The 72089-nt window shown below is 37.2% G+C and overlaps 1 protein-coding gene, 1 non-coding gene and 1 pseudogene across 2 annotated transcripts; 1 reads left to right on the top strand and 2 right to left on the bottom strand.

Moving 5' to 3' along the window:
• Positions 1 to 16208: 16208 nt before the first annotated feature.
• TRNAM-CAU lies at positions 16209 to 16282 on the bottom strand. Its single transcript has one exon. It is a non-coding gene; the product is annotated as a tRNA-Met (tRNA).
• An 11204-nt stretch (positions 16283 to 27486) lies between these two features.
• On the bottom strand, positions 27487 to 30514 carry LOC110738510 (annotated as a pseudogene).
• Positions 30515 to 33218: 2704 nt separating this feature from the next.
• On the top strand, positions 33219 to 55683 carry LOC110738468 (mRNA-capping enzyme-like). Its single transcript, XM_021918877.1, has 18 exons — positions 33219 to 33479; positions 33906 to 34067; positions 37143 to 37278; positions 37613 to 37764; positions 42312 to 42395; positions 42483 to 42545; positions 43399 to 43539; positions 43627 to 43830; positions 44443 to 44556; positions 46228 to 46277; positions 50068 to 50230; positions 50366 to 50485; positions 51664 to 51786; positions 51898 to 51996; positions 52513 to 52602; positions 52881 to 52965; positions 54827 to 54957; positions 55061 to 55683. The coding sequence occupies exons 2-18, from the start codon at positions 33951 to 33953 to the stop codon at positions 55205 to 55207; spliced, it is 2019 nt and encodes a 672-aa protein (XP_021774569.1). The 5' UTR covers positions 33219 to 33479; positions 33906 to 33950; the 3' UTR covers positions 55208 to 55683.
• The last annotated feature ends 16406 nt before the right edge of the window (positions 55684 to 72089 follow it).

Here is a 72089-nt window from a genome sequence, read left to right as displayed (position 1 = left end):
AAGCAAAAAACTGATCCTTCACATTAGTCTTATAGTTTTCTACATCATCGTCAAGAAACATGCATTGAAAGTAAATGTCAACTAACATAAATGTGTTTTCATACTTTTGCCTAGGATCTAATATGGAAGCAAAAATATAAATCAAAGGAGTCTCACTATAATATTTACGCCACTTTTTTTCCATTGCTGGAAGATACTGATCATAATCACTTTGATGGCGATGATCAGCGAAAAGTTGGGCGAGTAAGCATGCATTAGAAAGAAAGTTTTGAGCACAAGGATTGTAAACAGTAGAAAAACAATACGTCATGTTATATAATAACTGTAAAAATTGCATATATCTTTCACAGTTATTCCAATCATCATCATACAAAGCATTTTGTGGAAATTTTTGGTTGTAAAATAATGTTAACGGGCCCTTGTACTCAATTGCCTTTGTTAACATGTCATAGGTGGAATTCCACCTAGTTGGGCAATCGGTTCTAATTTTTATTACCCTTATCTTTTGTTGTTTTAGAAAACTCTTCCATTCTTGGTATCTAATGTTAGAGCTATTAATAGACATAATAGCATCTCTGATTTTGTTGTAGTATGGGCCAATTGCCCGAACTCCATCCTGTACACATAAGTTAAGTACATGGCAAACACATCTAGTATGAAGAGCTTCACCGTCTAATAGTACATCGGTTAAGTTTTGTTTGATAAGATTAGCTGTGTATGTCATAGAGGTTGCATTATCAAAAGTCATAGACATCATTTTATCTCGAAGGTTGTATTCGTCTATTGCTTGCATTAAATGGTGAGCAATGTTAATGCCGGTGTGTGGGTATTCCAGCATTTTGAAATGTATTATTCTTTTTTGTAACATCCATTGATCATCTACCCAATGGCAAGTCACACATAAATAGTGATATTTATAACCACTATCCCAAGAATCGGCTGTTAAAGATACTCTACACTTAAGGTTACTCAATTCGGCTTGTAACCGGACTTTGTACTCTAGGAAATTTTTCATTGCGGCAGAACGAACGGATTTCCTAGAGATTCTTTTATGTTGGGGTTGTAGTGCTTTGTTAATGTAGGTGTTGAATGCGTCACTTTCCGAGAAAAGAAAAGGTTGTTCGGCGTGTACTATCATTTTTCCTAGTTCATCCCTATCCCTCTCATAGTTGTATGTAAAGCCGTATGGATGGAATTGGGAAATTTTGGGCTGGGTTGGATCACTAGCTGGTTTTGCACAAGCTTTCATGTGTCTAGATAAGTGTCCCGTTCCGTTTTTGGTAACTTCCGTGAATACACTATTACATGTTTTACATTTTGCCCATTGTTCACCATCTTTACTTAGGACAAAATAACGCCATACCTCACTCCTTCGGTTTTTCAAAAGTAGCATCTCAGTTTCGGTTAACCATTCATGATGTGTGTGATGGTTAGTAGTGGGACTAGTGGGAGTGGCAGTAGAAAGGGTAGAACCGGAGGGAATTCGGGTACTTTCTTGGCTACCTTGGCTAGAACAATAGTTTTGTTGATCACCGATATAATTAGGTGGAAATTGGTATGGTGGTAGTGGAAATTGGTTTAGTGGTGGTGCTGGAAATCCCGACGTATTATATGGCTCATAGCCCGGGGGGAAGTAAATGGGGTCATTGGTTTGACTCGTAATTTGGGGGCTCGTTGTATTTGGTGGTTCCCTAGAACTACTACTACGGATAAGTCGGCCTTTCCCCCTAGACCTAGATGATGGGTTGTTCGATGCCATAATTAACAATTAATTTTTTAATAAAAAGTGGTTGACTATAATAATAATAATTAATAACAACAATTTTAACAATAAAAATATCAATAATATTAATTAATAACAACAACTATAACAATAACAATAACAACAAAAATAAATAATAACAGCAATTGTAACAATAATAATAATTAATAACAACAATTATAACAACAACAATAACAATTAACAACAATAATAATTAAACAAGATTATTCTAATAATAACAATAAAACAATAATAAATTTAAGATTAGTTTAGATCTTACAACCGTGCTTCAACGCTCCACTAATTACGATTACGAACTTTTTAATTTTTTCCGATATTAGGAAAATAATTAGAGAATTTAAGAGAATAATTAGAGAATTTAAGAAAATAAGGATTATTAGAGATTTAGAGAATATAAGAGATAAGAAGAAGAGATTGTGATTTTGTGATTTGGGAATGAAATGGAGGTGAGTATTTATAGAATTTTTGGGGAGCAAATTGGCAAAAAACTAGCCGTTTTTTAGCCGTTTTTTTGGCTTATTAAGGAGATAGAATAAACGGTAACATTACCGTTGGCCCGCGGGCCGTGCCTACGGGCCGGCACAACGGGCCAGCACGGCGGGCCATGGCCGTGCTCGTGCCGGGCCGTGCCTGGGAATTCTCAACCCTGTCCGTGGCACGGCCCGTGGCACGGGAGTTGAACTTCGTGCCGTGCCGTGCTTGAATTCGGGCCGTGCCGGGCGGCACGCGGGCCAACCCGGCCCGTACCCAGGTTTAGTTCAACCCTTTAAAGTATGTAAGTGTATTAGTATTTTCATTTAGAGTGTAAGAGTACTTTTTTTTTTATCTAGTAATTTTTACGACTTGTGCACAATACTCAAATAAAGTAAACTATTTCAGAGACTAATGCCCAACAAAGGTAGGGAAATGACAAACATTCCCTTTTTCCTACAATAAAGTTTGCCACACCTAAAAAGGTAGTAAACATTATAGTGCTAAAATAGCCTCCTTAGATGTACACTTTTTACCACTATGAGCCGCAGACTAAAATAAAACTACCCTTTTTTTATCCCACAGGTAATATTATATCCGATAATTTTCAATTCAGACCAATTGTGTAAAAAAAACCAAGAAAAAAAAAACTGACGATAAGCGAAACAACAGAGTAAATGGGGATATTGATGAAGCATTGTACATATACCACACATTTCCTTCCTTACGCCACTATTGCTCCAATCATTGTAAGTCAGCTAGAATTGAGGATCTTGCCTTTTTGTTTATTCCTTTTGTACTTCATGGTGGACTATAAGTACTGTGGCACTTCTTATCTTTCAATTTGTTACGATCATCAGTGATAGCGAGCTTTTTATTTTGTCAGAATGAGTTGCGAAGTCGGTAAGTTTTATTTGTACCATGCATTTTATTAATACAACCCTAATAAATGTAAATTTGTGTTTTAGTAGAGTAAGATAGGATAAAGGTTTACACTTTTAAGGTTGTCCGATTAAGGCAATAATTTTTTACCCTTGATCACGTCAACTTTATGTTATATGACTTTACATAGTATACTTTACCCGTGACCACGTCAACTTTATGTTGTATGACTTTACATAGTATATATATATATATATATATATATATATATATATATATATATATATATATATATATATATTTTATACCTCACCTTTGTTGTAAAGAGTCATTTTTTTTTCATTGTTTGTAATACTTGTGCTTATAAGATTGTGTCATATGATTAGATGTCCTTTTGTAAATTTATATGTACTGTCTAATAAGGGCAAAAGTTAATTTCTTATGAACACATAAGCTCTGAAAATATTTTGTCTGACCTACTAGTATTGTAACCTTATGTCATTGAGTAAATTTCAGAGCTGATATCTTAGGGAGATGTTTATTTTATAAGTATTGTTTCATTACCTTGGTGAGTGTAATGAATTATGTGGTTCATGAATAATCACTTAACTGGTTTAGGTTCTCTGTCATATGTATACCACATGAGTATTTTTGAGTTTTGACATGACTTGGTTATATATTTTTCTTTTTGTAATACCATGTCATTTTAGAACCTTTTACTATATGATTATTAGAGTCTAATCTAGTTATGGTTTTCTTTATTTAACAGTTTAAGTTTCTTAAAACAGATAAATTAGTTTGTTACATATAAAACAAAAGAATTTAATAAAAAGATTTTCATTATTACCAAAATCTAGATATTTACAATTTAAACCCTTCAATTATTTTTATTTATTTATTTTTATTTACAAATTAACCATTTTATTTTCCTATAAATACCCCCCTAATTTTCTCATTTCAACACACCAAAAAATCCTACTAAATCTCTAAAAAATTTCTCTAAAAAATCCTTTGCTAATCTCTTGCTTTAGTTAAAATCTCTCTAATTTAGCTTTATTAGCTTATAAAAAAGCATCTATATAAACTAATATTTCTATTTTTATTTAAGTATTGTTATTATGTTTAAATCCTATAAAAAACCACTAAAAATATTTTTATTTTAAGTTCAAGTATTATTGTTATTTCTTATCTTTGTTTAAACAAAAAAAAGAGTTTTGATTGCTATTCCTAGTCTATATTAAAAACAAAAAGAAAAAGTTTATTGCTCAAGATTTAACTTTATTTTTAAAGAATTAATTCAAGTTTATTTTCTTTAATTAAAAATCCAAAAAAAAAATGGTTCACAAGCTTTATTTTCACTAGTTTTTCTTAATGTCTCAAAAATTCCCAATAAATATCACTTAGCCTTCTTTTGATTCACTTTAATTAAGGAGATCTCATCCTTTAATCTTAGTAAGCCAAAGGTGTTATATAAAAATAGCTACATCTAGCTCAAGGTATTATTCTTCTTCTTCCTTTCTTAATTTCCTTAATTATTATTATTATTTTAACTAATGTGTTTGTTTTCATGTGATGTTACCAATAGGAGTGATGACGATATTAGGTGCTAAATTAGTCCTAAATCTTTCATTACTCCATATTAGAAAACCAATCCTACTGGTGAGGTGATAGTATATCGGAAAAAAGGGGGTTTAGTTGCATTTGCATTTCAACTTTGTTTCATGTATTAAAATATAAAGTGTTAATGCAACCATGTGTCAGTCTAAAATATATAGTAAGAATAATTTCTTTCTTAAGGTGAGTTTAAAGATCTAAGGAAGTAAGAGTTTATGTAAAGATTGTTCAGGGATAAAGAGCAACCTACTACGTCCTAAAGATCTCCAATGTAACACATCTTACGTCCTGAATCAATTCCCTTTCTTTAGCTCAGGTGATAGGATTTTTCAAGAGCTTTTAAACCGTATCTCACAATAATTTTTTCGATTTTTCTATGATTTTCAATGATTTTTTTCGTTCAAGCCATCTAAAATGTAAAAAAGGCACGTTTTTCTCTTAATTACGTTATATTAAAAATTGTGTTAAATTATTTTAAGAAACTAATGGTGTCATGGAACTTATATTACACTATATTATGTAATTTTAATTTATAAGCTTTATTAATTAAGTGCTCTTTTTAAGAAGACTTAATCTTGTCTAAAGATGACTTTCGAAATAAAAGAGTTTTTAAGAGAACTTAATTTCATCCAAATATGATTTTAGAAATAAAAGAGTTTTAGACCTTAACCTTATCTACAGATGATTTTAGAATTAAAAGAGTTTTTAGAACTTAACCTTATCTAAAGATGATTTTAGAAATAAAAGAGTTTTTAGGAATTTGATTTCATCTTAAGATGATTTCAGAAATAAAAGACATTTTAAGAAACTTTAATTTCATTTTAAGACGATTTTAGAAATAAAATCTTTTATAATTTTGTGAACACTTTATTTCAAACCCTTTTGTAGTACAAGAATGAATCATAACATTGCATACTTGTTTTAATAATTAATGATGATTAATTATAAAGTTATGGCCTCATTTCCAAACATGAGGTTAAGATTAATTATTTAGTTGTATAAGGTTGTCACAATTATCCATCTCCATAAAAATAACCCTACATCCCATTAAATTACCCGATGTATTAATTGACAATCAGATATGATTATATAGTTTATTATTCCATTTTATTTGGAAGTAAGGCCTTGACATGTGTCATGTTTTATTTGGTCAATTCCTTTAGCCTAAACACATAACCTTAAACCATTACAAAAATTACCCTTGAGTGATTTTAAAACCTAAAGTGAGATTATATAGTGTACCCTTATCGTTTCACTTCAAAAAATACCTTGACCCACTAAAAAAGTCGCCAATTGAGACGCATTGAATTGTCTTGTTTAGAGGACATTTTTGATAATCATTAATCGGGGTGATTTTCCTCAACCAAGGTGGTTCATTATAATTTTATGAGTGAATCCGTCAAAGATCACTAAAATAACCCACTTATAAAAATGACGCTTATGTCAACTACCCAAATTAAAAACCCAATGGAATTGGTTATTTAAAACATGGCATTTGTCCGAACTACGAAGGTTTTAATCCGTGAGTGGATTCAAATCCTACTATGATTGGTACGTAGTGCAACTTTGGTGCTCAAACATACCTTATACTAATTATTATATAATTTTATAAGACTAACATGCTTGACTTTAAACAACGCAATAGTAAGAGCCCATTTTTTAGAATGGAAGGGAAGACGAGTTCCAGACTTTCGATTCTCTTAATCTAAATCCCGAACCTAAGACTGTGCCTGAAATTTATTTATTTTAATGGAGTTAGCAGTTGATTTTTAGTTTTATTTCTTAAAATTGATTGTTTTAAAATCCGTCCATATTTGGGTAAAAATAAGGTGGCGACTCTTAGTTTAATTAAAAGTCTTATCAGACATCTAAGTGGAACCTCTATAGACTAATTTGTCCACTAAAAACAAAGTACCACACTGTGCTATCCCATGATGAGGGCATTCTCTCTACAAATCCTTAAATCTTTCCCAAGCTTCATATTAAGTTTCATCCACTTCTTGGGAAAAATTTAGGATCGAACTTCTCAACAAAGTTGTCCTCTCCGCAGGGTAATATTTATTATAGAAATTCATAGCAAAAGAATACCAGTCAGTAATACTAAGGCAGTTTTATTCAATCCATTATACCACAGTTTAGCTTTACCACATAAAGAAAAAGGAAAAAGAATCTCCCTGATATGGTCCTGCGTGACCCCAGCTTGTCTGATGGTCTTGCAATATTGACAAAAATCCAAAATATAAAGATTTGAATCTTCACTTTTAGCTCTGCCAAATTGCTTCCTTTCGATCATGGTGATAAAATGGGGTTTAATCTCGAATTGTACTCCCTCGAGATTTGGGGGAGGAGCGAAATGTGGAAAATCCATCAAGGATGGCTACGAATAATCGCCAAGCTTGAGAGGTGGGGTGGTGGCGGACTTACCATCTCTGATTCTGATTCTGAAGAAACTTCTATGTCGCTGGTTCCAAAGGTATATTACCCTCGGAAATAGCTCGTACTTGTTTGAAAAGGTTCTTCTATCTATGAAAAGAACGTTCGATTTTAGGATCGAATGGAATGTAATCTAATCTAGAACTCTTGGGCATAAACACAGAACTAGACAAAAAAAAAGAGAGAGAAACAGTCCCAAAGAACTCGTGTTCTTTGAGACGAAAGAAAATAATCTAGACTACAAAAATAATCAGGAATAAAAATAAAACTGTTTCCCCGGCAACGGCGCCAAATTTTGTCAGGCTCTAGTCGTATCACCTAATCAAAAGAATTACCAAAGTCCTCAAATTAAAGCAGATAGGGAAGTAGGGTCGAATCCACAGGGAAACAAAGTCTTTCTATTCCTAAATGATTAATATAATCTAAACTATCAAGTAACCAAGTTATTTTTATGAGAATTAAACTAAGGGAAAATACATAACTAATGTAAATAAAACTAACGAGAAATCAATAAATCAAGGCCTAGGCTATAGATTCACCAATAAATAATATTCCAGGGTAAATCATAACAATCAATTATCAATGCATCAATTAATCAGATCATTAAGGGCTTTTTTTTACGTATTACAATCACAGAATTAATCTACCGATATTAAATCGCATCTCTTGAATCTTGACTTAACCATTTATAAATTAACCTGCCTATTGAAACTAAGCCTAACATCAATTCTCATTTGTAGAATCTCGAATCAATATTGCATAACTCATGTTTAGGGTAAAATTACACTGCGCCACGTGGTCCAATGGCATGCTGACCCGTGTCAGCCTTAGAGACCCAATGCGATCCAATCCCCTACTGACACGTGGCATCTTAACCCTAAAAGGGGGACTGATCCTCTTCCACTATAAATAGAGGAAAATCCTCATTTATTATATTTTTCATAAAATACAAACACAAAAAACCGAGCAATATTAATTGCAGAATTCTCTCTGAATTAGAGAGAAAATCCTTTACTTTCCGCACATTTATACATCCGGAAACGTTTTAACTTGATCGTCGGAGGCGGAACTCCACCCAACCAGAGTTTCGTGGTTTTGCAGGTACAGACGGTCGACGCGCATTCCTGGAATTATAACTCTCCCGAGGGACTCCAAAAACCCCGAAACATTTGGCGCCGTCTGTGGGGAGAGTACTTCTGAGATGGCATCCGACTCTGTACCGCCTAGTGAGGGTAGGCGGCCTATGGCCGAGCCTAAGGTCCATACGGACCAAGATAGTGGTGACAACTTTGAGGTCGACACCTATGTGGCCCCAGACGGGTCATTCCGAACGAGACGCACCCGTTCCAAAGAAACAAGGGAACGGGGTGAAGACAAAGCTGGCCCAAGAAGCCCAACCGGCAAGCCGGCTGGGCGATCCCAAGCGGCGGAGGGTACAACCCCCGTCACCAGAGACGACCTCATGAAATTCATGACGAGTTTCAAGGGGGAGATTAGGGACATAATAAAGAAGTCAACTGGTTCCAACAAGGGTCAGTCGGCCAAGAAGCCTTCTCCCTCAGGGAAGAAGCATATCAAAGATCGGGTGCTAACCCCTCACCCTAAACCAAAGGGGGCGGATGGGCCCCTGATCGACCTATCCAGACTTCGTTTCCCTAAATCAGGGCAAAGGAAGGCTATCCGGCAAGTTCAGGCGGATGGGTCAAAAAATACTTACTCAGACGCCCGGATGTTCATCCAGGAGAAGAGAAGTCAACAAATGTCTGAGTCGGCCTCAACGTCGACTTACCTGGACAATTTCCGTAATACTTCAATGAAGTATTCGGAAACAAACCGAAAAAGTCAATCACGCGGCATGTCCGCACGTACTGGCCCTCGGATTATCTAGCCAGCTCCGTATGTGCCCTAACAGCCATACATGCCGTATGGATCACCATACATACAACCGACCCTCTTTGGGGATCCGGCGGCACAGCAGGTCCAGCCCATGGACTGGCCAGCTCCAGCCGCTAAACCTTGGTGAACAGTCATCGGCATTCTCCAAGGAGATAACCGAGGCGGCTCAGCCGGCCAAGGTTAAGAATGTGTTAGTTGGTAGCTATGACGGTACCACCAACCCGGAAGACCACCTAATGGCGTACACCAACCTCATGTACCTAAGGGGTTGGATGATGCCGCCTGGTGCCGATGCTTCCCGGCAACATTGAAGGGCATATCCCAACGATGGTTTGGCAATCTGCCAGCCGGATGCATCAACAATTTCAAGACGCTAGCATACCTGTTCGCGTCCAACTTCTCCATGAACATCCCTTCCAAAAAGACAAGTCTCGATCTGGGGGCTATTCAGCAGGGAGACAAGGAGGGATTAAGCTCCTATGTTAGGCGGTTCAATCTGATGAGAATTCAGATCCAAGGGCTGTCTGACAAAGTTGCCTATACAGACTTCTTCAAAGGTCTAAAGGACAGGTTGACTTTTAAGTTCGACCTGGTCAGGAAGAGGGTTGCTACCCTCCAAGAGGAGTTGATGGAGGCCGAAGCCTACATACAGGCAACGGAACTCTGTGCCATCAAGCACTCGTCGGACCCTAAAAATTCCGACAGGAAATAGAGTCGGTCTGCTCAGCCGGCCAAAAAAGAAGAGAGCAAGAAAAGAAAAGAAGTCTAGGTGGCGGACCGTTCTGGTTAGCCGTCCCAGAAGAAAAAGAGAGAGTTGAAGCTGTACGTCCCTAAGTACGAGTTCAACAAGGATTGCTCCTCCATCCTCATGGAGATCAAAGACCGGTTGACCCTTGAAAAACCGGCAGTAATGAAGAGTCCCATCAACAGCCGAGACAAGATAAAGTATTGTCAATTCCATGAGGATATCGGCCATGACACCAATGGCTGCTATAGCCTCAGGCGGCTGCTGGACTGTCTCGCTGATGAGGGGGTTTTGAAGACCTATATGGTGAAGTCCAAGGGTAACCCCAAAACAAACAATGGACAACCGTCAAAGAAGCCGGCTGTGAGCTCTAACATTGATGAAGAGCAAATCTTTACCATAGTAGGCGGCTTCGGGGGAGGGGGTCCTACCATCCGGGGTACCAAGGACAACTTTCGAAAGCTGGTCAACTCAGTGGGTGAGGGCCAGGCGTCGAAAGAAATCTTCCCTGGGGTCTTCATCTCTGAGAAGGATAGGGGCAAGGTTAGGTGGTCTCATGATGACCCTATTGTCATCGAATGAAAGGTTGCCAACCAACGAGTTGGCCGGATCCTTATTGATACCGGGAGCTCGTCTGACCTTATAAGCTATCAGTGCTTGGCAAAGCTCAAGTACAAGCCTAACAGCATGCACGAGGCCTCTCACCCCTTAGTCGGCTTTGGGGGAGGGGTAGTGCATCCGATGGGGAGGATTGACCTACCCATCCGGCTAGTAGAGAAAGGGGAAGGACGACACATGGTCGTCAAGTTCTTAGTGGTCGAGGAATTGACCGCCTACAATCTGATTCTGGGCCGTCCAACCCTCAACGAGTCCAAGGCAGTCATCATCCCATCCCTCATGCTAATCAAATTTGAGAGGGATGATGGAACGGTGGGTTCCCTGAACGGGGATCAGAAGACGGCTAGGGAGTGTTATCTCTAGACGTCAAGCCTACTGTGGCCGCAGTCGGCCAAGGCGAGGAGCCCATCGACCTTGATGACTTCAAGGAAGCCACGCCTGCTCTCAAAGTAGCCAGCAAAAAGAGAAAGGAGGACCACTGGGTGGTCGTAAAAAAGGAGAAACAATAGCAATCACTAATCGGGGAACGATCAGATGATCTTCGTCCCCAGCCGGCTAGTGAAAATATTGACATTGTTCTAGATGACAGCCGTCCGGAACGAACCGTAAAAGTGGGGACGGTTGCTTTTGCAAAGTTGGGTGCAGACTTGCATCAACTGCTGAAGGAATTCAAAAACATCTTTGCCTATGAAGTGGAAGAGATGTCAGGCGTTAGCCCGGATCTTACTGTCCATAAACTTGCCGTGGATCCAAAGAAGAAGCCGGTCAGGCAAAAGAAAAGGAACCACGGCGAGGAAAGATCTCAGGCGGCCGCCGCCGAGGTCAAGAAGCTACTTGATGTCGGGTTCATTCGGCAATGCTACTACCCAGATTGGGTAGCCAATGTTGTCCTCGTGAAAAAGCCTAATGGCTCATGGCGGATGTGTGTTGATTACACAGATTTGAACAAGGCATGTCCGAAGGATAGCTATACTCTTCCAAAGATCGATAGCCTGGTTGACTCTACAGCCGGTCATGCCTTGATGAGCTTCATGGACGCCTACTCAGGCTTCCATCAGATACCCTTGTGGAAAAAAGATCAAGAAAAGACGGCATTCGTCACTGATCAAGGATTGTTCTGTTATACGGTGATGTCGTTTGGGCTGAAGAATGCGCCTACTGCCTTCCAACAGATGATTAATACGGTCTTCATTAATCAAATTGGGAGGAATGTAGAGGCGTACATTGATGACATGATAGTTAAATCCAAGCTCCAGACGAATCACCTTGCTGATCTCTGAGAAACCTTCACCGCCCTCAGGCGGCATAAGGTCATGCTTAATCCCTAGAAGTGTGTCTTTGGTGTTGAGTCTAGGAAGTTTCTCGGATAGAGGCCAATCCGAAAAAGGTACAGGCGGTGATTGACATGAAGTCACCCCGCACTGTCAAGGAAGTCCAAAAACTTACCGGCTGTCTGGCGGCATTGGGGAGATTCCTCATCCGGTCAGGTGACAAGTGCCTCTACTTCTTCCAGGCAATCAAGAGGAAGACTAGATTTGAGTGGGGGGAAAATGCTGAGGCGACATTCCAGAAATTGAAGGAGCACCTCCACTCTTTGCCACAGCTGGTCAGCCCTCTAGCAAGAGAGGTTCTCTATATGTATTTGGCCGTCTCAAATCATGCCCTCAGCGCCGTTCTCCTAGCTGATAGAGACGGCATCCAGCTCCCAGTCTATTTTATTAGACATGTTCTTCGAAATGCTGAGCTACGGTACCCCTTGGTTGAAAATTTTGGTCTCGCTCTATTCATGGCAGTCAAGAAGTTGAAACCATACTTCTTGGCACATCCGGTGGTGGTCTACACAGATCAACCCCTCAATCGGCCAATGACAACCTTAGAGTCATCCGGCAGAATGCTCAAGTGGGCTATTGAAATGCAAAGTCTGGAAATCACCTTCGAACCTAGAAAGGCAGTGAAGGGTTAGGCGTTCGCCGACTTCATTGTTGAAATGACAAGGCTAGCTCAGCCGAACAATGTCGATCAGGTCTGGAAGGTTTATGTAGACGGGCTCTCTACTATGAATGGCTGCGGTGTAGGCGTAATTTGCAAGTCTCCGGAAGGGGACAAATATGAATATGCACAGCGGCCAAGTTCCAAGCCTCAAATAATGAGCCGGCGTATGAGGCCTTGCTAGCCGGTATCCGCATGTGTAAGGAGGTAGGGGCAAGAAAAGTTGATGCCTACTCAGATTCTCAGTTGATCGTTAGTCAATACCATGCTGACTATGAGGCCACCCATCCGGCTATGATCAAGTATCTGCAGGCGGTTAAAGACGAGGCCGGGACACTTGACGAGTTTCACCTAAGTTAAGTGCCCAGGTCGGAAAATAATCAGGCGGATGCATTGTCAAAATTGGCATCATCCGCCACTTGTATGCGCCTAGGTCAATCTTTTGGGAAGTCATGGAAAAAAGAAGCATTGAGCATGATCCCATTGGAGTTCTTGACCAAAGCTCTACCTAGATGGATGCCATCCGGGATTATTTTGCAAACGGCACTTTGCCGGATGCCCCTTCAGAAGCGGCTGCGTTGAAAAAGCGAGCCTCAAGTTTTGAAATCTACAAGGGGGAGCTCTTCAGAAAGGGTTACCTCCAGCCGTTGCTGAAGTGTGTTACCCCTGAAAGGGGAAAAGAGGTTCTAGAGGATCTGCACTCGGGTTTTTGCGCATCACATATAGGCGGCAGAACTCTAGCAAAAAGGGCCAAGCGGCAAGGCTACTTTTGGCCCACTCTTGAGGCAGACGCCATGGAAATGGTGAAGAAGCGCGATAAGTGTCAAAGATTTGGCCGGCTCATACGCCGACCGACCACTGACTTGACGGCTATCTACAGCCCGATTCCATTAGCAAATGGGGCATGGACATATTAGGTCCATTTACGCCTGTCACAGGCAGGCGGAGGTACATCCTGGGGGCTGCAAATTAATTCACCAAATGGGTTGAGGCAGAGGCGGTCAAGGGCACTAAGACAAAGGATGTTATCTCTTTCATCTGGAGAAACATCATCACTCGGTTTGGGGTACCTATGTCTATGGTCTTTGACAATGGCCCTTAGTTCGAAACGCCTACCCTCAAGAGCTGGTTGGGAGATCAAGGGATCTCACATTGTTTTGCATCAGTTGGCCGCCCCCAAGCAAACGGCCAAGTTGAAGCCTTCAACAAGCTCATCTCAGACGGCATTAAGAAGAAATTGAAAGGGCTGGCGGTCTATGGGCAGATGAGTTGCCTCATGTCCTAGGGGCCATCAGAACAACGAAAAAAGGGGCAACCGGTAAAACCCCGTTTCTCATGACATACGGCACTGAAGCTGTCCTGCCAATTAAGCTTTATGAGCCAACACTCTGAATCATGCTCTATGATGAAGAGGCAAATTGGGAGGCCATGCGCCTAGCATTGGATTCACTCACGGAGCGCAGGGGCAATGTCGTCTTGCGTCATGAGATATACCGTCTAAGAATGACGAGGGCCTACAACAAAAGAGTACACAAACGGCCCCTCAAACTGGGGGACTTTGTGTTACGGAAAATGGAGGCAACCGGTAGGGCAAATGAGCAAGGGAAGCTAACCCCTACTTGGGAGGGACCCTACCGGATTTTTAAAGATGTTATAGGCGGCACCTACCGCCTGGAAACCCCAGATGGCAGGCAGCTAGCCAGAAACTGGAACGTAGATAACTTGAAAAAGTACTACTTCTAAGGACTTGTAAATTCTTTTTTGTAAATAGAGTATATTAATGAAAGAATGCTTTATTTCCATTTTATTTTGTAAAAGTCCCATTTGTGCAAGGTACAACCGGGCAACCGTCTGCTCTAAACTAAGTAGTAGGCTAAGTACCGAACTTAGCTATCCATAAGGCCAATGGGCGAACATATTTTAAACCGCCTGCTCCAACATGAGCAGGCATCCGGCGACGCCCATTTGGGTGAATTCATTGAAGAGAATATCTCCCTTCCGGGTGGTACATTGTTCTACAGGTCATAACTCAAACGGCTTTAACCGACAGTCTAGGTTGAAGATAACTCATGGCCGTTCAAATGATCAATCAAAATCCAGATTCAACCGGCCGTTGCTTCAAGGCAACACATACGGTATTTTAAATCTTGGTCGTATGCAGCCTGTTTTTAATTTAAATCTAGGTTGGCCCTAGCCGGCATCGCCAGCTAATCCAACTTAGAGTAATTATATTTTTTTTTTTAAAAAAAAAAACGGTCAGGGACCGTCTATCTATTCGTCCGGATGCTTACTTGGACGACTGCCTGTTTAGAGTTGTAATCATAGGCAAACAACCGTCCAAGGGCAGATAGAGAGCCAATGCATCCGGCATACTGCATGTATCAATTCAAGTCGCAAAAAAAAAAAAATTTGTACGAGGCAAAATCACAAAAATTGCAAAAGCAAATAATATCAAGAAAAAACCGACTCAGTCGGCAAATATATTAAAGACGATAATGATTGTCAGGCGGACCCATGTCTGGCGAAAGAGATATAAGTAATTTACACGGCACGCAGGCCGGATGAAGACTGGAAGCATAAAATAAATTAAGCTATTGCTGCTCTGCTGCTGTTGTTGTTGCTGTGACAGCTGGCCGGCAAGAGGAGCTTCTTGAGTTTTCTGGGCTTGGGATTCGTCAGCCCTACTCGGCATCTGGTCATCCGCCTGCTTCTCTTCCTCCTCTGGAATGCCGGCCCACTCTTCAAAGAGCGCCGGCTTCTCGGTTCCGAGAACCTGGGCATCAAACACCTCAGTGGCGTATCAATACCTCAGGTCGTAGAAAGCATAGTCAGTGTTCGGATGGATCATAGACCAAGCCATCTTCATGCGCTCTTCGCAGTCACGCTCGTTCTCGGTCACCAGCCGGTCCAACTCAGCCGCCAGCTTCACTTTATGGTCCGCCTGGGTCTGGGCCAACTCGTTCTTCAGCCGGTTGACCTTTGCCTGCAGCTTTATGTTCTCCTTGCCAGCATCCCCCAAGGCTTTAACGTCAGCCTGGAGGCTTTTGACTTAGAGTTCAAAGTCGGCTGCTTTCTTGTTGGTTGTATCAGTAGCAGCCGTGAGCTCCTTGATCAGCTCCTCCTATTTCATTTCCCGGCTTTTAGTTTGGATTTCATACATTACGGAGTTATATTGCGTAACATCAATGAGTTCAGTTGCCCTTCTCAGGGCATCCCCTACCTCGTCTTGCTTTTTCCTCAAGGGAACCTTGAGGCCTTCTATTCTAAGCATTTTCTGCAAAACAGCCGAAAAAGGGTTAAGTCATTCGAATAACATACAACCGGCAAAAAGATGAAATACATTGTATAGGTCAGCCGGTGGCAAGCCAGATTGGCTCTCAATGCCCCAACCGGCAAAATTACTTCAGCAAGAAGAGCAGTAAGGCGGTCTATGTTGACCTGGTTTATACCCGGTGCCGCCTCCTTTTCGGACCGGGTAGGGGTCCTCAGCATTCTCTTGGCGTAGTTTTGGAGATCCGGCCAACTAGAAGAGGCATCTACATAAATAGATTTATCTGTTAAGTACTGAGCATATCCAGCGCCTATATTCTGCCGGCTTCCTGAAGAATCCCCCGACTGGGTAGCTTCGGACTTGACTCGCACAGGCCCAAGCGGCCAGGGGGGATCAAAGGTGAGAGCAGTACCTTGATTTTCAGGCTGAGGGGTCACACCACCTCCAGCCGCATTAGAACCGGATGCTACAGCAAGTACCTGACTTATTGGAGGGTCCCATTGGCGTGCATCCAGTAGGAATTGAACCTACGAATTCGCCAATTATGAGTTGGGCGCTTTAACCATTTAGCCATGGATGCTTAGCGGGGATCCTCGTACATGGTAAATAACCAAATTCCAATTGAAATGAAATCTTTAGGAGGAATCAATGCAATTTAGGAGGAATCAATGAAAGGACATCAATTCAAATCCTGGATTTTCAAATTGAGAGAGATATTGAGAGAGATTAAGAATTCTCACTATTTCTTAGATTCATGGACCCAATTTAATTCAGTGGGATCTTTCATTCACATTTTTTTCCACCAAGAACGTTTTTTAAAACTCTTTGACCCCCGAATTTGGAGTATCCTACTTTCACCCAATTCACAGGGTTCAACAAGCAATCGATATTTCATGATCAAGGGTGTAGTACTCTTTGTGGTAGTGGTCCTTATATATCGTATTACCAATCGAAATATGGTCGAAAGAAAAAATCTCTATTTCATAGGGCTTCTTCCTATACCTATGAATTCCATTGGACCCAGAAATGATACATTGGAAAAATCCTTTGGGTCTTCCAATATCAATAGGCTGATTGTTTCGCTCCTCTATCTTCCAAAAGGAAAAAAGATTTCTGAGAGTTATTTCCTGGATCCGAAAGAGAGTACTTGGTTTCTTCCAATAACTAAAAAGTGTATCATGCCTGAATCTAACCGAGGTTCGCGGTGGTGGAGGAACTGGATCGGAAAAAAGAGGGATTCTAGTTGTAAGATATCTAATGAAACCGTCGCTGGAATTGAGATCTCATTGAAAGAGAAAGATATCAAATATCTGGAGTTTCCCTGGCTTGAGGGAACCTCGGGCTCCCTAGTTCTGGCTTCAGCTGGCCCTGAGCTCAAGCCCAGGTCTTTCAGGCTTTTGCCTGCTGAGGTAGGCCTCTCGGGAGCCGGCGTTCTTCCGGCAGAGGCAAGGGCAGCCGGAACCCTCCGGCTTTTAAAAGCAGGATGGGTGGGCTCCTCTCTCAGTCTTTTCAGCATTTGCTTGATGGAACGAGGAACATTCTTGCTCCCCGTATGCATTAGAAAACTACACAACCAGTTAGTATCAAAATGAGCTATAAATAATACAGACGGTATAAAGATCAGTCGGCGCTTACCCCATCATCTTTGGCCGCCAGCTGGGCCCTTTTCTTCTCCAGCTGATCCTTCCGGATCTCAGCGGAAGACTTAGCCGGGGTTTTTTCTAGGAGAACCATCTCTAGTCCTTTCTCTGCAAAGAAGAAGAATAAAAATCAGAACTCATTCAAGCATCATACAGACGGCATAAAGTGCCGGTTAACAATCAACATACGTTTGCTCCAAAATGTGCTAAGGCCACAGGCAGAAAGAAACGCCTCGTCCTTTAGCCAATCCGAATAAGGGACCCAGTATTTGGGGACAAGGACTTCTGTCCCATCATTCAGAGGCAAGGTGGTTTTTTTGAAAAGACCCGTCTCCATAATTTGATCCCAAGCCCTCTCCGGTATTTAAGGAAGGGCACATTTTTTTCCCAGGAGAGCCGGGTGTTTGTTGTAGCGACGCAGCCAGTGGTTAACTAACGGAGAAGGGGAAGAGACCATGTAAAATTTTCTCTTCCAGCTGCTCCACTTAGACGGCTTTTTCCAGCGTCATCATATATTCCGGATGGGTGGTCAAGGTATACCACGCATTCCAGCCGCCTAGGGCACGACTGAGGTAATGCATATGTGCAAACGCCTCCCAGCTGGGCGTTATGTCCTGCATCTCGCAGGCGGCAATGTATCCAAGTATGTTCACCCATGAGTTGGGTGTTAGCTGCCAGACGCCAAGGTCGTAACACCTTAGAATGGCCTTTATTGTGTTGTAAAGGGTAATCGGAGGCCGGCTTTGAATGCCGCCTTATAGCAGACGAAGTAATCATCGGCATGATCTAAGTCGTCATCCCAGACGACGGTTGCATCTACAGACGGCACGACAATTTCCCATCCAACCCCTACCGGACGCTTTTCCAAAAATGTCGGAAGGGTTGCGTTCAGGGTGACCACATCCCGGCGGCGCTCATATGCGCCTCTGTTGGATTGTTTATTGAGGGCCAATTATATGCCTCCTCATCCTCTTGAGGGGCATCCGGCTCCATGGTTGACTCATGAAGTCCGATTGCTAGACGGTCTCTTTGCCATCTGAACTCTCGGATTCCTCTAAGATCTCATCCTCGGGCGTGCTAGGTACGCCCGGCTGGTCATAAGGTACATCATCAGCCGGAGCTTTTGCTGAGCTGTCTAACTGATATTCGGGGTCTACAGCCGTCAATCTAGTCCGAGCCATTCTGCCCTGCACATGAACAGAGACGGTCGGATTCCCAGAAGAGTAAGGGTGGTCCAAACACCCCCAGACGGCATCCCCAGTCCTAGACTCAGCCGTGTCCAGTGACCGGTTGACAACTGTCCTAGGCTGTGTCATGTGTGTGTTAGGTGAGTCCATTATTCTCTAACAATCTATACAACCGAAAAAAGTGCAAAAAGTTGCAAGGGGCAGAGACGGTACCTTTGAAGTTGTAAGAAATCTGAAGAAAGTTGACTCCTCGAAGTCAGCAGCCGGAAATCTGATCTGTTGCTCGGAGATACCCTAGAGGGTAGCCCGGATGTACCCTCTTCAAAGAGCAACTGAAGTTTTGAAGCTACCCAACCGTTTCTCTGAAATGTGGCTTGAATATACCCCAGACAGTAGTGACCGGCTGTGGGTGTATTGAGAGCTAGAGAAAATAAACGGGTGGTCAGGCGGTTTTTAGGAAAATGGCTTGAAGATGCCCCAGACGGTAATGACCGGTTGTGGGTATATTGAAAGCAAGAGAAGAAAACTGACTAAATTCAGGTGGTATCTGAGAGTTGTGAGCAAAGAACACTCAGACGGTGTCTGAATGAGTGTACAAAGAGGAAGTGGTTGAATGCAAAAGCAGCCGGTATCAGAGCTTTTCTCTCAGGAGGATTTTGTGAAAATTTGCAAAGTATTGCAAATGAGGATCAAGGGTTTCTATTTATAGAAGGAACCAGAAGGCAAACCGTCACTTCCCCTTCTAATCCAAATTCAAATTCGAAATTCGAATTCAAAAAAAAATGGAGGGAAGGAGACGAACCGTCACCTTCCCAGAATGTGACACCTGTCACAGGTGCCACGTGGCAAGCCACGTCACACCTGTGAGGGGCAAATGTTTAGGGTAAAATTACCTTGCGCCATGTGGCCCAATGGCATGCTGACACGTGTCAGCCTCAGAGACCCAATAGGATCCAATCCCCTGCTGACACGTGGCATCTTAACCCTAAAAGGGGGACTGATCCTCTTCCACTATAAATAGAGGAAAATCCTCATTTATTATTTTTTCATAAATACAAACACAAAAAACCGAGCAATATTAATTGCAGAATTCTCTCTGAATCAGAGAGAAAATCCTTTACTTTCCGCACATTTATACATCCGGAAACGTTCTAACTTGATCGTCGGAGGCGAAACTCCACCCAACCGGAGTTTCGTGGTTTTGCAGGTATAGACGGTCGACGCGCATTCCCGGAATTATAACTCTCCCGAGGGGCTCCAAAAACCCCGAAACATTTGGCGCCGTTTGTGGGGAGAGTACTTCTGAGATGGCATCCGACTCTTTACCGCCTGGTGAGGGCAGGCGGCCTATGGCCGAGCCTAAGGTCCATACGGACCAAGATAGTGGTGGCAACTTTGAGGTCGACACCTATGTGGCCCAAGATGGGTCATTCCGAACGAGATGCACCCGTTCCAAAGAAACAAGGGAACGGGGTGAAGACAAAGCTGGCCCAAGCAGCCCAACCGGCAAGCCAGCTGGGCGATCCCAGGCGGCGGAGGGTACAACCCCCGTCACCAGAGACGAGCTCATAAAATTCATGACGAGTTTTAAGGGGAGATCAGGGACATAATAAAGAAGTCAACTGGCTCCAACAAGGGTCAGTCGGCCAAGAAGCCTTCTCCCTCCGGGAAGAAGCATATTAAAGATCGGGTGCCAACCCCTCACCCCAAACCAAAGGGGGTGGATGGGCCCCTGATCAACCTATCCAGACTCTGTTTCCCTGAATCAGGGCAAAGAAAGGCCATCCGGCAAGTTCAGTCGGATGGGTTAAAAAAAAGACTTACTCAGACGCCCGGATGTTCATCCAGGAGAAGAGAAGTCAACAAATGTCTGAGTCGGCCTCAACGTTGACTTACCCAGACAATTTCCGTAATACTTCAATGATGTATTCAGAAACAAATCAAGAGAGTCAGTCACACGGCATGTCCGCACGTATTGGCCCTCAGATTATCCAGCCGGCTCCATATGTGCCCCAACAGCCATACATGCCGTATGGATCACCATACATGCAGCCGGCCCTCTTTGGGGGTCCGGCTGCATAGCAGGTGTAGCTCATGGACTGGTAGCTCCGGCTGCTAAACCATGGCGAACAACCATCGGTGTTCTCCAGGGAGATAACCGAGGCGGCTCAGCCGGCCAAGGTTAAGAATGTGTTAGTTAGTACCTATGACAGTACCACCAACCCGGAAGACCACCTAATGGCGTACACCAACCTCATGTACCTACAGGGGTTGGATGATGCCGCTTGGTGTCGATGCTTCCTAGCAACATTGAAGGGCATAGCCCAACGATGGTTTGGCAATCTGCCAGCCGGATGCATCAACAATTTCAAGACGATAGCATACCTGTTCGCGTCTAACTTCTCCATAAACATCCCTGCCAAAAAGACAAGTCTTGATCTGAGGGCTATTCAGAAGGGAGACAAGGAGGGATTAATTTAAGCTCTTATGTCAGGCGGTTCAATCTGATGAGAATTCAGATCCAAGGGTTGTCTAACGAAGTTTCCTATACAGACTTCTTCAAGGTCTGAAGGACGGGTCGACTTTTAAGTTCGACCTGGTCAGGAAGAGGGTTGATACCCTCCAAGAGGCGTTGATGGAGGCCGAAGCCTACATACAGGCGATGGAACTCTGTTCCATCAAGCACTCGTGGGACCCTAAAAAGTCTGACAGGAAAGAGAGTCGGTCTGCTCAACCGGCCAAAAAAGATGAGAGCAAGAAAAGAAAAGAAGTCTGGGCGGCGGACCGTTCTGGTCAGCCGTCCCAAAATAAAAAGAGAGAGTTGAAGCCGTACGTCCCCATGTACGAGTTCAACAAAGGATGCATCATGCATGTCATGGATTATACTCATCTATTTGATTCACATATTTTAAGAACATGCGATGATAGATTTCAATCGAAAAACTAATATAACATTGGAATACAATTTAGAAATTCCTAATATCCTTGTGCAAGGATGAAGGAAGATACTTAGTGAATGGAGATGAATATTATTATAATTTAGAAGTTGCAAAAGTCATGTTTATGAGAATGTCTCATGAATTGTATTAACTAAACTATTTCAATAGCCTAAACACACAAAAGGCTCATTTGAAAATAAACATGATGGTGGATGGTTTTGATTGTGTGCTAGGGTGTCACAATTGAAAAATCATCAGTCATGTTTCCCTATGTTTATTAATTGAAACAAAATTTCAATCTTATTTAATCATGGTTTAGTATTAAATAAAATGTCCAAAATAATTGTGAATTAATGGGATCATCAAATACGTGATTTGGTAAATGGAACCCCGCAGGTGAATTAAATTCATATATTATTTAAGTTCCTAGTTCAAAATCATTAAATTGGACATAAATGATTTAAATGAATAGACTGGCATGTAAGATTGATTGGAAAGCACAGTTTCATGGGCAATAAGGGCATAGAGATGCTCGGTCAATCACATGGATATGCATGAATGATGCATGATCGAACTATTGACCTACTTTGAAGTTCAAGTATAGAGCTTCCGGATATATTAGTGGATTTCTTTGACATGAGTCGAACACTGATTTCATTTAATGATTGATTTAACTATGGTACATCAAAACGTCATTCCGTAAAAGGGGACTATAAAAGGTGTTTCCTGGTTACTTCAAAAGTTGAGTGGAAGCTTTGGTTGCCACAAGATTGGATTGAGTCTACCTATTTAATTAGGAATGTGGCATGGCCTCTTGAAGAGGGAGAATTGAGAAAATGCATGGCCGTGCTCAAATGGATTACATAGTAATCATTTGTTTTGCAATTCTAACTCAGATTTCAAGAAATGATTTGTAGATTAATATGATCTCGACATGAGATGCAATCATATTATCAAATCGACACATATTGACTTAAGGAATTTGAATATTGCACACTTGTCTCAGACAAGTGGGAGATTGAATGTTTTATGTCTTCGTCAAGTGCAATTACTAGATATATATATATGGATCAAATTATGGAGATAATTAAGTTCGTTCTTTTGGGTCGTCGTATTATCATAGCTAGAGGTACTTACGATCTTTGGACTAGTAAAATAGCCTAAAACCCAATTGAACGGATCTCGTAAGGTCACATAAAGGGGCTAGATTGAGCATAAGAGGAAGAGGCCCATGATGGGCCTTCTCCCTCTAGGTGGCCGGCTATGTGGATAGTATTGTAAGGTTTGGGCTTTGCTTCTTAGTCTAATTATAATATGATTATAAATAGACTAGGTGCCTAGGGTTGAACATAACATTCAGTGATCTTTTGATCAAACCCTAATTATCAAACACAAACCAACCCCTCTCATACTCCCTCTCACACATATCTCTCTCTACCTTGTGCCGGTGGTGTGCATGATGGTGGTGGTGGATCGTGGTGGCTTGATGTCCGCAAAAGTGGTGATCGTGGTGTTTCCCCTTCATCCGACCAATCTAGTATTGGTGGACGACTCATTCAAATCCCGTGGACTAAGTAGAGGAGCAACGCTTGGGGCTCTATTCTCTCCCTAGTTGATAATCAATCGCATTGTGAAAATCATGCGTCAATGGTATGGATTATGTGATTCTTTATGTATTATGCTTGTAGATCCTATTTAGGTGCAAACGAATATGATTCGTGAAATTCCGCAATATAGTACCTAAAACTCTACACACTGAGCTGCTGCCATGTGTAGGAAAGAGAATGGTGTGGGTTTTTTTTTAGCCCATGAGTGTGTGAGAAGTTGTAATAATAAAATGCCCATGAGGAAAAGTGAGAAAGTGGGCATAATAAGAATGACATTTTTTTTCTTGCCTATAAATGAGAGTAGTCTTAGCATTAGCTCTATTGTTTGAAATCATGTAAAGCGTGATGGCAACAATGTTGCTCACCATCTAGTTACGCTTATTCCCTTTGGTGTAGAGCAGGTGTGGATTAACTATTGTCCGTCTGAAGTTTTGCCTTATGTACTCTCAGACGCTTTGTCCATTATTTAATACTTCCTCTGTTCCAAAAATATTGCAACAAAGATGAAATTACGCATCCCAAAGCATTTTATATGTTAAATATCTATAATTATATAATAGTAAAGTATTTTACGAGACAAGTCTAACAAGACCCCACATGACTATATTTTACTTTACGTATAAATCATAATTTGTGGTCAAACAAGCATGATGAATAGTGCAAAAGTCCAGTTGTTGCAATATTACTAGAATGAAGAAAGTATATTATTGCTCGTCTTTCCTCAAACAAAAAAAAAAAGTTACCATTAAAATTATTAAAGTTACTTTTATATTGACCGTCTTATATTATAGTTAATGTAATACATTATGCGTGGTCGAAACCTACATCATCCAAGTAAAGTATAGGTCCAAAAGATTCGATAACGTGAAAAACACACGAATAAGACAAATATTGCAAATTTGCAATAAATAGAAATACATAAATATACGGAGTAAGTGCTACGTTATATCTTTAGTGGATATAGTCAATAAACCTGTTCAATGGGTCAAGTCAGGGGCGGGCAGGTCACAATAGTATTTAAGTAAGGCGGGTTGGGTCGAGACCTGTCATTTTTGCCCTGACCCTTTTTACTTTCGGAAAAATTTACATCCATTTTCACTCTTCTCGGTAGATAAACGTACTGGTTTTGTGACTCTAAGGTTTTATGTTTGTCATAACCAACCATGAAGAGAAAAAAAATTTAAAGAATAATCATAAAAATGTGTCTCAAAACCCCTAAATCAAGGGTCAATAATTCTCAAATTTCATCACAAAAAAAAAAGAAAGAAAAAAAAAAAGCCAGATTCTAAAATCTCCCTATAATAGATCGAATATAAAAAACAAGTTGTTGGTTTAATTGGAGGTTGAAATTATGAAAATAGAGTCATTTGACTCATGAGTCATGACATTGCCTTTTTTTTTTTTACCTTCATTTCTACAATAAAAAAATCCTAAAAAAAAAAATCCTTCATAGAATCTTTGATGTTTAGAAATAGTATTTGAAAAAATTGAAGGGTAGAAAGGAAATTGATACTTATACTTTATCGCAAATTCTTAGCTACACACTTGTGCAGCTAAGCTAGGTGCAACAATTATATATATGAACATATAGCACTTAAAAAATGAACATACGTTTTTTCCCCTTCCTTTTATCTTAACTCTCTTTCTTCTTCTTTCTTACTTCTATTAAATTTCTTTCTTCTCTGTTTTCTTCTCCATTCGAAATTTTCTCTCTTCACTTTTTTTCCAACCTTATAAGTTAATTTTATTTCTTACCTTACTTTTCCTTCAATCTATACACTTCTTTGTCCTTTTACTTTGGATATTCTCCAATTAATCACCATTGTAGCATTCTCCATCGTTATCAGATCATCTTCAACACGATTGTGAATCTTAAGGTAATTTTGAGTTTTTTTTTTAAAAAAAAAAAAATATGAATGTTATAAAATTGCTGATTTCTATCAATCTTGCAATTGTAATTCCTAATCTACCATGTTATAGATCTATAATTATTGTCTCATGATGATTCAAGATTAGATTTAAGGTGGATATTCAAATTTTAAGAGTTAAAATAATTACAATCAAACTTGTGTATAATTTCTATAAAAAAAAAAAAAACATGAACACACAGTACTTTAAATTTGAACATTTTAAAAAAAATGAAAAATTAGTACACTAAAAATGAACATTAGTGCATAAAAAAAGAACATATTTTAACGATTTATTTTTCTTTATTTTTCGTTAATAATTATATATAATTTATTTGAACCTGTATGAATATGTGAAAATCATGTTCATTTTGAATATACTAAATGTTCATAATTTTTTTTGACATGTTCATTTTTTTCGTGTTTATTTTTTTTATACTAAATGTTCATTTTATTTAGTGGTCATATATTTTTATGAAATGATCATTTTATTAGGTATGATCTAGTTATTCTATTATTGTATGATAAATGTTATATTTAATATACTAAATGTTCATATTTTTTTTGGCGTGTTCACTTTTTATTATTAAATGTCCACTTTTGTAAGTGTTCATTTTTTATTACTAAATGTTCTCTTTCATTTTATTTTATATATTATTTTTTTTTAACGTTCATTATTTTATTTTTTTTACTACATGTTCATATTTAAGGCCAAGGTCCATCAATTTCATGTTCATTTTTAATATACCAAATGATCATTTTTTTTTAACATGTTCAGTTTTTGGTACTAAATGTTTAATTTTTTTTACGTGTTATGTATTTTTACTAAATGTTTATTTTTTTAACGTGTTCATAATATTTTTTTTTAAACGTTCATTTTATAGAGCGTGATGTAGCTATCTTAGCTAGGGTGTATCTTGTTAGGAAATACTCCTACTAGTACAATGTACAATGAAAAGAGGGAAAATAATAAAATTACAATATATATATAAATTCAATTACACATACAAACCCAAGCAAAACAAGTCTAGAATGAAAATTACAGGAAAAATTTAACTAAACTACAAGTATGAAAGAAATACATTTGCCTCACTCCAAGCCAATGAAACCAACTAGAACATGAGAATACCAAGGACCACGTGAGTCTTCAATACTTGATACTCGTCTAAGGCATGTAAACACTTTCCTAAAGCGATTATTTCCCCACAAAGGTGCTTGGGTTGAACTAGAAATTCGCTTTGAGATACAATAGACGAACACTACAATCTTAGCACTAAGAAATGTAGTAAGATGTTCAAATTCTCAAAAAATAAACTTAATTGATAGAAGATTTCTAGAAGAGATTGCAAGTTTCTTCAAGAAGTTGTAGAGAAGAGAGAATATTGGAGAGGAGAGTAAAAACTTTCTGTCTGTCTTCGTCAAAAAACGAATACCCCTTTAATTAAAAAGGAAATAACCGCAAAAACCGCAGACAAGGGAAGCAGCGTGGGCGCGCCATCAAGTCGCGCGGGCGCGCCTCCCCATTTCTGCCAGAATTTTGCAAGTTTCCAGAAATTTGACACGATTTTGGCGCGGGCGCTCCACTACGACACTCTAAATAATCAACATATCTAATATTTACTCCCTCCATTTTGTATTAATTGCAACACTTTCCTTTTTATCCGTTTCATATTAATTGCAACACTTCTATATTTGGTAAGGACCCATCATTATTTTATAATTTCTCTTTCCAACTAACCCTACTTTCACAAATATTTTATCATTTCTCATTCCTACCAACCCCACTCACACTACTTTTTTTTTTATTATTATTTCTCTCTCTTACTAGCAATACGTACTTCGGTTTTTCTAACGTGTGCCCATGGAAACACATTAAGACAACAAATTCCCTATAATTATTTGATGATGAAGAATATTTATAATCTTAAAAAAGGTAGGTTTGAAAAATTATATGGAAAAATAGTAAAATCTTTATTATTTCCTCTATAACAAGATTTACCACATTTTTTCCAAATATATTATTCAATTATTTTAGTCTACATCCTAATACAACTATTTATTAAAAAAAAAATAAAAAAATAATTCGCCTCACCCATATACGTACAGTATTACTACTCCAGGCACAAAATTATTCCTTTTTATTTTTTTTTTCTATTTTTTTACGAAACCGTTAATCAATTTTGTTTTCTATTTTTTTAATGAAACCACCATACATTAGAAAAAGGCATTGTGTTAGTAGACAAAATATAATCAGTTGAAATAATATATAATATATTATGCATTTCTTGTAAAAAAAAAATAAAGGAATTTATTTTACAACTTAAAATGAAATATAGGATTTGAACACTCTATCCCTTCAAGTCCATTTTCTACTAGTGGACTATTTAAATTAGAGTTCTTCTCCATATTCTCCTTCTCAGGACAAGTAATATAGTTATGACTACAATTTCGGCATAACCTACACCATTTTTTGTTGCTTGTTATTTACTTATTATTTCCTTTCCACTCTTGTCACCCTTTTGCTTAGGTCTCCCTTTAGTCTTCGACTTTAGTGGGTGTTGAATTGGCTAACTCGTATCAACTACATTGTTGGTGATGCATTCACCATTGTCCTCGTTTATAGGCAATAACTCTTCGTCCTCAATTGTTAATCTGCGACACCAACGTAAAAGAAAATATTTTGGTGGAATTGAAAAAACCCCTTCATGAAGAAACACACTTAAAAAATGCCGACACAATATCCCCCAAAATTCAAAATTTTTACATGAACAACTTGCCACTTGTCCATTCCAATGAACAATATGCTTTTGACAAGTCTTACTATACTGATAATATTGCACTGTAAAATCACCAATACCAATAGACAATGACACCAAGTATAGAGTAGCCCTTTCAAACTCTTCTTGAAACTTTCTAAAAGCAAATAGTGTCAAAATATCATAAGCTTCTTTTTCCAATGGAGATAGAGTTCGTAATGACGAACCTCTATACTTATCCAACATATTTGCGTGAAGTTGCTTTTGTCCAATATCTTCAATGGCTAAATCAATCTATATTGATAATAATATCAAATGATAAGATAATACTCAAATCAATCTAACTTTTATATCAAAAACTGATATATAATTGTTCTAAGAATTTGAGCTTAAATTGTAAATTATAAGTTACGGAGTAATGATTAAACTCACTTGTTTAAGAAATTGGCTCAAACAAACGTGTGAACTGGTGAATCGTTTTACAAAAGAGTTAATGCTTTCTGACCTTCCTGTAGTTGTTATTCTAGCAAAAAAATATCCACGGAGATACGCGGGTACCCAAAAGTGTCTCATCTCATAAAGGCCAATAATATGCTTATTACTTTCCATTTTATATTCTCCAACTACTTGCTGCCCATTGATACTCAAATTGTTCTCGTGTGTCAAGCCTATATAAACCGTAAAAGCTGGCACACCATTTTGGATATTGTTCATGAAGGAGTGCGGTGAACCAACTGCTGAACTTGGAGGTGATGGTGCCATATACAAAAAGCGTGTTTAGTTAATGGTATCACTTCCAAAATACTACGTGTCATCCACGGATCTTGATCCGTCAATATTGTCTTAGGAGGCTTCTTCTCAATGACACAAAAGTCTACAAAGAAAAAAGTAATATAAGTGAGAAATTGATAAGAAGGATTATAATAAAATGTTCAATCTATCGATTTTAAATAGCATGATATATACTAAATAAATAATAGCACAAGAGACAAAAATGAATAGACAAGTTACCTTCATTAACCAAATGCACTAGTAGTCTCATTACGAAGAAGAGCACACCCAAATAAAATAGTCCTCCCATGATTGTCAACCCCAACAAATATACCAAATGGCATGTCATATGCATTAATCTTGTAGGTAGTGTCAAATGTCACAACATCTCCAAATTTTTGGTACCAATCGTAGCATTGTGCTGTTGACCAAAAAATGTGCTCTAATCTTCTTTCATTGTCAATTGTAAAAGAGTACTGAAAGTTGTTATTTTCTTCTTTAGCAACTTCACGATACTCCAACAAATCATTGATATCATTGTTCATTTCATTGCTACTAATCCGACTATAAAGATTATGGACATCTTTTGATTGAAAAGAAAGATAACCATGACTCACATTGTCTTCAAGCTCCATCACACGCATAATTTGTCGCACGGGAATTCCAGCTTCTTGTAGCAATAATATACAATTCTCATTTTATTTTGAGATAGTGCGATAAGAAGGGAGAAAACGTACCTCATCATTAGAGAGCATTTCATGATTATGTACTCCATGAAACTCAACAATATGCCATTCCTCCGGAAATATATCATTGAATTTTTTTAGTGTAATTCTCATATGAGCTTTGCATTCACATCTTGTTGATGGACGATTACGTTGGTCCTTTGACGGGTCGAGAATTTTCATGGTTGTTTTCCAGCTCGATGACAAACGAAGTCACGTCTTTTAATTTCTCCTTTCTTGTTCTTATCGAAACGAGATTTTCGAACCGAAAAACCATTTTTCTTGGCATAGTTTTGGTAAAACTCAAAAGCTTGTTCCTCGGTTAAGAAATATTGGCCAATAAAGGGTTCATAAACATCGTTATCAACATGTTCTCCATCTTGTAAGTGAGCTTCCGTATCATTAGAATAATGTTCATCTTTAATACTTTCATGTCTCAAGAGATAATGCATTTCATCAACTCTAGAAATCGTGTTTCTCATTTTGCAGCTATGAAAGTCAACATGTCAAAGGCTTATGACAGAGTAAATTGGTTATTCCTGCTCAAGGTTCTCCAAGCTTATGGGTTTCCTCCAGTTTAGGTTCAATGGATTTCTCAGTGTATCTAAACAGTTACTTTTAAAGCTCTTATCAATGGGAGAACCTCGGATTCCTTCACTCCTACTTGTGGTCTCCAACAAGGTGATCCTCTCTCACCGTACTTATTTTTATTTTGTATGGATGTCTTATCTCGTATGTTACTTCTGGCTGAGAATATTAATTGTCTACGAGGGATTAAAATTTCAAGACAGAGCCCCTCAATTTCCCATATTTTTTTTGCGGATGATGCTTTGTTCTTTTTAAAATGTTCGGAGGAGTCCTGGTACTATAGAAGATATCCTTTCTAGATTCGGGAAGGCGTTCGGTCAACAAATTAATTTTGCAAAATCCTTCTTCAAATTTAGCCCTTCTGTGTCTCCGGAGTTAGCAAATTATTTCAAAACTATTCTCCGAGTTCCCATTATTGATAACATGGGAAGCACTTGGGGGATCCTATCGACCTATCTGGGAGGAAAGCTTCTTTCTTCGTGGATCTTGTTGAATGTTTTAAGAAGAAAATTATGTCCTGGGCACATTGCAAACTTTCGGAAAGTGCCAAGCTCATTCTTGTTAACTCTGTCCTTTTGGGTATGGTGGCTTATGTTATGAAGACCTGCAAGCTTTCGATGTCCATCTCCAATAAATTGGACTCCCTTATCACTAGGTTTTGGTGGGCTAAAAGTGTAGAGAAAGGCATTCATTGGATAAACAGGCAACGAGTTCAACTTCCTAAAGGCATGGGGGGTTTGGGGATCCGCTCTACTAGCATTTTCAATGAGGCCCTACTATTTGAAAATATCCATAGAATGCATACGAATCCTCAACTACTTGCTGCTAGGATTTATAATGCAAAATCTGACTGTATCTTTTGTCCGACTAGTGACTTGCGTAAGCCACCTCCAACTTCTTTTTCTTGGGTTAGAAGGATAATGCACTCCCTAGCAAAATGAGGAAGGGTTTTGCGTGGAAAATTGGGTCTGGTTATAATGTGTTAGCTTCAAGCTCTCCCCGGGTCAATAATAAAGTTCCAGTGGTGAATTCGGACCAGAACCTTAGACAAAGTGCTTTATGGAAAGTAAAGGATTTTATCACTCTTACTCGTTCTTGGAATGTGGGAGTTGTTAGAGAACGGTTTGAGTGGGATAGTGCACAGGAGATTTTAACTATCGATCTTCCAAAGGAAGAAAAGGAAGACTTCTTATATTGGCCTTGGCATAAAGCAGGAAACTACATTGTTAAAACAAGGTATGCCTTTCTTGCAAACCTTGGAGGAGGGAGAGAGGTCCCCCCCCCCTAGAAAAGAAATCTATGATTTCTATAGAATTTTACAGCACCTGGAAATTCCCCTAAAATGGTGTATCTTCATGTGGAAGCTTGCTGTCAATGGAATCCCTATAAGAGCTAATCTTCGAGCAAGAGGAATTATCACTGACACCTTATGTGACTATTGCGGTGTTAAGGAGGAGGATGGTTTTCACCTTTTTCTTTACTGTTCTATAGCTCGGTATGCTGGGGACAATTGCCAAATTCCAAACTATAAAAAACCTACCGGCTCCATTTCTCTTCAGGATTGGATCCGAAGTCATATTCTGCTTTTTAATAGTCAGGATGGAATTCGAAGTCATCGCATTCAGGCCCTAGTGGCTACTCTGTGGGCTATATGGATTACAAGGAATAAGCGTATTTTTCAAGGAGAAAATGGGTACTTGAGATGTTAATTTGGAAATCTTAAAGAGGCTTTTCTCCTGTTACATGACTTTACTAGGTCGTATACCGGACTACAGGGCTTGGGACCTCCTATTGATTTGTCCTTTACCCCCCCCCCCCCCCGAGGTTTTTACAGGCTTCTTTAGGACAACTGGATCATGTCCTACTTTTCAACGACTCATTAGCTCTAAATACTATTCGAGTTGATGGCTCATGGCATAAGGCTAGTAAACATTACGGGGTCAAATGGACAATAGAGCTACAAAACCATGGTGAAATGGAGGCAAGAGGTTTCTCTGGAATTGCGGCCTCAGCTTTGCAAACTGAGTTTTGGGCTTGCCTTTAAGCTTTAAGGTGGGCCAGTGATAATGACTATCGGTCAATAAAAGTTTTAACTGACTCTGCATTACTTGACACGGCTATTAGGAGCAAGAGTCCCTCGGATATTCACCTTTTTTTGGACTTTGAAGGAGATTGTTAAGATCGGAAACACTTTTCAACATTGCGTCATTCTCAAGGTTGATAGAGCAGAAGTCCATATCCCCCACCAAATAGCTAACCAGTGTCGGGTTACTTTGAATAGTTTCTCTATTTCTGCTATTTTTGATGCTTTTTAGTTGTTTTAATTTTTTCTTTGTTTCTGCTGTTGTCAAAAAAAAAAAAAAAGAATAATTTTCATCTTCTAGTGGTATATTTAAATCAAAAGAGGTTCCAATTGGCTCAATAATATTTATATTGAAATTAATATTTGAATCCATTTGTCAATATAATAATTAAAAAAATAGATTAAAATTAAATCACATAACATAGAAATTTACAAAAGTAAAAACCATACAAAATATATAGTTATTTTAGATTACCTGATTAATGTCTTGATGTTACTATTGCATAAGTTTAATCACCAAAAATATTTTGCCTTATTCATTGAATTAGAATTTGTTATATACACTTGGCTGTACCATATACCCGGGGTCATTTACTCATTTATTGATTGAATGAGCAAATAATATTTTTACTCATATATTGATTGAATGAGCAAATGACCCCGGGTGTACGTAATAGACTTTCTCCTTGAATGCAAGAAGAAAGGATGTAGTAGTATGATTCAATATATAATAGGAGGGATGTGTCAAAAAAAAAAAAATGTATAATAGGAGGGAGGATGAAAAAATCAGGTGCCAATTAGCTCTGTAAAACAAAAAAGTTTGGCAAATTATTCAATTTTATAATGTAATGTAAATTTTTAGCGGTTTCGTAATAAATAGAAAAAAAATAAAAAGGAATAATTGTATGCTTGGAGTAGTAGTACTATATGTATATGGGTGAGGCTTTATTTATTTATTTATTTTTAATAAATAGTTTTATTAGGATGTAGACTAAAATAATTGAATAATATGTTTGGAAAAAATGTGGTAAATCTTGTTATAGAGGAAATAATGAAGATTTTATTATTTTTCCAAATAATTTTTTAAACCTACCTTTTTTAAGATTGTAAATATTCTTCATCATCAAATATAGGGAATTTGTTGTCTTAATACTCTATATTATAAAAAGTCCTATTTTGGACCCCACTCTATAAATTTTTTTAAACTTTGTGCACGCCCTATTATTACGATTTATACGAAATGAAGGAGTATAAAGTGATTTATTTCTAATTTCAAATCCGTTAAGGATTCATAATTGAACGATGATATTACGACAGCCCCATTTATTTATTGGACGGATATGACCCATTTATAACCGGGGCGGGTCAAGGCTTTCAATGGGGCTTCAGACCATTGAATTGCTCTAATTGTCAATAAGAAAAGAAAAAAAAAAAAACGAACGTAGCCCTACCTTCTCCTCCTCTCTCTCAGTTCTCCATTGAAGCGTACTTCACGTTCTCCATTGAAGCGCACGTAACGTCCTCCATTGACGCGCCTTCTAATACTTGTACCCCCCATTGAAGCAATTTCTGAGGTAAGTTCTTGTTCCTATTTGTAATCATCATATCAATTTCACAATCTAGGGTTTATCTTTGATCTAAAATTTATTTAATTTAATTGTCAGTGAGTAAATTTAGGGTTCGAAAATTTCAACTGTTGGTTTTAATTACCAAGATTATAACCAGTGATTATGTTGCTAGAAAAGAAAATTATGAGCTTAATTTGATAATTGAGTCAATTGTCCCTAAAATTATGTGATTTTTCGAGATTTTTTTGATAATTGAATCAAATTTGGTTGCTAATGTATTGCAGAACCCTTTAATGTTAGGATTGAACTATGTAATTAGACCTCTTCTCGGCTGTTATAAATGCATGATTGCGAAGTATGAAGTTTGTTAAGAGTGTATGATTGTTATTGACTGCATGTGGTTAAAATTGCGGTTGATGATGTGTAATGCAGATATTAAATTTTTTGGTTCATGCTTGGTGTTGATTGAGTAGTCTAATGGACTTGAATGTCTCACCTTCGCCGGAAGAAGATGAAGAGTATTTTGAACACCAGTTTGAGGAAGATGTGGCGAGACATGATAACGTAGAGACATCTGTTCAAACTCTTCGCCGGGTATGCTGAACTCTGTACTTGATTGATTGAATTTTTCTTCTTTGATAAATAATTATCTGATGAGGAGAATAGACAGTTCTTGTATTTGCACTTAATAGTTTTTGCCTGTGCTTTCAGTTTTTTTTTTAAAAAAACTAGAATTTAATTTAAAATTTACTTGTTTATTTTGTCCTAAAATTTAATTCTATTACCCTATTTACAGCATAATTACACTCTCACTTTCACTCTTCCCCATTCCCATTCTCTTCATCATATCAAGACTTCAATTGTTATTAAAAAAAAAAAATTAAAATTCTTTGTTCTCCCTAGTCAAATTGAAAAATAATTGAATATTTTATTCTATTTGATTATGGTTCTCAATGTTTATTTGATTTCGTCATATTTTTTTTATTCTATTTGATAAATTTTATCTTAGACACTTTATAGTGCTATGTCAAACATTCGATTTATTGTGTCGGTAGATTTTTTTTCCCCTTTTTATATGACTATATGCATGTGTACTAAATTTTGTTTGGAGAGAGATGATGTGGAGATGATGTGAGTTTAACTTAGATGTGTGGATTAGCCCCTATAAATGTAAGATAATGATAAAGATAATAACTCAAACATGTATTAGTCTAGAGGGAAAGAGATTAATCTTGCATTTATGTAAGTAAGTGAGACTTAACTATTCCTTATTTAATTTGGTTGGGCAGTGATTGAAGATGTAATTATCTTGGTTGCCTTTTTAGTGTGTATGACGTGGCACTATGATTTATATTAGTAAATGAGACATAATCATCCGTTATGTAGCTTTATCGGATGATGATTGAAAATGTAATTACCTTTTTTTCCTTTTTAGTGTGTATGACATGGCTCTACGCGAGAAGAATATTTAGGTTTTAGAGCCCTCACATTCATCCAGCTTTACTTTAATAATATATAGATTTGAAATGTTGAACCAAGCTCTCACATCCCACTTTATGCATCTATGCTAGTGTTTACCTAACTAAAGTACTCTGATGAATATATGGACCTAGATTACTTACAAGGTCTTCTACATGATGAATGTTAGTTGTAAGATCATCTTAAGGTAATGGGTTTGCCAAAGCATTTCCTAAATGGTGATATTATTGATTTTATGACCCTTGATTTTCTTTTGTCCTTGACTGTTCATAGTACAAATGAGATTTCAAGTGCTCATTGCGTATGATTGATGGTGGTGTAATTTTGATCATTAAGACAGTGGAGCGTCTTTTATCCATACTTGCTTATCTTATGATTTTATATTACTGTATATGGTTGTTTGCTGAGGTAAGTCTTGTGTACTTACTACCAAGATTCCTTGGTTTATTTTGTGACCAATGCTATGATTTTTTATTAGAATCGAAACTTTGATCTTCCAAAAAAATCCGATTAACCAGAGATAAGAGTTTGATGGTCAATATCCATCACACTTATGTTTTGATGTAGATGTAGTTATTGGATAATGTCAGCCAATCCCAATGGGTATAGGATTAGGGTCAATTAATAAAATTTGTTTTTGGACAAGGCTCTGAATGGGTAGGATCTTTATTGGACATGGTCAATAGAAGGCCAAATTGATAGCCAGATAATTATATAGAAGAAAATAGATAAGGCTTGATAAAATTTGTGTAGTGTTTACTATTTTCAACTACTTACTTTTGTCTCCCTCTCTTTTTTCTCTTGCTCATTTATCGGCTCACCCAATAAAGACCCACGACTTGCTTTTGGCCCTTTACAAGATGACCAGCTATTACCCGCCTCGACCGCCTAATAACTAGGTCTACATTGTGCAATGGCCTATAAATAGAACCATGACGATATTTTTAGCCCAACCTATCAGTTGCTATATGACTCCATCCTCCCCCCTAAGCTTTTGCTTTGATTCCTCTTTTCCTACTACGCTCCATCCTTTTCTTCTCCATTGTGCGTGTGTGCTCAAATTAATAGGTTCACATGTTTAAGGATCTTCATTATTGTCTCTCCTCCCACTCATTTATCTCATTTTCAAGTTTTTTTTGGTTATCTTTGCCATCTAATTATATTTACTTTCCTGCAACCCTACATGCTGAAAAGAAGTTTAAGTCCTATTGTTGCCTGTGCAATTGTGCTAAAAACATCCAGGACTCTAAATTTTGCGAATTGAGAGGCAGAATCACAAAAGACTCTTATAAGTCTTATTACGTGTGGCTACCAGCCTTTCTCCAGCCTGAAACCCAAAGGGTTGAAGTCGAAGGAATTTAATTTAAATATCTAATAGCCCATTCCAAATTTTTTTAGAAGAATTTGAACAGGAAATCCATGTGCTCCAATGATCAATAGCATATTTTTTGTCGAGCCATTTGCCTATATAATATTACTTTATAAGGATCCTTCTTTTAATTGTCATGGCTGTTTAAACCCAGCTCTCTTGTCATGGGCTCACTTCATGTAGCAGCCATTTTTATTGAAAGAACACTGCAACAAGAGGGGAAATTTGTAAAAATTTTATACTATACAAAGTACAACATACCAATTTGTTGAGGGACACTGAAGCGTGGGAATGAAAATGGGCATTGAGGCTATTGCCATTTTCTGTATGTACAATATGTGGGTGGGTTATTTTTTCATTGTTGCTGCTGTACCTCCCTTGAAATGCTTTTTTAAAGATTCATTAAAAGTAGATAAGGTTGTGTGCATCTTGTTCTCCTCACACCTGACATTGGTAGGATCTTTACTTGGTGGTGGTAGTATAATTATTCTTTGTCAATTTGGGGCCTTGTGTTGCTATTATTCTTTTCCCTCCTTTTCTTTGTGACTGGAAAAAGGAAGAGGAGGTCTTAAGCTAAACAAATTCGTTGAAATCTTTTGATGCTGTAACTACTTCTAAAAATTTGAAACAGTGTTGTGATGAGATATTGTTGTCTAATATCTTCGCCTAAAATGGGATTGCCATTTATGGATCATTTTTATAGCTGTCAAATACAAGTCTTGTTATTTATGTGTCTAGCACTCTTTCTTGATATCTGGTTGATGATTCAGCCTTGTTTTTTTTTGGGCCTTGATAAACTCAGTTCAACTGTTATTGTTTAGGAGCGTGAAGAAAGACGGGAGCGAATAAGAAGAGATCCGATAGATGATAGACCAATGCGCGTAACCAGGCCCTTGGAGCGTGATGAAGGGCCTATCTTGAAGAAGTTGAAAACTGACAGAAACAGGCTACCCCCTGGTAAGCTTCTCCATGCATATAGGTTATCAACTGTATCATGTTCAAACCTGGGCTAAATTTGGAATTTATTTTTGGTTAAATTTTACTGTAGTCCATATATTCTGTAAGTCTTTATTAAAGTGCTACACTGTTACCCTTGGTATTTGTAGATTTCTTTTTTGTAAATAATTTTTTGTAAATAGTTTAATATATGATTGTGGAGGTATTTGCGCAAGATAAATGAACTATTTAGAATTTATGGCTGGCAATATGTTAAATGGTTATTTATCTGCATGACCTGCTTACCTAGCCTTTCTTATTATATTTTCTAATACATATTGTTGTGTATAAACAGGTTGGCTGGATTGTCCAAATTTTGGTCAGGAAGTTGGTTTTATTGTCCCATCTAAAGTTCCTCTTGATGAAAGTTTTAATGATTGCATCGGTCCAGGCAAAAGATATTCTTTCCGTCAATTGTTTCATTTAACAAGAGTGAAGAATATCAAAGTAAGATATTCAAACTAAACTATATATTTTTTTGTTTATTTACTTTTCTTATCTGACGATAATTCTTGAGTGTGTAATGAATTCTTGTCTAGCATATGGACTTTCTAAATTGGAAGTGTGTATGTTAACTTGTTGGTTTAAATTTGTCAAGTACATAAAATTTGACTTTTTGAGCATTGATTTGACGCGTTTTGATAGGTTTTTACTAGGCTTATTGGGCAGAAATAGATTCGTTTAATGTAGACTTAGGGTTTATTCTTGTAAAAAATATTCCTTTTCAAATTATTTAAAAAAAAAAACTTTTTCAAAGTGAAGCCATTTAGTCTTTTTGTTTTGCCCCCTTATTTTATTCCTTTGTATTTTACAGTATGGCATGTCCTTTGAGAAAAGTTGAATGACATATACTTGTTTATGATTTGAAGAGTGAAGGAAGATATTTAATTGGGTACTCTATGGCAGTATTTCTAGTAGTGCCTAAGGCTTTCTTGTGGGCTCCTGTTGTGATCAATCAAATGATAGACAGATACAATTGATACGTTTTGTTTTCGTATTTTTTGTGTTGATACTTAAATAGCTGTAGAGAATACACCCAATTTATCTGATGGCCAGATTTCTATAGGATTAGCTAGTGTTCCTGCACATTATCTGGTTGGATTAGGAGTGTCAAATCAAGAAAAGGACTCTTGATTAAGGGATGGATGAGAGACAATGCTGAAAAAGTTAAGTGGAGGTAGAGTGGGCTGGTGGGCAGCTGTGATGATCGTGACTAGATAACTACGTTATATAGGGTTTTAAACAAATTTTAAAGGTTGGATTCTATAAATAGTATAAAATGTTTATTTTGTTGTTGCATGGTTGACATAGAATCACATAAAATTTATTTGTGACTTAGAAATTTGGTTGTTTAATAAGTGCACAGCAAATTCACACTTTGTTGAATGTTCATACCCATGTAGTCACCCCATAAGAGGTTTCTTTTCTTTTTATTTTATTATTTTATTTTTTTTCACGTCATAAGAACTGATACTTCACTCCAAAGGAAGTGTAACTAATTATAAAAATTGGAGAGGTGGGGGGGGGATGGGGAGCTTTAGAATCACTTGGGTTGCAGCCAAGATTTTGACCGTCCGACGAGAATACTGTATTTTGTAATTCAGCTCCATTTTATCAACAATCGCAACTATAACAAAGCCTTAGTCCCGGAATGTTTTGGGGTGTGCTAACATGAATCGTCCGACAAAGAAAAAAGGACATAACAACTTAACCTGTTGAAACAGTTTGAAAAAGGTGTGCAAAGTGAGAAAAAGAAATCTAAGAGAGCTTTACAATAGTACCAAGAATAAGTTTAAGAAAGTTTTAAAGGAGTGGTATTGGTTAAAACGTGTGAGTAAGAAATAGAAGAGCAACTCCAGTGGTGGTAGCTCGGGACTTGCTTGCAATTTAGAAAATTCCCTAGCTATTAGCTTAACTATTGGAGCTAAAAAATCAAATTAGCTTGGTCAAGCCTGGAGAAAAAACTTGCCAAAAAGGTGGGTTGATACATTAATAAAATAAATGTAAAAAGCTAATTAACAAATTAAGGCTCAATTAAATCACAAGCTACTAGCTGTCCATTAAATAACAAAGTAGCTACAAAAGAGATTAGCTTAAAATCTTATGTGGCATAACAAAGCTAATTTGTTCATTAGCTTCCATTGGAGTTGCTCTAATGGTCTTGTGAAAACTTTAGCTAAGGAAATAAAAAATGTTTATAAAACTCGAATTGATTAAATCATTAAAAGTAATTGCTAACATAAAATATACAAAAGTACTTTCTTCATTTCTTATTTGTGTAGCATTTGCCAAAAACGGATGTTACAAGTTATGTACAACAAAAAAAAAGTTTTCTTCTATAGTAATATTTAAGTTAAATTACCAACAACCCTACTTCCATTCAATACTTATTAACCTTACTTAATCATCCCTTAATAGAAACTAACCCACACTTTCTTTGCTCCCTTATGACCACATCCACCACCTACACCACCACATTTTCACTCTTCTCCCTCACTTTTACCCCACCTTTCTCTTATCCCAACCACCATACCACCACCACCACCACCACCACCATATTTTCTCCCCCCCCATAACCACCACCACCACGAGTCGTCGCGGCCCCTCCTCGTGAGATCAAGTCGCCGCCGACCTTCCAGGGATAGCAGCAATTGGGCGGTACAGGTGAGGGCACCCCTCCCGCGTACATGCACCCGCCAAATTTTTTTCTATTCACCACCCGCGGTGGGTAACATTTAATACCCACTCTCGCCTGTAGGCGGGTGGAAACTTAGACTCACACTAGATCCTCCACCTATGTGGATATTCACTACACACTTTTACCCGCCAACATTTGTTTAATAAATTTTCTATAGAACATGTCATTATGCCATCTCTAAATTGCCGTAAATACATAATTTTAATAGCGTATAATACAAGGTAGTAGTCAAATAGTCAATATGTGTTAAAACAATAAAATTAGTCTTGCATTATCACAAATACACAAAGAATTGCATAAAAAAATTAGTACTCCCTCCGTGTTTTAATAAGTGTTACACTTTGACCGACGTAGTTTTAGGCAATTTAATTGACTTAAATAAAATAAGGGGTAAGTTTGGTAGTTAGAGTATTATAAAATTGTTAAAGAAAGATAGTGGGGTTAATAATTTATTAGTAATGAATCGGAGAGGAAATAAATAATAAAAAAAGTAGCAGTGGGTTTGGATAGGGATCATGAAAAGAGAAAGATATAATATTAAAATGTAGCTTTTTTGTAAAAAAAAAGAAGTGTAACACTTATTAAAATACGACTGCATTTAGTAAGTGTAACACTTATTTAAACACGGAGGGAATAATAGTAATAAGTTGGCTTTAGCACCACCTACCCGCAACCCACGGTGAGTATGACTTTTGCACCCATACTCGCCTACTTACACTCCAAAGTTGGACCCATACACGCTCCAACTAGGGTGGGTGCGGTGCGGAACACACAGTTTTGTATTTTCGTGAGATCGAGTTGCCGCCTCCTCACCTCTCGTGAGATTGAGTTGCCGCTGCCCACCTCTCGTGAGATCGAGTTGCTTGCTGTCGCCCCTCCTCTCGCGAGATAGAGTTGGTGCCGCCTTTTCTCCCATGGGAGCAAGTCGTCATGCCTCTTCTCCTCTTGATAGTTGTGTTTGTGGTGAGGTGTAATTTTAGTGGTGAGTTTTTGATGGCTAGGGTGGTTATGGGGTGGGTTGGTAGTGTGGTTGCGAGGGTGGGTTTGGGGTTGGTTTTGGGTCGGTTTTGGGAGTTTTGGTGGCTATGGGGTGGGTTTTTGGTGGTTAGGGTGGGTGGTTTTGGGCTTGGTGGTAATAGGGTGGTTGCTGATGTTGTATTTAGTGGTGGTGATTCATTTTGCTCTTATTTTAGTTAACACTCTTTAAGGGATTTTGCTGCACAACATAAGAAACGGAGGAGGTAGTATAGACTTCCTTCAATCTTTTTACCTGTCTCGCTTTGAATTCTAGATTATTCACCACCCTTCCTTTGACTGCCTTTTTTGAATTACTCCCTCCGTATTTTATTATTTGCTCTTTCTTTATGTGCGAAATTTTAGGAGAAATAGTAAAAAGTAATAAGTATAAAGGAAATGGAGTTAGTGGAAGAATAAAGTTTGGGAGGAAAGAGAATATGGGAATATTAAAGTATGATAGTTGGGGTCAACTAAAAGAGAAGAAATTAGTAAAATATTGTGTAAGGTTTGCAAGTAGCAAAAGGAAAGTGGAGCAAGTAATAAAATATGGAGGGAGTATATGTAAGGAAAAACATTTTATATGGGATCTTGTTAGAATTGTCTCAAAAGTAGTATCATTATATATAACTTATATTTTTTATTTATGGAGAGTTAAAGTTATCGATGGTTAAAGTTTTGCATTGACAAGCGTGATAAATGAAATATGTCGAGTAAAAAAGAACGGAGGAAGTATATAATCATGACATGTCATTGGCGTGAATTTTCTTCCTCCATACCGCCCTATCCAACACCATGTTTTCCTTAATCCCTTAAGCACTCATATCACTGTGAATCACCCTCTTCCAAGTATTTTTAGGTCTTCCCCTACCCCTCGCTATCCCAACACTTTGCAAGTCTTCGAGCCTCACTTGGCCTCCTTATATGGTTTGCAAGTATATCTAGGTCTTCCCCTACGGGGAAAAGAAGTCGCACATTTTATATCTTGGCCTTTCTGGTTTTGTACTGATACTAAGATTCGATTTCTTTTTAGCATTTTCTTAGATTGAATGATATATAACTGATCAATTCTTCTAGAAAGGCACTCATTTTGTTCGCAAGAGTCCTTTTGATGGCTCCGGATTCTCTTTTTCATAGGTCCGTGTTTCGGGATCTGATATGAATTAAATATATGGGTGTAATCCATGTTATGTTTTATTAATTCACTGTCTTGCCTGTCCTTTAATGTATAACGTGATTGTTGTATTGGTGATAAATGACTGACGTAGATGTTTTGTTTCAGCTTGGTATGATAGTTGACTTGACAAATACAGATCGGTATTATTCACCGAGTGATTTTAAGAAGGAAGGTCTTAAATATCTAAAGGTACCTTTAAATTCTTAAAAGCCCCTCAATGAACTAATTTTCTTGGTTTATATGTTTTATTGATTGACCTATACACTTTCTTTATAGATTCGGTGCCAGGGTCGTGATTCTGTACCAGATAACGAGTCTGTAAACACCTTTGTCTTTGAGGTGAGTAGAATTTAGAATGTTTTATGTGTATGTGTGTGCGTGCACTTTTAGAGTAGCTAACATATCCTGACCACTTAATTCTGGGACCTATCTGGATAGTAAATGTTAATAATGGGAGTTTTTTTTTTTTTTTTAAAATAAAATTAATCATGCTAGCAATTACTCTGCAATATTTTAAATATTTTATTGTTTTTATACCAAATACTCTACATTAACAACTAATTCACTACTCCCTCCGTCCCTTTTAGAAGCCTATTTCTAATATTTATTACTCACATAATAAAGAGAAATAGGCTTCTAATTTAGGGACGGAGGGAGTAGTAAAGTATTAATGATGAGGGAATGAATCAAGAATCAGGATTATCAATGTATAAATAATTATGTAGCATCACATTTAAATAATTGGTAAACTATTCATCCATTCTCTTTTGATTGGAACAATTTGGCTTTTGCAATATTCATAAGCTAATTTGGACCATTATTATTTATTGATACATGAAGAACAAATGTTATTATGCTCAAGGTTGTTGCATTAGAGTCTCAATGCATATTTTCAAAAGGTTAACTGTATGGAATTTTTCTATTGGATGATTAAATTACTTAATTATAATTGTTAAAATTCTGCGTTGCAAGTGTGATAGTAAAATTATTGCAGTTAAAAGAGGATAAAGGAAATATGGTAGTTTTCTTAACAATATTTATCTGGCTCCCAACATTATGTCAGAGGAGGAGTGTATTTTGGTGTAGGCTCATTCCCTCATATCAATTTTTATTTGGTAAACATACATTGCCAAGTGCTGCTCATTTATCTATATTTGTATTTTACAATCTTACATTGATTGAGGAATTTCAGGTTGCACAATTTATATTCAATCAAAATGAGAGACAGCCCAGGAAATATGTATTAGTTCATTGCACTCATGGCCACAATCGAACTGGTTACATGATAGTTCATTATTTGATGCGTACACAGCAAGCCAGTTGTGTTGCTGAGGTCAGTTTTGTTTTTGTTCTCAGTTAGCGTTTGATGTATTAATATCTGTTGCTTAATATTTTAAGTACTTTATTTTCTTATGAGCAGGCTATACAAAGATTTGCAGCAGCTCGGCCTCCAGGGATCTATAAACAAGACTACATTGATGCATTATTTGCTTTCTATCATGAAACTAGAAGTGACTTAGTTGTATGTCCCCATACCCCTGAGTGGAAGAGGTCCTCTGACTTTGATCTAAATGGCGAAGCTCTTCCAGAAGATGATGATGGGGTTCCATATACTTCGACCAATGTATGTAATTTATTTTTGTAGGAAATCATACTGCAACACACCATTATTAGTTAAACCTCGACTTGCAACTCTATTAGGTATATATGTGGCCAAAGTCCCAGAAACCCTTACTTGCATTTATGTCCTTTCCTCAAGGTTGAAAGCCCAAGTTGTGGTCCATACTTGCATAATGATACTCAAGTGGGAAAACATGATATTATGTTCTACTTGAAGTTTGTACATGAATTTAAGTATTAGTCTTAGCTCTTGAACTTGATTTTCACTTGTAACTGTAATGCAGTGCACTTGTAACTAGTGATTAGACTTTTTTCAACGCTCCTTGATAAATTATTCCATATCTTCTTCCAGGCTATGCACTTTGTTTGAATTTTCTTAGTTTGATAATTTTGTTGGTTAAATGGTTTCTGCTGTCAACTAATTGCTACAATTGCTTTTGTAGTGTAGCAAACTATATCATTAGCCTTCCCAAAAAAAAGGAAAAGGAAAGGAAAAGTAAAAGAAAAAAAACAAAAAAACACTATACCATTAGTCAACCAATTAGACTGGCCTCTTTGCTGACTTTGCTTTTAATTTTTTGTATAATGCATTTTGATGTGTAGTTTCCGTTTTCAGGAAAAACTGGAGAATGCTGTAGTATTGACCAATGATGATGTCTTAGGGGATAAAATACCTGATCAGCAAGAATATCAATTGCAGAGATTTTGCTGCGAAATCCTTAAGACTGCGGTACCTGTTTTCTTCTGAAGCTGCAAATTATATATTCTTAGGGCAATTTATCTTTGTGGTATTCCTGTTTTGTTGAACAAGATGTGTGGGTCTGTACAATGTATAGTTATTTGGCCTTTTGGGGGATTTTCCCTTTGTAGATCTTTCTTTAGTTAGCTCATTATTCAAGTATCCACTTACTTTATGTCCTCTTTAGATTGGGAAGTTGAGTTCCGTAAGAAAATTAGGGTCTTAATCTTATTTGTTCCTGTGTAATTACATTAGAGAATTTGTGGGGTGTTTAAAATTTTAGACCTTAATTCAGGTGTTTGATTCTTATTATAAGGGAGAGACCATGAGACCATTAAAAGATGAGATAGCTCAATTTTACAAATGAAGAGATATAATTTATTGAAGAAAACTTGTAAATTTTCCACTAGGCAACTTTAAAATCGTAATAATTGGGGTTTACTGTTTGCTAAAATTGCCATGGTAGCCACAATCAACAAAGGATTGCGCTAGGGTTCCTTTGAGCGAGAAAGGATATTTTTTTTTATTCTTTGACTGTACTTTGTTTACCTTTTCATACCCGAGCTTTGTAATTAATTTTCCATTAAAAGGAAAGATTAACTCCTTGAAAAGTCTCTCCTTCAGTAGTTGTTCAGTGTGTTTAGTATGAAATTTTAAGGAACTGGTTTTTGTAGGTAACACATCAGCACGACACACCCAAAAGAAAAAAAAAAAAAAAAATAGATAAATGCAGAACAACCTATGCCTCATTTTTTCATTTTAGAAGCCTTATACACCCTCTGTCCTTGAAAGGTTTATACAATTTTTTGGGTACAGTTTAAGGAGAGTAAGTGGTGGGAGATAATGGGTAATTCTTGTTCAGAAAAGAGAAAAATATACTTTTGTTGATGGCTTCAAAAGCATGATAATGGTGTTGGGTTGTCTCTAGTTTTCAGCTTTCAATTCCGTTCTTTTAAATTTTATTTGTTGCTATTTTGGAGCTATAGCATGTTGATTTACTCTTTGTCTTAGTATTGCTCTCTTTTTGTTTGTGGAGAACCTCTTGTGCTCAACCTTTTTTTTTTTTTTTTAAACAAGTAATTTTTTTTCGCTTTGTGTCTGCTTTTCAGAATTCTAAAGTACTTGCTTGTTAGATTTGCAATTTTGAGTTGTTTATTTCACTTTGGTTATTTTCCAAGATTCCTCTTGGCTCCTTAAAAATAATGTACGGAGAATTTGAGAACTACTTACTCCATTTCTCCTGGGCACGTATGCTGATGCAAATCTTTGATCAATTATATCTTTAATTTTTAATAAGTATAAAGTCTAACAATTGAAAATTAATAATCTATTCATTGAGACGATTCCAACAAGTACCCACAAAACTATATTTTTTCTTATGTATATATCACAAACATTAGTCAAAGTAGGATAAATGAATAATGGAAAAAGTAGAAATGGAGCAAGTATTTAAAAACGGAGGGAGTAAGATCTAAATATCTGGACATGTGCATGTTGGTACATATCAAATCACATGATCCTTACTACATGTTGTGCTATTATGTAAAATTTTACACATTGATATAGATCTAATATCTGCTGTACGTGCTCAGTGTAGCAAGCCTAGATCCTTACTACATGATAATGATTCTGTGTTATTTACCGCACTGTTTTATGTTGCAGGGTCGGGGAAATCTACAATTTCCAGGGTCACATCCAGTGTCTCTTGACAGGTAATGGTTGCGCTGATTTTGTTAGCTTTTATTAAAGGAACATCTGTTTTCAAAGGGCTTTCTACTTTGAATGTAGTTGTTAATCCCTTTGCCCTAAAGCAGTCTACCAAATTTACCATATCTGTTAGTCCCAAATATTCTTCCCATTTCCTTATTTGGCACGGATCCACCAATAAAAACTACTTCCTCCGTTTTTATTTACTTGACTGACATTCCTAAAATGCAAATGTCATATTACTTGACCCATACTATACTTGGTAAGCTCTTTTGGTAAACAAATTCTCTTAAGTACCCTTATAAAGTGCATGGGGGGTTAACAATTGTGGGTAAAAAAGTTAAGCATTTGCACCAACTACAATTTCTCTCTCCTCTCCTTTGATATTTTGCAAAAGGCTCTATGGGTCAAGTAAATAATAGCAGAGGAAGTATTAGTTATTATCCTCCTCTCTCCTGCCCAACTTGCCTACTCACTCAACATCTCCCCAGCGTGTCCCACTTAGGCTTTGTACAGTTCAACTTAAGCAAATATGATTAGTGTAAAAATAATCTCAAGTTTGTCTAATTAGGAAATCTGATCAGACCAGATTAGAAAAACCTATCAGGTGAACTGAACATTGCTTAAGTTTTTTACTCTCTCCTTAAACTGTGCCTAAAAGAAATGGAAAGACTAATGTGGCACGGAGGGAGTATGGAAATATAAACCATTTGTTATTTTATCTCAAGAGAAGCCGCTCAAATGAAATTGTTTGAAGGATTTTTTTTTTTTTTTTTTTTTTTTTTTTTTTTTTTTTTTTTTTGTCATCCTCAAAAATAGAATTGTAAAATGTTATAGTACTTGAAGACTTAAAAGAGACGCAGAGAGGTCTTTGTACTCAGATTTTATAGGATAATTTTACAGATTCTTCAACTTGTGTCAGATTACCTCTGTTTACTACAAAGTGATCAGCATATTGCTGTGTAAGAGGAACATTTCCAATTGTAGTGAGGGAAAAATAGAGGAAGCAGTGAAATTTACTAGGTCAATAGATGATTCAAGGTGCCGCTAGTTGCCTTCTTGATGTTGGGTTGTTTACTTCTCTACACAAGGATCCATCTGTCAGTTTCTGGGTAAAGAATGACGAAGAACGAAATTTGGCATAATACTAATATGAATGTGTTTTGATAAGCAGCAATTTTATTCTCTTTGTTCTTATATATTGTTTTTAGAAATGCTAGGCTTTAAAATATAAATATAGTTTTATTTATCAAGAATTTTAGACTAGTGTTAACTAGTTCGCTCACTCCACAAACAATGTTGCAGCTTGTTTATCGTTGTTCACCGAAAGTTTGCTACCTTGGGTGATCTAAACACCCAAATAGTGTATGATTTCACACCTTTTTTTTTTTTTTTTTTTTTTTTTTTTTTTTTCATATTTCGGTTAGTCTCTATATCCGTATAAGCATTTTGATTATGTTAGCTCAGCTCCTTTTATCCTGTGGCCCTTTATATCAATAATAGAGGGTCATGAGATGCCATTTATAAACAATGAACAATATTATGAAAAAAACGGCTCAAGAGTTTATTTTATCTTTTCTTTTGAAAGAAGACTTTGTTTTCTAAGTTGAAAAACTGTCTTCGTTGATTATTGTTTACTTGTATTCTATTACTAGTTAAAAATAAAATTGTATCAAAATAGATTTAATGCCATATTAAAGCAACAATAAGTGTACAGGATGGTCGATTTTAATTCACCTCCAAATCAGTTAGCTACGAATTATGTTTCATGTACCTAGTCATACAACAATATAGGTAACACTGTTTTGACAATAGAATCACCTTTGTTTATTCTTATCCTAAGTTACTTGTTTTATTGGTTCTCCTGCCTTTTAGTATGCTGTTGCCAATTCTCTTAAAAGTTTTACATCCAAAGGTGTATAGTATCCAGAAATTTTAATGTTAGTGTGGAGTTATACAATAGAAAAATAAGGACAGGAGAATAGTTAAAAGGAACAGTATTATGGGCATTGGCTGAGAAGCGTTTCAGAACATTTGTGATATATTCTGGGTGATTTTAGTTGGAAAAAAGTAAGACGATGCTTTGTTGTCAATATTTTGGTGAAGTTTATAGTATTAGGCTTAATTGATCATTGTGTTTTTCTTTGGGTCTTGTGTTTTAAAATACGTCCATCAATGTAGTCTGCCAATATGCAGTTGAATTGGAAGTGGCTTTTGGATTAAATATCTCTTACGTAACTCTTCCTCAATTTTGTGTATTAGCTCATGTGCTCCAGATCCTAGAATAGTCCCTGTTTCTACTCTTTTTGGATGTTTCTGTTGGCAATTTGTTGGTGTAGTTGGAAAGAAAAAACCCATTAAATTTTTGAGGATTCTCTTCTCCCTCATCAATGTTTTAAGCTCCCATATTTTAGGCTTCTCTATTGCTGGAGTCACGTATTAGGTTCTGCGCAATTTTTAATGTATCTTGAGTATGATTTTATGAAGAAGTGCTTCATGATAACTCGAGAGGCTTGAGCTGTTGTGTTCCCAGGTCTCTTATATTTTGGGTGACAACCCCTTTGTAGGGGTATTTTTCCAATATATATCATTTATATCTACATTATTATCAGAAAAATGCTTTCCACTCTTGTTTTGAGTAAGAGAAGCTACGAAATAGTTGTATTATTTACTCCATACATATTAGTTCTTGGGGCACAAATTAACTGTTGGGCTGAGGTAGGTCTGGGACTGGTGTATTGCCATACGGATAGGGAGTGGAACTGTAATATTACTTTCAGGGAAAGTGTTAATCATGTCTTTTGTAGGGTCTGCTCCTTTTGAAAGTGAAGTTCTTTTATAAAGCTTTGTCAAATATGTGATATTCTAATTAACACCTGATAATTACATTTCATTACAAAATTTCTTTTGACTACAGCTTACTGATTGCTTAAGATATGATTGAAGAATCTGTTTTCCTTTCACCTTTTTGTTCTTGCTTCTTATTCAGCTGCGCATTCTGTCTCTTCTGCCCTGTTCGTTCTCTCTTCTTTTGGTGGTCTTTTGCTATGTTCAACTCCAAAAAGTAGTTCACAGCATGCATGTTGGCCGTGCGTCAGCGCACTTCTTTGTTCAAGTTCTTGATTCTGTACCGAGTGAATCAGATCTTGTCTGAACTATGAACGTTACACTATTGCCACCTCTTAGTAGCATATCTTTGCTGGTTGTTTTATTCTGAGTCGAAATTTCCTTTGGACAACTTATTACCTGCTGACTTGAGGCCAAGAGAGTGTTTTATTAAATTTGACTATTGCATCATGGTGGTGTTTGGGCCTTTTTTTAGTTATGTCAATTACCTTGATCCTTTCTCAGTGAGTCCAACTTGATTGATGAAAGGTGAGAGTAGTTTAGAGTTTTACCAACCCTGATTAACTAATAAGTTCTCAATTAGAGCTATAGGTTGAATATGTCCTGATAATATATTATATCAGATCCTGCCTACAAGTAGATCAGGATTTATGTGAAGTGATTCATAATATAGTTCATTATTGATCATCAAATTGCAAATACCTGAATCTAGTAAGCAAGGGTTATATTCTAAAGTCATTGGTGCCGACAGAAGCAACATATAATGTTTATTTAGAGAGGTTGATGTTGATCATTCTATGATAGTATTGGAAAAGCATTTTTGGGCGTCATAGCATCTTAAACTTTTTGAACTGGCAGAATTTGTTATAGTTTTATGATTATCCCTTGCACTATTTTATTATAAACACAGCTATTAGCTGTATTTCATTGGGCATTTATTGGTTACAGGGACAACTTACAACTGCTAAGGCAACGGTATTATTATGCTACATGGAAAGCTGATGGCACAAGATATATGCTGCTCCTTTGTCCTGATGGGGCTTACCTAGTTGATAGAAGCTTTAAATTTCGGAGGGTCCAGATGCGGTTTCCATGTAAAAACATGACAGATGTATGTGGAGAAGATCTAAATAATATTTGTTTTACTTTTATACCTGAATAATTGAGCTTATATGACCTTCCTTTATTTATTTTTTACTATTATGTTGGCTGATGTTTATTTTTTCTTGATTTATTTGAGTCGCAGCTCCACCAGTATACTTTGCTTGATGGAGAAATGGTTATTGATACTATAAGTCCCCAGAGGCAAGAGAGGAGATATCTGATCTATGATTTGATTGCTATTAATCGTGTGTCCCTTGCTGAGGTTGGGTATTCAGCTTTTACTAGTTTGCTAAATTTCACCGTCTTTCTGATGTTGATTTTTCTTTGGGTGTTATTCTTTAAGATGATTCTTTATATTGTGAAAGAATAAGTTTTAATCTGTACAGATTAAGTACAGATTAAACAGCATGGAGTTACTCTGTTCATGTGTAGTTGAGTGTCTCAATATATGAATGTTTGCTGCATTGAACTTGAAATATTGTTTGGAAAAAAAAAAAAAAAGAATTTGGATTATTTTTTTTTCCCACTTGATGTAGTAAGGGAGCAGATGAGAGGGAAATTTGCAATGTTGGTCTTGTTTTATCTGGTAACTGGATATAGAATGTTTGCTAGTCAAGTAGGATTTGTGAATTTATAGTGTCAAAAATCAAAACATGTCAACTATAAAAAAAAAAAAAAAAACAGAGGAAGCATTAACTCTAGGATAAGAATAATGTATTTCAAATATTTCCAACTTTGAACCCCCTATAAAAATCCTAAAAAAACATATTTGGCATCAGTACAGGGCTAGTGGTATGAATAAAACAGCTTAGACCTTAGTCAATATCAATGAAAGAATTTAAGGGAAGAAGAAGATGACAGATTAATGAACTGGAAATTACAGCACATGTATGACATTCAAGCTTTCGAGAGGTTTGATTCTCTCCCTGTTCGCAAACTAAATGCTAAACTAACACTAATCAAAATTCAGCATGATATCCCTCTTCCTAACCTGTCCTATTCATATAATTTTCTTTCAAGACTAACTAGCTAACTTATTCCCACTGAAAGTTTGGATCCCAAAAAAATTGATTTTCTTTAAATTTGAATTACTTTCTATTTGCTTACTATGGCTTACAACTATGAGCCTTGTCAGATGAAATTGGAATGCATTAATAAACTAACAACCTGCTTTTTTTAAATCCCATTGATGGAGTAAGCTAAAGTGTAAACATGGCCCATTAATGATCTGCGTCAGGTTTGCCGTAGCCCTGCCCCATAGGACATGACCATGACTTAACCCTCCTTGCTAACAATTTTGAGTGCCTGCAATCCTGCTCCCCCAAACAGCCCAATAGCCCATTTAACCTTTGTACAGCTGAGATAAAGGATCTATTTAAATAAGTTTATAATTCTGGTTATATATGGTTCACAAGGTTCTCATTGTAGTGTACCTTGCAGAGGCCTTTTTATGAGCGTTGGAAACTGATTGAAAAAGAGGTTGTTGATCCACGTAATCAAGAGCGGCGGAATATGGACACAAATGGCAAACCACTTTACAGATATGATCTAGAACCATTCAGGGTATGTACAATTGACATTCTAGATGCTGTTATCAGGAAATACAGTATGTTTAATACTGTATTTGGCTCCTCTATATCCCTGTTCATAATGATACTATACCAAATGTTTCAGGTTAGAAGGAAGGACTTTTGGTTGCTATCAACAGTTGGGAAGCTTTTGAAGGAATTTATCCCTCACCTTTCACATGAAGCTGATGGTCTTGTTTTTCAGGTACTCTGATTGATTTTACAGTGATCTACCCCTTTTCGTGTTTAAGAGCACATGGGCTGACATAAATGATTTTTGCTTCCTTACGGTTTCACATTTCCTATAAATTGCCACTTTCCCATTTGGTTTAAAGGGTAAAGAACTCATGTCCTCAATCAATGCAACAATTTATTTTCAAAATCAAGATAAGTCAATTACTTGTCAGAACATGAGTATTTGATTTTGCAAAACCGTATCACATTCGCATTGTCAAGGTTTCTGATCTTTCTGCAATTGTGGACTTTTGGAGTTGTGGTATTAGGCCTTGATAGCTGTTAATCATTTGCTTTAACAGTTACCAGTTTCAAAAATTTATTATTGATGCTTTGAAGTTGCTGTTTTCTTCTTTTTAGCCTCACTATCTTCTACCCATATGTATTGGAGCTATTTCAGCATTTGCCTTTTTTTGTTTCTCTGATGACTCCTCTCCTTAGAAACTCTGAAATGATAATCATGCATGTCTATTCTTCTATCAATCAGGGGTGGGATGATCCCTACGTTCCCAAGACGCATCAAGGCCTCTTAAAGTGGAAATATCCTGAAATGAACTCAGTTGATTTTCTCTTTGAGGTAATTTCTCGAGCCTTGTACCTTTGTTTTTATAATGGAAAATATAGTAATTGTGGCAATTTGTGCGCATGAAATCTCTCTTTGAATACAGTCAAACAAAGTATTTTACTTGTTAAATGCAGGAAATTCAGGTGAGCCGTCTCTTCAACACTGAGTAACATTTTATTTTACTCTGCGTTGAACAAAGGCGCATCTGAATTCCCAGTTCCCTAACAGAGTGAAATCTCATCTGTAGTAAGCTAATGATGTAAGAGTTGCTTGATAACTTTTGTGGGCAGATAGGAGAAGACGGCACTGAAAACCTTTATCTTTACGACCGAGGAAAAAAGCGATTGATGGACAATAACAGGGTTACATTTGGAGGTATAAATATATATATTTTTCATCTAGTGAAGCTTTTTATTGTTTTGTAAGTAATTAGTACGAGTATTATTTATGCACTTTTGTAAAGTAATCTGTGAAGTATTAAAAACTCCTTGTCTTTATTTTATTTTATTTTATTTCCTGATGTTTGCACAGTGGTATTTAGTTGATGCTCTTTTCATCATGTCTGTTATGTTTGCAAATAACCAAACTACTATAAAGTTGAAGCTGAATATGGGTAAGAAGTATATTTACATTGATTCTGGTGCTTCTGGTTTATGCTATTTTAAGGTATTTTTTCACCTTGACTTCTGTTGGATTCTAAATCCATGCAATGAAACATAGTAGGTTCTTTTTGTTGCTATTACTTGGACTAGTGAATACGGAGCCTATGTTTGTGGTTAGATGCAGTTTTAGAAATTTTTTGAATTTGTACTTGTTATGATGCTTTAGTTTGTGGTACTCGTCTTGGGTTTTCTAGAAACTAGTCCTTGTAACATGGTATAGTAGTCGCGGAAAGAAGAGGCAGGAATCAACTAGGAAAGTAGGAAATGGGAACCCTTTAGTTAACTCCCTTGATGGGCTCTGCTGTTTGTGAGGCCTCAGCTTTACACATTACAAGTTCTTTCTGGTGAAGATAATATGTTCTAAGGATCTTCAAAGTAGGAGCCGTTCCATATTTGTCAATTCTCACCTGTTGAGGTATCATGATAACAACCGCTGGTATGCACTATGTGAAAGTCAATTTAAATGAGTGGATTAAGAGAGTTCGTGCTTAATTTTTGTAATCAAATGTATGAAAGAGGAGGTTCTGATTATAGCTAGAAATCTAGAATGCAGTTCTAAGCAAATTGTAATGTGCCGGGTAATTAGAGAGAAAGCAAAGAAATTTTCAGTTCTAGAAACATAGAAATTTGGAGGGAAAAGAATGAAGAATATTGTTGGGTGAATTATTTAGTTATTTGAGGGGAGAATGAACCCTCAAGCTTAATGTATATTTCATTGTTTGTAATTCCAGAATATAAATTAAAATTTTTCTTCTTCCTAAAATTTCTGGTCCACTTTTGCTAGTTTATAACATAAACTTGATGAGTATGCAAGTTCCAAAATATAGGGGCAATAGGCTGTGCTTTTGACAGTTGATATATAATCTCCCCATGTTTTTGGTTATGTTGGGTGATGGAGAGAAAAAAAATACCTAAACAAGTACTTCCTCCGTTTTATTTACTTGCAACAAGCCACTTTGGCACACACTGTATGGAATAATTTTACCACCGATAAGAAGTGGTGTTGTTACGGTTTAAATTTTATAGGTTAATCCGTCTGTTTCAATTCCTCAAATAGCGCGCCAAAGGTGTATTGCAAGTATAAAAAAAACAGAGGAAGTGTTGCCCTTTAGTCTTTGCTTAAATAGCTTTTACGTGGTGTAATGATTTAGATGACATCTAGATTAACTTTGGACGTCAATAAGTTGCAATATCATGGGCTAGAGTTTTATGACATTTATTTGAATCAAGTATTTACAAAACATATGTGTGGACTGGCTACGTGAGCAATAGAGTTGGAAGACATTTATCAGCTTGAAATATCTTAAACTTTAAAACTAAATTTTACTGGCAAAAACATTTTATTTGTGTAATTGATTTCCCAGACAATCTGATCCTCTGAGCTGTTGGTGACACAGACATTCTTCTTTCAGTTGTTTGCATTTACCTCTCATTACACCTTTATATAGATTTGTTTTTTGGTGATCTTGGTAGTTAATGTGATCCTCTGAGCTGTTGCTGTTATGACTTTCAGTTCGTCTTCTCCCATATGCTTTTGCAGACTCTTAATGTTAGTCAAATTTGATTACTTGCAGATGATGTGGATCCCTCTGCCTACTCTGGTAAGATTGTCGAATGCTCATTTGATTCAGAGGAAAACATTTGGACTTGCATGCGAGTCAGGATTGATAAGAACACTCCAAATGAATTCAACACCTACAGGAAGGTCCAGCACAAATGTTAAACAATTATGTTATCTTATTGGGTAATTCTTTGTACTTTTCCAACTTGTTGCGGTAATAGTAATGCCTTTTTACCGCATTTCGCAGGTTATGAAAAGTATAAAGGACAATATAACTGAGGAGGTGTTGTTAAACGAGATAGGGGAAATCATTCGCTTACCCATGTATGCTGATAGGATTCAAAGTGATAGCAGAGCCATGAAGAAAGGGAAGCCGCCACCACAGAGAAGGTGAATTGGAAATTTGTGTTGCCAGCAATGGTTATTTACTTTGAATGACCTCGCAGCAATTGTTTGTGTAATTAGGCATATTGGTAGCTTGTATATTATTATTACATAATTGTTAGCTGAGGGATTGAATCTTTGTAGGTAGATTAGAAGATGTAGCCCTTTAAAAAATTAGATGTAGTGATAGGTTATTTGTGTATATTGTCATCATAAGCTCTCTATCTTCTCTCTCCGTGTCCCGTGACTCCCGTCTTAATAATGTCTCTCTTATATATAATTTTAAATCACTTTTTAGATGCCCCTTTGAGATGAGGGGGGTTTTGAGAGAGGAGACCATTTAGTCTTTTGCTAGTAGCATCTGATCTAACTTGAAAGGGTTCACCGTTGTAGCTAAACTAGTCCTGATGTTGTATGAATACCTATTTTAGGTTCAATATTTATTTAGGTTGCTATGCCTATAGAAAGGCGTAATCTTATTGAGTATTTGTTTTCCCCTGTATTGAGGTTTCTTTTGAGTATAATTTCATGAAAACAATTAAAAAAGAAATCAATATTAGTTGAGATCAATTAGCTCATTTTAAAAAGGTAAAACTAGGATTCAACTCCCAACTACCCTTGCTTCTTACAATTAAGTCTAGCTACAGAAAGTAGCGGCAGCTCGCTGGTGGCCTCCTTTGTTCCTTTGGTTCCCGGTGAGTTGCCTTTGGCATTTAGGAGCAGTTGGTCACGGAAAGTGTTTGATTTTTTGAGATTTCAGCAGTTTAAAAGTAAATAACCCGATGGTATGTGTTGGTCTGCTTAATGTTGTTTAACCTTTGTATATTGTTTAGGTTTGATTTTTTGAGAGTCATTAGTGTCCATTATTTTTAGTTTGCTGCTAAAATGGTTCGTCTGGACCATACGAGGATTATAAAGTAGAGGAAATGCTTGTGAAAACTGAAGGTCCTGTAGAGGCTAAAACTTACGTGGCATCTAATAAGTTGGAAGAATTTTAATCTGGGTAATTGTCTCTTGCTCCTTGGTATTTGGGAATGATAAAAGAATGTGAAGGCTCTTAAATGAAAGCACCCAAGCACGGATGCACCCAAAGACATGCTGTTGCACCATATCTAAGCCCACCAAATAGCGATTCCGAATTCCATAAGTCAGATTTTTCTGGGAATCATAGATAGCCTCTAAGTTTGTTAGCTTCAACTATGTGGCATCTTCTTTAAGGAAGTTTGAGTTATTAATTGGAATTCTTAACAATCACAAAGGATCCCCCACAATTAGCACTTAGGGTCATTACATTAGTGAGCTTACAATTTTTTTATTTTTTTTTATTATTATTATTATTATTATTATTATTTTACAAGAAGTACTAAGAAACAAACACACTAAAAAACTAAAAAGACCAAAGAAGGAAATGTTTGCATAGCCAGCTAGTGAGCAGGGGAAATCTAATCACGAGGAACCTTTTGAATGTGGCAGACAGGGAAATCCAAAAGAGTCTCCCTAATTTCCTGAAGCAACCACAGGCAGGAGATGTCAGAACGATAGAAAAGAGAAGTTAATGTTGCACAGTCGGTGTAGATGAGAAGACAAATATAACCCTAGTGAGCTTACGATTTAAACAAAGAGTTCCTCATTAATATCATGGTATGTGTGCTCATATTATTTGCTACACTGATTCTTCCAAATAACCTTCCAATGATTGATCAAGCTCATTAGTTTTCTTATTATTTGCAAAGCAAATATGATAGAAAAATTTTCTTGCCCATTATCCGAAAAGATATTTAATGTCCAGGCTATTTGTGGTCACAAGATATCATTTTTTTTTTTTCACCATTGCTCATTGCTACTCATGAATCTTCACTAAGAAGCTCTGCGTTTTCTGATATACCACTCCAAAGGTTGGAAAAACATATTTGGTTCGAACATTTTGACATCACACCTCTCTTTTACAATATTTGTATCGTAAAATTTGAGACCACTAGTTGTTTGGTTCAGTTAATATCCTCTGTCGAACCTTAAAGAGTTGATGATGATGGAAAAGCAAATTAAACTTCAACTAATGCGATATCTCTAAGTATTGAACTAGTGCAGGTGAAGTTGACTCAAATTGACTCAGAGAGTGAAAGAGTAATTTGACTATGAAGATCCAAGGAGAAATAAGGGAAAATAAAGAGAATAGAAGAAGAGTTCCTCATTGGAAGTAGAAGTGACCCTTAACAGAAACACATAGAGAAACTTCCTAAAAGGAGCTGGACAGCAAGCCTAGAAGACTAACTGTGTTGAAGACAACAAGTTCCAGAAGAACTTAGTCTGCGAGTTCCAACAAGGTGCTGAAGAAAGGAAGAAAGCACCTTGCTGGAACTAGATCTGCGAAGAACTTCTACGAAGCTTGAGGAGGCAATTCAATAATAAACTTAAAGTCTTTTATTAAGGTTTTTGTTAAGGTTTATTTTTATTTTTATTATTTATTTATTTTTTATAGGATTGCTGTAAAAATGCGTTGGTTAATTATGCATGAGATCTATTAGAAACGTGATAAAACTTGACAAGCTAAGTAAAATTGAAAGTTTTAGAAAAGATAAGTTTTAATTTGTGGAAAAGATAAAATCTGGTTTACAAAATATTAATCTTTTTCTAAATTATATCCTTGTTCGATTTTCCTAAACATTTTCACAAAATGATTCATTTCATATTGGGTTTTAATATACGACAGTTTTAATATTTATCCTTTTGAAAAACCTTACATAACATATGAATGCTTCTTATATATTGATAATCATAGTTTAGAAAACTTGTGAGTTTATAGGTGAAAAGTCTTGAGAGTGCTTAAGAGTAAGTTTGCCAAGTTTAAAGCTTTATCATATTAGTTTCGGGTTTCATGGGTAGCTTTCCCATCTCATATTAGAGTCAAGTGTTTGTGTTGTTTTGGGATTTGGGTGAGTGATTTAAGTATTGCATACAATTTGTAGGCTTCTAGTAAGAAGCCGAGTTTGAATGCTATGGGAGTACTGAGTGAACTTAAGTCCGGGACTTAGGTTGGGTAGAATACTAATTCTGGAACATGTGAGTAAAGGTCTGTGATTAATAGGGCGTAACTAGGTGTTTCCCTATTATAATGGATTGGTTTGGTTTGAAATCCGTTAGAGGGTCGAGGTTTTACTTCCAGTTGGGCCCTGGAAGGTTTCCTCGTAAATATTGTTGTGTGCTTTGCAATTTCCTATTTAGTTTGTTTTAGTTTCCGCAAAAATTAGTCACTTAGAAACCTACTACAATTCAACCCCCACTCAAGCTTGGTTGAAAACGCAACATTAAATTGTCTTACCAAGCATATACTAATGCCTCCATTTTCCAGGAGCCTTTGCAAGTTTCCCAATAGAGAAGATCTTATCCATCAATGGAGAAGAGCTCCTCCACTAATTAGATGTTTATTAACCACAATCATTGGTCCTATTCGATCCAACAATGTTTATGCATGGTGTTTGGGTCCAATATACTCCAATTGGGCTGCTCACCAAATAACTTAAATAAAAGCCCAAAGAAGGTTCAACTCTTCTAAAGCATGCTAAGTCAGTTAAAGGCCTACACTAGTAGAAAAAACTAAATGGGAAGCGGATCGACCCCCCTAATGGGAAGCAGTTTTGAACCGCTTCGGTTTGGGGGGCTTGCCAATGTCCATTTAAATTGAAAGCGGTTCAAACCGCTTCCCATTTGTGGAGAATGGGAAGCGGTTTTGGCGCCAAACCGCTTCCAATTTAGCCTTTTTTTTAAAAAAATTATTATTTATAATAATAATAATATAATAATATTATTAGTGAACTTTCACAATAATTTTAGTATTATTAATTAATAATAAAATAATATTATCAATCGATATAAAATTATTATTATTAATATAAATGAAGCGGTATATATAACATGAAATAATTATGTATATAAAAAGTAACATCATTAATATATTTAATGAACAATAATATGTAATACACCAAAATATATTAAGATAACATTTACAAATACTACGTACTACTTATAAATTATGTTAATATATTAAAAACATATATAACTACTTAAAATAATGTTCATAATAATAACTAATAAAGTCAATCTAACAAACTAATATAACCACTCCGACAATTCTAGATGCCATCAAATGTCACGAAAAAGCCCACATGTACCGAATTTCATTGATTTCCTTGCTTGTTAACGGGCCTTCCCTTTGAGTCTTGCAAACTTTTAGAGAAAAAAAAAACCAAACATCATTGTCATGAGTATCACATCAAATGTATGTCAAATATTTCAAAATTAGTCACTAAAATCCGCAAACACTTAGGCATCAAAATTCACAAACAATTAGCCAAGAAATTCACCACTTTCACCGAAAATCACCAACATCACCGAAATGCACCAAAATCACGTGCAGGGGCTGCTGCCTGCCCTGGGCTGCTGCAGCTGCCTAGCATGGGTTGCTGCCTGGCCTGGGCTGCTACAGCTGCCTGGCATGGGTTGCTTCCTAGCCTAGGCTGGTGCCTGGCCTGGGCTGGTGCCTGGCCTGGTGCCTGCCTAGGCTACCTGCCTGGGCTGCCTGCAGCTCCCTGGCCAGCCTGACTGGGCTGTTGCCTTGGCTCCTGGCCTGGGCTGCTACAGCTTCATGGGTTGTATGTTATGCTTGTGTTTTGTTCGGTGCAATAATGGAAGCAAGTAATAGATTGAAGATAATAAAAGTATACCTCATCAAGGTGTTGTGCTTCCGTGTAACTATTGACTATGTCAAGCATAAACCTCATCACGTATAAGGCACAATCAAGTCCATTGTCTTGTTGCGCACACTGACATGCCACAAAGGTAATCTAATCATGCATGGCCATAACCGAAGCCAAGTTTATTAAGCATATCACTAACCCAAGGCATTACCTTTGCATATTTCCACTTAGGACCCGCAACAGAACGGCAATTTAGCTTCTTCATAACACTTTAGGAAAATAAGTTCAAAGTTAGAAACATAAATACTCAATGATTTAGGTGAGGACAATCAACAATAGGAAGCAATATGTACCTATTCAGTAGGTTCTTCACTAGCAGCTTTCGTGGTGGATTGTCACGAGCTGAATCAAAGTGGTGGATTATGTTATTCGAAACACAAATCACCAAAAGGCTCCAATGAGCACTGCATAATGTATTTAGAAAACGTCAACATATACACTCCACAGTTAACTGCATTTTCAGAATATGGAAAAAAATAACAACTGAATTATGACATTTTTAGACGTACTCCTCAAAACATGGGGCTAATATGAACTTATCTCCCGCACGCGTTAATTCCTTAATACTCCGTTCAATGTAATCTTCCACGTCACGAGGGTTGCATAAGCATCTGGTAATGGAGGTCTGCTCGGGGCAAAACCACCCAACTGCAGCCTCGGAATTGCATCCACTAATAAGGTGCTCCTGTAGTGCCCTTCATGACAGTAATTTGGGGAATGATTATTAATTACATTGTTTACATTTGAAAATGCAACACCAATATGATTAGGAATAGTGGCATTAAATTACCTCATGAAAGCTTGAATGATGGAAATGTTAAGCATGGCACCGGATAGAAATTCCTTCACATCCACTCTTGTAATAAATGTGATCCCATCCTCATCATAGTGGAACAATGCCTTAGGTAAATTCACTTCAATAACTAACACGGTTGTGAAGAAAAGTACAAGCTTTAGAGAGCGAATGAAGGACATCGGCTTTTACTAGTGGAGTGCAACTCGTGGCAGAACCTCTCGAACTCTTCTTCAACCCTTGTCCTTGTTCCATGTTCTTTGTAGGTTGGACATTCTTAGATTTTGGCTTCTCCACCTTCTTCCTTTTAGAGGATTGATTTTCATTTGCAACATAAAAGCACATGGTTATAGTACAAGCTATTTGCGACATGTTTTAAAAATAAGCTAAGTAGTGTACACTTACCCCTCCTATCAACCTCACCCGATCACGTGGCCATTTCACAAAGCTACTTTTCGCATCAAGCAGCGTGATGAAGTCATATTCCTCTCTAGGCACCGGAAGTGGCAAGTCCTCAAACCCGGGTACTATGGAATTGATCCTGACCGAGATATAGTCGGTACTAGTATTAGACTTGAAATGGACCTTGTCAAACAGTTGTGCGCTACCATACCCCACCAACTCCCCATCCATGTTTTTCCCGGGGTGAAGAAGCTCACAAGGCGTCTCTTCCTACACATTTGATTAGGACAAGTTATGAACTAATTAACCAGCGTAATACAAGGACAATTCATTGGCTCTTGAAATTTACCTTAACATCTGGAAAAGGATCAGGTGTCTGGTTTGCAATCCCCCTTGAGTCTGCATGCGTAGGACTAGGAATATGCAATAGTAAAATAAATATGCTACATAAGGCCTCGTTTGACGATATGAAGTTTATGTTCTCAATTGTAATGCAATTACCTCGCTCTCAACAAGTGGATCGTCCCCGACATCTTTTGGGTGACTACATGAGTCCACTGGGGTTATCGGGGGCAACGACAAGCTTGGCAAGTTCATGTGCTTCAAAATGGCATTGAATTGACTTTGCAATTGTTCTTGTACCTCTTTGCGTATCTCCGCCTTAATTGATTCCTTTTCCTTGGCATCCATATGGTATGGAGAATTAACAATTGATCTAGTTCTTCCTGATCTAGTGTATTCTGAACCTATAACCTTTTCCCACCCTAGTTGTTTCCCTCCCGAACCAATTACTTGCCCAGGGTGGTATGGTTTTCCCAAAGCCAAAGTAAAAGGATCGTTGTCTATGCTTGGATTGAGCTTGCCTTCAACCACTTCCGACGTATGCTCGAGCTGCAACAACACAAAAAGTTTCCAGTTCTAAGTTAGATGTACGTTCTATGGAAATATTTAATAATAATGGTGCAATATTAGCATAAATGTCATAGGGTGCTTACAAGTGCATCTGCTACTATTTTTATATCCGGGTGCGTGATGATGTACTTCCCGGTTTTCTTGTCGATCCCATGTATAGCACACCACCAGTCATTTGCACGACTTACCAAAGTTGTGACCATGGACGAAAGCTGTTTCTCAGATGATGATATTTTGGATGTGGGGTATAGACCCTCTTCGATCCACTTTGGTCTACTTTCCGCAAATGTCTTACAACCCATATGATGGCTATATATATTCTTCTTAGCATTGCTCGTAGCTTGTTGACTTTTTTCCTACATATTAACAAATGTTCGCATCATTATCTGTAGTGAGCAAAATTTAGGAAACAACTCTAAGTTATATGAAACTACATACAAGTGCAGTATTAGTAGTTGATTTCGCCACAAACTTCTCCCAGTCCTTCACCGTTATTTGTGGATATACATCCCACGGTTTCTTCTCAGGTTCCTCCTCTTCTGCATTACCCATCACAATTTTCTTCGGTCTATGCCTTTGTTTCTTATGGATCCATCTTGTTCTCAACGAACTTTTGAAGTTTTTGAATCTCTCTTATACAAAACTTTCAAACGATTTTCTCTTGTCTGGCTCATCAGGAATAATAAACACACTCTGTAAGAATGACAAACGTCCATGTTAGTCAAGGGCAAAAAAAAAAAGGAAAAAAAACATGCCCGGAACCTGCACAGCCAGCCAGGCAGCTGCACAGCAAGCCCAGGCAGCCTGCACAGCCAGCCTAGGCGGCTGCACAGTAGCCCAGGCACCTGCACAACATCCCAGGCAGGCTGCACATTGAAAGTCATTGAAGGATTTTGTTGACTTTGGTGAATTTTGGTGAATGCGCATTGATATTTGGTACAAAGTTTTTGGACATAAACTCAAATAAAAAACACTTACCATTGTATCATCCCAAAACATTTGAAGCAACCCTTTAGGTATCTCGGGCCAGTCAAGTGTAATAGGTATTTTACGAGTCAGTATGCCAATGTGAGTGGAATATTTGCTGCGCCATTGCCCAGTAGGTTGACCCAACTCGTCAAACTCAAGAACCATGGCTTCCCCGGGTTTCTTAAAAGCTTTTGTTGCACCCCTAACCTTTCTCTTCACCGGTGCTTTTAACCCTTCTCCACCACCAGTGGTTTTCACTTGACGTTGCGTGTGAATTTGCCCTTGTGAATCTCGTACAAACTCGGAAACAACATTATCGGTAATGGGGGAGCACATTCAGCTGTTATCTCATAATCGTCAAGCCTACGCTGCAACTCATCATGAGCTTGGTCTTTTGGTTCACCCAAATCTGGCTCCTTATTGATATCATACAACTCGTCATCAGATTGAGAACTACCACGGTCTTGATCATCCATATCCTCTTCGTGGTGAAGGTACTCATCACCACCCATTTTATGTACACACCTACCACCACAAGCAACGCAAATAATTAGTCATCAATAAATACAAGAATACAATTAAAAGTCATTGATTTCATGCTAATACAAGGTTATAGGAGCGAAAGAAGTTCAAAATGGCATAAATGAGGTCCTAACTTTCTCAACTTCTTTATTTTCATTACTAGCCATCCAATCCTTTTAACAGCTCATATTTGGTATACAAAACATGTTTACAAGTTGAAAATGCTTAAAAGTCATTGATTTCATGCTAATACAAGGTTATTGGAGCAAACGAATGAGGATTGTTATTATGATGCATAAAAAAAAGTACCTCATTTGAGTATTCCCTCATTGTGGTCTGATCGAATATAATTTGCATCCTTGTCCACATCATTTGCTACATTAAGTGTAGGGGCAGTGAAAGGGGGTGAATCATCAAATGCATCATATTCTTCCTCGTCTTCAACATCTCCAGCCCCTAAAATTCTTCTTTTGCTAGCAAGGACAATGGACCATTTTGGATCGGCTGGGTCGGTTACATAGAACACTTGCTTAGCTTGAGATGCTAGGATGAATGGTTCCAAACTATCCCGCAAGTGGCCAAGGTCCACAAGAGTGAAGTCATCATGTCTGACGTTGCGCCTATTATTATCGACCCATTTACACTTAAATAGACCTACCTTGAACTCACGGTAATCTAATTCCCATATTTCCTGTATTCGTCCGTAGTAGGATAATTGTGCGTCAACCGGTGCTGTATCCTTTGCACTTGCAAACTCTCTTGATGAAGCCACAAGAGTGACACCACTATTTTGAGTCGATGAGGATTTCTGATCACGATGCTTAGTCTAGAATGTATACCCATTTATGTCATATCCCTCAAAAGAATAAACATCTTCCTTTGGACCATAAGCTAGCCACTTTATAGTATCAGAGACACTCTCATCCAATTGACGCATAACTCGATCATGGAACCACGTCACAAACATCTTATTATGCAACTGCATTAGTGCCCTTTCCCCTTTTGATGGAAATTCAGCACGCAAACTATCCATGTGCTCTTCTAAATATGGGTGAACCTCCGCAACATGATGAAGCATAAATAGGTGAGCTTGCAAGAATTGATCATGAGTAGGTGAGATCCGTTTCGACCTGAGTGCCATGGCCTGGAATTTGAAGTTCGCAATGTAGAGGAGGATCCATCTACCCTTCAAGAAGCCCTAGCCTTAGTTGATGCAGACTTATGGCAAGAAGTCGTAAATGACGAAATTCACTTGAGTCTAATCGAACTTGACACCTAACAAAGTTGCCACCAGGTTGCAAGACAATAGGTTGCAAATGTGTCCTGAAACGAAAGCTGAAAGTTGATGGCACCGTTGATAAGTATAAAGCTTGTTTGGTAGCTAAAGGCTACAGACAAAGGGAGAATGTTAATTTCTTTGATACCTATTCACCTGTAACTAGAGTAACTTCTATTAAAGTGCTAATGTCTCTTGCTTCTGTTTATAATCTTGTAGTGCATCAGATGGATGTAAAGACTACATTCTTGAACGATGAATTGGAAGAAGAAATCCACATGGACCAACCGAAAGGCTTTGTCATCCCAGGAAAAGAGCATCTGGTATGTAAGCTAGATAAATCTCTTTATGGTCTCAAACAAGCACCTAAACAATGGCATAAAAAATTTGATAAGTTCGTCATCTCACATGGTTTTAAGATAAATGGTAGTGACAAATGCATATATGTAAAATTTGAGAATGACATTTGCACTATAATTTGTTTGTATGTGGATGACTTGTTAATTTTTGGCTCGAATATTCACGCAGTGAATAATGTAAAGCTATTGTTGAATGTTGAGTTTGACATGAAAGATCTAGGGGAGGAAAATGTAATCCTTGGGATCAAGATTACTAGGACAAAAAATGGAGTTTCTTTGGATCAATCTCATTACATTGAGAAAATCCTAGAGAAATATGGGTACTTTGACTGTAAACCTACAAGCACACCTTATGATCCTAGTGTAAAATTATTTAAGAACACTGGCGATGTCGTTAGGCAATCTGATTATGCGAGCGTCATTGGCAGCCTTCGGTATGCCACTGATTTTACTAAACCCGACATTGCCTATGTCGTGGGATTGTTAGGAAGGTTTACTAGTTGTCCTGGTAATTAGCATTGGCATGCTTTTGAAAGGGTCATGAGATACCTTAAGAGGACCATGAACTTAGGGTTACATTATGAGAGGTTTCCAGCTGTTCTAGAAGGCTATAGTGATGCTGACTGGAACACCTTATCAAATGACTCCAAGACTACTAGTAGATATATTTTCTATATAGCCGGTGGAGCTGTATCTTGGAAGTCTAAGAAACAGACTATTTTGGCTCAGTTCACCATGGAGTCAGAAATGATAGCACTAGCTACAACTAGTGAAGAAGCAGGTTGGTTAAAAGACCTGCTAGGTGAGATTCCTTTATGGGAAAAACCATCACCTGTTGTCTTGATCCATTGCAATAGTACTACGGTTATTGAAAAAGTTCAGAACCATTACTACAACGGTAAGAGACGACAAATATGTCGTAAGCACAACATTGTAAGAGAATATCTCACAATTGGAGCTGTTGGAGTGGATCATGTACGCACTGAGAATAATTTGGCTGATCCTTTGACGAAAGGATTGGCTAGAGAGAAAGTCCATAATTTTTCTAAGAAAATGGGACTATTGCCATTGAAATGAGTCACACATAATGGTAACCCAACCTATGGACTGGAGATCCCAAGAAATAGGTTCAATGGGTAATAACAAGTTATGGAGTGATATGAGTTGATTATATTCAAAAGACATAAATTCCTAAAGAGATCAATGATGAGTTAATAGGAACTCTTAATGAAATCTTAACTCCATTTGGAGTGGAGTACCTAGCTACAGGAGTACTCTTGATAGATTCATCTATGTGAATGTGGAAGTTAGGCCGCTTCCTATGAAATGCATGGCAACATTTCTAGAGCATTCACTATATTGGGATAGACGTGCATGGCCGTAATAGCACGGGTCTATAACAACACTAAGAGTAGGTCTTGTGTGGTACGTTATTAGAGATAGGGTTCAAAACTTCGAGTTACCCTTGCTAAATCTGAATCGTATTCACTACGCAGAAGTTCAAGTTAAAAAACACTTCTGTTTATGCACAACCTATATATGTAAGGATTCTGCTCAAAAATGTTCTTAAAAATTCAAGTGGGGGATTGTTGGAACAAAGTGTGTTTTGGATGTGAATTTTGTGAAAATCACAAAGTCCCACATTGGTGGGAAATGAAAGTTTTTCCTCCTTTATAATGTAGAGTGTGGTATACTTGGGTGTGGCCCATGGGCTACCCACATTTTGTGGAGAGGGAAGACTTACCTACCGAGCCAACCTAACACACACCGCGCGCCAAGCCGGGCTGGGTTGGGTTGGGTCGGGTCGGATGATCAAAACAGATTAAAATTTTTTGAACGAGGTTTAGTTATGTAATTAATGCCTTGATTTACTCCAATCGTTTTGACCATTTCAAACCCACTACCGTTTTAATTCCCATTATTTACGTTAATTATTCTTTGACTGATTTTATGGTAACCGTTTCTGCCCATTATTATGGTAACCGTTTTAATTAGGGATAAAACGACTTAATTAAAACGTTCAGTTTTTAGGCTATAAAAGAACACTTTGATCACTGATTTTATACACATCAAAAAATATTATTCTCTTTTGTATTAAAAAAAAAAAAAATCGAACGAGCAGTCTTTTTCTCTAGCTTTGGTGTTCAGTTGCCCGGTGGTTCTGTGCAAATCCATCAATACATTATACTTTTGAGAGGTTGTTTTATCCTGGGGGACATCCGCTTGTGGTTCGATCTGCTTGCACAATTAGAGGCAGTACCGTGAATGTTCTAAAGAGAGCGACATAGTCCGTGACTCAGCCTTATTCCCAGTAACATTGTTCTTATTGTTTTTGTTCCTGCAGTTCCGTTGATAAAAGGGTGGGTTGGGTGTAGGGGTGGAGACGCGAGGTAATAGGAGGGTTAAGGGCGGGGTGGGGGTGACGGTGGTTGTAATCTGGAAGAGGATGAAGAAGGAGAAGTTGAGAAAGGTGAGGAAAGGATATAAAATTAAAATTAAAAAGATATATTTCATTTATTAAAAAAAAAGGAAAAGAAAAATAATGACCGATTCTTTAGAATAATCAACAGGTCACCTAGGTTCGTTAAAAGATAATACCCCCTAAAGGTTGGATTGTTCTAAAATAATCAAAAGGTAGGTTTATTATGGGAGAAACGGTCAAAGGTTGGATTACTTTTGTTAAATTTTCCTATTTTTTAGGAAATTTTGTCAACAACTACCACAAACTTGTAAAAAGTTAGAGTAGCACTACCACTCTTAAATTTCCAGCAAGAATCTCCGGTGAGTGGGTCCCACTTTCTACCTTTATCTCCAATTTGACCACACGAAATTACCTAATTACCCCTCTTTTATTCCATACCCAACTATCTTCCCTTCTCTTCAATTCCAAGGATGAACCCTTCAATTTCTTGCTGAATTTTTCATTTTGCTCAACCAATCTTGGTTTTTGATCTTGCAGCAAACAAACCTCTTGCTTTAAATTGGCAATTTATGCCTTCATCAACTTCTTCTCCAACACAAGCTGGTTGGTAACGACCCTTTGCCATTCCACAATCTCTACATCAATCAATTCAAAAAACTTGCATCCACGCCTACCAATATAGGCATCGTAAAACTTACAGGCAACAAACCTTCTTCCAGGATTGGTGCTGCTCCAAGAAGTCTCCACTTTGGGGGGATTCCACAATAGCACTTGCCAGGAAAAAGACGAGCTGATTCATAGGATGAATTGGACATGATTCAATTCGCAACAATCCTGCAAATACATGGATAACAACCAATTAATAAACCCTAATGTCGATAAATCCATTCAATTTACCCAAAAAGCAAAAAATTGCGAAACCCTAATTTCCCCAATTTTGACTCATTAAGAACCCTAATTAGTATATAAAATTCTCAAATTACCTGGTGTAATGTTCCAGAAATTATTCCTCTTGTTCAATTGGTAAAAAGAAGGAAGAAATTTGGAGGAAAAAATTAGGAAATTTTGTTCAATTGGAAAACGAACATTAGCAGATATGTAGAGAGGAGAGAGAAACAAAAATTGGAGGGAAAGGTAGAAAGTGGGACCCACTCACCGGAGATTCTTTGCCGGAAATTTAAGAGTGGTAGTGCTACTCTAACTTTTTACAAGTTTGTGGTAGTTGTTTTTAAAAAAAAAAAAATTAAAAGGTAATTATTTTCAAAACAGAGGCTTAAATTGGTAGTTGTTGACAAAATTTCCTTTTTTTTATTTATAGATACATATAAAAAATAATCTACGCATAACGCATGTCAATTAAATTTATATTTTAAAGTGAATAGAAATTTGAAATTGAAACATTGATGAAATAATCTGTATATAATTTTTCATACGAGTATTAGATAGATGAAAGTATTAAATGTGTGAAGTACTTCATTTCATATTCAATTAAGAATGTAAGAGTTTGATTAATTTTGTTTGCTTCTGTTATACTTGCTTGATTACTTCTAATTAGCATCAAACAAGATCATTTACTCTTATCTAATTGTGATTTACACAGTATAATTCACAAAATAAAAGAAAAAGATGAAAAAATGGCAAGAATGAATTACGAGTGAGGATTAAATGTAGAAATTAATATTCATTCCTTAATTGTAGTTAGGCGTGCCAAGTACTAGGATTAAGGGTGTTTTAAATCCAGCCCGGAATGACCTTTAGTTCGAAGGAAACACAAATTCTTGAAAAAGGCCGGCTTACACTAACTTAGTGTAAAACCAGCCCACTTCTCTCTTTTGGACTGGGCTCACACGTGCAGTCCAGAGCGGTTATTTCTTTTTTCTGTTTTTTTTTGTTTTTCATTTTAGCGCGTCTTCTTCATTTATTTTCTGCTCTGCAATTTCTCACTCTTCTGTTCATATTTCTCTGCAATTTCTCTTCATTTTTCCTTTGTTTTGTTGATTTTCTTTAGTTGACGAATTGAATTTTGGATTCTCATCGGTTTTTGAGGTTAGTTTTTAAATTATTTTTGGTTTTAATCGCATAATTTTTGTTCATTAGTTGTTGTAATTGTTGATTTGTTATGGTTTTTCATTTTACATGTGTATTATTAACTTGTAATTCTCTACATTATTTCAATTTTAAGTAGAATTCTTTGTTTTTATTGTAATTTGTTGTATTCGTAAGTATATTAGTTTGATTATTGGTATTTTTTGTTTTTTATCGTAATTTTGTTCATATTTTATGGTTTCCTGGTTCATTGTGTTCATATTTTGTTTTTCATCGTAGTTTTTTATTTTTTCAGTTTTTGCTTGCATTTTCGTGCAATTTGTTGTTTATGTCAGTATTTAATTAATTAATCGTTCTTATTTTGAATTTTAGGGTTTAATTTCTTGAATTTGCGATGGTGAAGTTTAGAGGTGGTCTTTCGAATTTTCGAAGGAGATGTGGTTTGCGAAGCTCTGTTGGTGGATCTGATGATGCTCAAGGTTTTACCAATTTCTCTATTTACAGTTACAATATCTTGATTTTTTTACATTTGTTAAAGTTACAAAATTAGTTGTTATAGTTATATAAATGTTTGCTTAAGTAATGCTTTATGTTTTATTATATGTCAGATTGATTTATAAAAGTTATGTTTATTATAGTTATAGTTATACTATATTTAGTTAAAGTTATGTTAATCTTAAACTTCAACATTGTCAGCTTGTTATAGTTACATAAATGTTTGCTTAAGTTATGCTTTATGTTGTTTCATATGTCTGGTTGTTTTATAAAAGTTATGTTAATTATAGTTGTCGTTATACTTTTTTTAGTTAAAGTTATGATTTTCAGTTTAATACTATTATTTTCTATAGGTGCTAATGATGTAAGCAATGAAGTTAATGTTGATGTGGAGAAGGGTGGAAAGAAGGGAGGTAGTGTAAAGCAGGCTGCAGTAAAGGAGGTTGCAGTAAAGAAGGGCGTTGTGAAGGAAGCTGCAGTAAATAAGGGGGCAGTAAAGGAGGATGCAGTAAAGAAGGGTGCAGTAAAGGAGGCTGCAGTAAAGAAGGGTGTAGTGAAGGAGGCTGCGGTAAAGAAGGATGCAGTGATGGAGGATAAAAGTGAGGATGAGGAGGGTTCAGAAGAGGATGGAGGTGATGATGAGGAGAGTTCAGAAGAGGGTGGAGGTGATGATGAGGAGGGTTCAGAAGAGGGTGGAGGTGATGATGAGGAGGGTTCAGAGGAGGATGAGGGTGATGATGAGCAGGGAAGTGAGGAGGGTTCTGACCAAGAAGAAAGTGAGGAAGAATCTGTTGAGAGAAATAAGAAAAAAAGAAAATTGAGTGTGAAATCAAAGAAGCTTGTAAAGGATGATCGGCGTCCAGCTAAGAAAAATCTAGCAAAGGATTATTGTCGTCTTGAGAAAAATCTAGCTAAGGCATCTAATAATGCTTCTGTTGAGAAAAAACGAAAAAAAGATTATCGTCGTCCGGCCGAGAAGAAGCGGAAAATGGTGAAGGACAATATATGTCCTGCTGAGAAGAAGCGGAGAGTGGTTGACAAGGCTGTCAAATTGAAAATAGAAACAGACCAGATGCTGATGCTGAAGAAGATGAAAATGTTGCAAGTATATCAGGGAGAGATGATTCTGATTCTGATGTTGAAATGTAAGTACCCTTTTCTGAAGTTATTGTTATTATTTCTAAAGTTATGGATTATGCTCTTAAAGTTATGGATAATGCCCTTAAAGTTATGGATAATTCCCTTAAAGTTAATGACATTGTGTAAGATAGATGTGATAATTAACTTATATGCTGATACAATATTTAGGATAATTTTATGTAAAGTTATGGATAATGATATTAAAGCTATATTTTATTACTTATTTATAGTGATAATTTTGTGTTTGCTAAAGTTGCATTTATTATTTCTGAAGTTGTACTTATTCTCTTTAAAGTTATAGTTGTTCATTCTATTTTTCCTTTCTTCTTTTTTTGATTCAGATTGGATAGGTTTTTTAATACCCATTGCAGACCGCACACATTAGTAGATCTCATGAAAGATTTTTCTGATGAGCAAGTTAAATCTGTTGTTGAAATAGGATTTGGTGGTTTGTTGGATTTAAAGTTGACTAGAACTGTTACAACTTTACTTCCTTGGTTGGTTGATCATTTTGATCCTATTAGTTGGATGTTTTCTATAAGTCCTGGGAAGGAATTTGTTATTTCTCCCTATGATGTTTATGATGTATTTGAGTTACCTTTGAATAATGGGATGGATGTTGTAGAGAGTACTAGAAGTACTGATCTTCAATTGAAACAAGAATGGAGGAGTATGTTTGATGTTGCTGGTAGTGCAGGCATACCTTTGCATAAATTAGAGGCTAGGATTGTTCAGTTAAAGGATGATGGGGAGTTGTTTAAGAGACTATTTGTGATGGTTGCTTTTGCTACCTTTCTAGCAC

This window comes from Chenopodium quinoa, unplaced genomic scaffold (assembly GCF_001683475.1).
Source record: "Chenopodium quinoa cultivar QQ74 unplaced genomic scaffold, ASM168347v1, whole genome shotgun sequence".
NCBI lineage: Eukaryota > Viridiplantae > Streptophyta > Magnoliopsida > Caryophyllales > Amaranthaceae > Chenopodium > Chenopodium quinoa.
Note: the sequence above shows the minus strand (reverse complement) of the source record. Positions and strands in the feature narration are given on the sequence as shown.

Excerpts from the sequence above, each read along its gene's own strand:
- LOC110738468 (XM_021918877.1), top strand. The coding sequence starts at position 33,951 with ATGGACTTGAATGTCTCACCTTCGCCGGAAGAAGATGAAGAGTATTTT. Across the intron at positions 51,787-51,897 it reads ATGATCTAGAACCATTCAGG|GTTAGAAGGAAGGACTTTTG; the intron begins GTATGTACAATT and ends CAAATGTTTCAG. Across the intron at positions 52,603-52,880 it reads CAGTTGATTTTCTCTTTGAG|ATAGGAGAAGACGGCACTGA; the intron begins GTAATTTCTCGA and ends TTTTGTGGGCAG.